Raw genomic sequence first — 72,089 nt, 5'->3', positions numbered from 1 at the left:
TTTTGTATTTGAAATTCTATTACAATATTTAGGGCCTGCTATAACATTTTGCCTTATATTTACAAAATTAAATAGTCCTATCTACCTTACCCTAAAATTAAAATATTTATTTTTTCTAACTCTTAGTGCATTGAATCTTCCGCCAAGTATTTTTTTTTGTAAATTGTAAATTCATTAAATCATATTAATTTAGACTATTAGATGCTTTTATAGTGGGGCAATATAATCTACGAGTTGATGTTTTCAAATTTCAACTCCACTGGTATGCTGCAGAACTCGCGCTCGCTTCCCTTGAATTTATGATTGAATTTGGTACTCTAATGGTGGTAATTGCACTGTTCCATTTTCGAAAAACGACTGGTCTCGCATCTAACTTCGTACGCGCGCACACATGCTAGCTCTATTCTGTTTCGGGTTCATAGATTCTCTGCTGTTCACGATATCGTGAACAACATTAAATAGATCGACATGTGTTTTAACCCATAAATCATCTGAAATCAATTTGCACGAATCTACATTACTCATAAGTCGTAACGAACGATATAGAAAGAAGAAGAACAGCTACGGCTACGTAGCTAGCCCACTACATAGACTGCACGTAACACGCACACACTATCGGACTTCCTTAATTGACCAATCAGAACATGGCTAACGTGCTGTCTTTAACGGGACCAACGAACGTAGAGGGCAGCAACACACAAGTCAGAGTTATCAATAGACAGAGTGGCGACACGCGCACTGAAAACATGATACGCGCGGTCAAAGGTCAGCCATGGGGGGCTGATTAGTTCCCCCTGCGCACATGCAATTATTTGGCTATCATCACTATTTTTTATTCCCGTTTTTATTATTCCTTTAATTGATTTTAGGCAAACTAGCCTAGGTCCGGAAGAAATAATAATCGAGTCTAAAAGTAATTTCTCCTCTTTGATTTAGAGCTTGATGATGGATCCCTTTAACATTTTGGTTTAATTGTCTGGAAATATTTATTAAAGCTCAATTCCGTTTTTTTTTCGAAAATTAATTTGAAGAATTATACAAGTTTGATCCAACAAAAAATAGGCAACAATATGGGAATACAACAAATTAACAAGGTGATGCCGAAGATATAATGGAGTGGAAAACTTGAGGGAGGGGGGCAGGGCAGTTTTCTACTTCTGAAACACTACACTGAAATTTGTAATCACAACGCTGGTATCGTACCGGGATAATAAACAAGAAGCAAAATATAAGTGATCACACAAAATATATAGGAAAAGCATATATTTTGACGATATATGTTTTTTATTTAAAGTTAGAATTTAATATAGTCCCCTGAAAAATGTGGGCTTTATAATTATTTGCGCTGATTTAGGGGTCGGGCCCATACAGGTGGCAACTCCTAGCTACAATATTTTCACTGTCAATCAATTAGAAATAGGAGCATTGTACTCATATCGAATTTCATGTCTTAAAATGAACTCGAATCATTTCAACAGTTTGAATATTAGAATTTAATCAAGATGTCAAAGGCTTTGTAATCGGATCGGCCGGCAAACTTGTCCTTTTTATGTCACTTAAAAATTAACCATTTATGTTTCTGTTTTGTATAACGAAAAGGGGAGTCTTAGTGATGAATTATTTCTTAATTTATTGTTGTTTTCTTTAGTATTATCATTATTATGACTATCATCATTGTCACTATTAATAATTATCATTGAAATCATTATTTTTATTATGATCATCATTGCCAATTGCCATCGTTATAATTACTATTATTAGGGCGGCGAACATCATACTTTCTTTCTCTTTTCTTTTTTAACTAAAAAATTGAGGCGGTTTTTGCCACCCCCCCCCCCTTCCTGGCGATGCCGATCTAAGCGTTATATACACTTTTTATGAAACGAAAAATGAGGGGGTATAATGAAAGTGCCAATACCCATACAATCGTACAAATTCCCTTCGATTTTCTCTTCTTTGTTTGAACTATTTAAAAAAAATGTAGACATGGTAGAGGGTGATCGCCTTTCAACCCGTTGGGCCTGATCATCATTATCATAATATCTTGTACATATCTAAAGAAATGTGATTTATAGTTGTTTCCATCTTAACTTTCATCAGCGGCCGCAATGTCATTATTCTAAGTGAAATGATGTAGGCTTATTTTGAAATGATCATCTATTTAAATGCTGATTATTTTCCTCTTATTTTCGGAACTTTTCGATCTTCTTAGTAAAAACACTTTCACTTGATTTTAAATTTGCGGATTGACAATAATTGTCACATTAAAAAAATATTTACCTCCATTTCCTCTCATTGGTTTAATCTGACAATTCTCCTGGCAAATGGTGGAAATTGTCAATAATCTTTTAGTTGTAAATTTACATGTTTATCAGTACTACCCCTCCCTTTATCACTCTCTTTGCCTCTCTCATCTCTGGGTCTCTCTCTCTCCCTCTCTCTTTCATTCTCCGATGTATACCTTCCTTTCTCTTGTGCAGTGCAATAAAAAAGAAGAAAAACAGAGTCTAAACTTTTATAAAGACGCTTGTAATGCATGTTTAAGATGGAGAGCCTATAGCTATAGCAAGATCAAGGACAAATATTGAAAATGAGGGAGAAAACAACCAGACTGCTTAACCCATAGAGGCGGATCTCATTGGCGGAGCAAAAAAAAGGGGGGAGAAGAAAACAAAAGGAAAAGGGAGGAAGGAGGGAGGCGAGTAAATAAAATAATGTGAGGGGATGAGGTGGAAAATACCCCCAAAAAGTATCTTTCATATCACAATATATTGCATGTTTGATGTCTGTGATACATATCTTGTTCATTATGCTGATAAGGAGCTTAAAATATCAAGTTTCTAAAATTAATGTAATACAAAACCTATTTCAGCTCAGACATCGAGCTTTCATTATTTTCTTTGATTTATACATTGATTTCTGGGAAATCAATGAAAAATTGAAGTCATCTCTTTGATACTTACTCCAAAAATGTATTTAAAACAACAAGAGCTTAAAGGGGAATCCAACCCAAATAAAAACTTGTTTTTATAAGGAAAAGAAAAATCAGACAAGTTGATGGCTGAAAGTTTGAACAATATTGGACAAACAACAAGAAAGTTAAAAAATTTTAAAAGTTGTAAATATTGGTAATCACTATACCCATGGAGACTTCAAATTGGCCACATATGGGATGTCATAGTGATGTAAGGCAAGGACTACTCTTCCATGTACTCCAATACATATTATGGCTAAAATGTCATTTTTCCCAAAAGTTTTATTTCAAATTATATTTTTCTTTCATGAGGACATAAAACAATATACTACCTGGGTTATACAAAAATTACTGCCCCAGGGGAATGGGTACTTAGGAGAAAGCCACAAATCCCTGATAATAAAGTACATGGCCTATGGGATAGTTGTCCTTGCCCCATGTCATAATTTACTTACCCAGTTGCCAATTTGAAATCTACATAGTATTAGTGATCTCAATTTTAAAACAGCAATAACTTTCTTATTGCTTGTCCGATTTCTTTCAAACTTTCACCATTCTGTTTAATTTATTTTTCTCCTTCCCAACACACCATTTTATGGCCAAGGATGGATTCACCTTTAAATCATACTGTATAGGTTAATTGATTTACATAAAATTGCATAATTGGTCGAAAAAAAATTACAAACGATTTAATTCAACGTTTTTTTATTACAACCCTTGATGAATTTTTAATAAAATATTAACTCATGCATGGCTATTCATAATTACAAAAGTGCTTTAAATGTCAAGTTTTCAAGCCTTGACATCAACAAATTACATAATCTCATTGGGCTTAATACTTAATAAAATGATAAAATTTTCGAGAATTCTTGATAATTCAATGATTTTTTTTATAATTTCATTTGGCGTTTACATGGTTTAGGAAGAGGAATAGAAAGATGACCATTTTCATATGATGACAAAATGTCCTTAGAATGTCCCAGTCCTAGGTTAAAATAATTCAAGAAATATCAGCTCTCGCTTCACTTTCGCATCATCTGTTACATGCATTCCATATCCACTTTACATTTTTCAGATCAGAATATCAAAATATTTAATGTAGGAAGATACCTAATTACCCATCTTCATGGTTTACAAAACATGAATAGTGTCCCGTTTGTAGGTCTACATGAAAGTCTCAATTTTTTTCCGCTCGCATTGTTTAATTATTCTCTTCATGACTACAAAATTAGAATTTCCTTTTTTAGGTCGGAATGTCAAAAATTTTCAGCACGCGCTTCTCGCTTGCATTACTTGATTGATCTCATATGTATCGTCGTCATGGCTAACTGCAAACAATCCTTAACAGGTCCCTTTTACTATCAGGCCAGAACGAATATTAAAAAATTACTATTTATTCATGAAATTTTTAGCTACATTAGCATTTTGTTCAGGATCACAAATTACCAAAAATGTTCATTTTTCAGGAAAATCTATATGAAATTTTTTTGAAAATTTTAGATTGAGCTTCGTGCTCGCAATAGTTTAAATAGGGCCTTTATATATTGATGTTGTTTTGTAAGAAAGAAGTGACTGTTAGGTCTAACCCTTCAAAGAAACAAACGAAAATAAACTTTGAGCAGTCGATTGGGGAAAATGTTGGTGAAAAAATTCTGCCCCACCCCCTTCCCCCTCTTGGCAAAAGCTGGATCCTCTCCTGATCACCTGATACTTTTTTAAAAGAGAAAACAATAATAAGATATCATAAGTGATTTCCATGTAAGAAATATATTTCTCTATGCACGATAAGATGGATTCAAACAATACTTTGCTTTTAATCTTGCGTTATGTCGCTCAATCCTTCACATCCAATAAAGCTCATAAAAACTTTTAAATTGCGCATGCCTATCCTATATATACATCGAGAATGACAATAAGAATGAAATAAATCTCAATCGGAAAATCATATCTTGGTAAAAAGAATAATGGTGAACATTTTTTTTTAATTTTCCCATTACATTATCACTGCATTAGATTAAAAATAAACAGGCTGTTGAATCAATTTTAATTAAACTAGATTTTTTAATAATGAATTTCAAATTTGAATAACAGACACTTCTTCTTGTTGTTCTTCCTCTTCTTTTATCGGAGATCAGCATCAAAATGCAGTATGTTGTAATCCATCCATCCATCAAGTACATTGCATTTGAAGGTGAAATTACATAATCAATTCATTGAGGACAGGAAAGAGATACGTTTCATATGAATTTTATATAAAAATAGCATATATGGAAATGCATTTTGATATAAGATAAAACAAGATGGGTTACATGGAAATATAAATGCACATCCTAACACAAGGATAATAAGAGAATTTTATTGAAAATATAATACAATAGTCCCAATGACATGATGCATTTGTAACAAAAAAGAGGAAATACCCTAACAATACATTTATGAAAATAAAGAACAATCATATATAAAAATCATATCAATATATGTTGTTCATTCTAAGGGGGAATGAAAATATATTTTACTTTCAATCTTGCATTATTTCCTGATTGTGTTAACTTTCATTCCCTGATAAATTATTTTTAAAACATTATCAGCTGAGATGTTTATTAGATTATGACTTACCAGAAACCACCTTTGAAATGAGTAAACTCTGTTCAGCTAGTTGTTTCCAAAGATGCTTAAAACTTGTAGTCACTGAGGTCATTACCTTAATTGCATGATCTTTGAAAACACATGCAATTATGATAACAAAATTAGTGATCAAGTACAGTTACCAGCAGATAATCCATAATGAAGATATGAGGTGCTAAAATGTGGCTACACATTAGACCTGTGCCATTTCCATCATCAATCCACGCAAGCATTGTTGTCATAGTCATATTAAGGTCAAAGCACATGTTAACACATTTTGAATACTACACTGACATACACTAGGAGTGAATAAAATTACAGTACTGTCAGGAGGCCCTGAACTTGTAGCTAGATGAACAATCCCCATAAACCAAACACAGCTGGGTTACATGCAGCAATAAATATGCAGTCGCTGATAAATATATTTATACATGTAGATCCAGCACCATCACTGCTATTGAGGACATAGACCAAAGCACTTTGTGTCATCATTCCTTCTGTTTGTATTAACTAGAATCTAGATTGATTCACCTGCTGTCTTGAGAGGTAGATCTAAGCTCTTTTATTGGATTTTAACCGCTAAATATCGATTAGTTAGAATCAATCTTGGCCTAGACTAGTCTAGATCTACATCTACTGTAGATATTCACCAACATTAGACCCTAGTCCAGATCGAGTAAATAGACTTGAGTACTGTCTGCAGTTCAGTTGTTAGATTACAATTTTAATCTAACAACTGCACTGCATGCAGTGCTCAAGTTTTATTACTAACCTGACTACTTAGGCCTAACGTTAGATCTATGTTTTTATTTAAAAAAAATCTAATTCTAAAATTGTTAACACATTTGCCTACACTATAATATAGGGATACTTTCCTCTCTGATGGGATATTTCTATCTATATATTAGTAAATTTAAGATTAAGACTAGTAACTTAGAACTAGGCCAAGCCTAGTCCAAAGTTAAAAAGTGCCTCCATGCACCCATTGGTGGAGGCACTTAGTCTTAACTTAAGGCAATTAACCGCCTACGGCCTATAGGGTGGGCTAAGGTTTCCGCCGCCGAAAGCTCCGGCGGCGCAGCTCCTTATCTTTGGCTAGGGTCTCATGAAGGCTAGTCCCATATGCTAAATTTTATGAACTGTTTTTGGTAGAAATTAAATGGATTTCTCCCCAAATAACATGAAATAAGTTGTTAAAAGATCATTCAACCTTGACGGTCATAGTAAAACACTATTTTCAACACGTTGAGGTAATTTGTGCAAAACATGATTACACAAAACTTGAAAAAATGCAATTTTTCTCTCTTACCAAACACTTTTTTCGACATTATTTTGGAAGCCGATTTATGCAAAATAACACCAGATGTATCTACAAAAAGGCAACTTTATATGTTAAAATACTCACATTGGCGTCTAGAAAATATATCCACGAGTGGAAAGTGTCGAGGTATTTAATCACTAAATGTGAGAAAACGTGTAGTTTATTGATATTTCGGGGGCATGCACCCAGCAGAAGATCACAAGCGCAGAAAATATGCCAGAGGGAACTAATTGGAGCTCCATGAAATATCGGACCAATCAGAGCACACTTCCGGTTTCGCCACTCTGTCTATTGATAACTCTGACAAGCGTGTTGACAATGACAATGACAATGACAATGACAATGACAATGACAATGACAATGACAATGATTTATTTACCCATGTCACCCTAATTCGGGTATTGGGGATATTATCATACAGAACATAACATATTCAAAATCATTTCAATTATATTTACAAAGTATATACAAATATATACAATCACATGTTACAGAGTAATTGAATAAATACTACATGAAATTACTTTAGAGACGTAAAAGTAAAAGGAATGATGTGTCTCTAAATCAATTGGTGAGAGAAGGAGGAGAGACAAAATAGGAAAAGAAGGAAAAACAAAAGGGGAAGAGAGAGAGAAAAAAGAAAAGAACAAAAAGACAAATGATTGTAATAACAATAATTTTTAAAAGAAACAGTACTAACAATGATAATAAATAAATACGAATGAATGCGTGTTATAGAATTGAAAAAGTTGGAACTGCAATGCAAAGGCACCGATATGTGTATTTAACGTGGTTATATATATAATTATATTGGACTTTGGCATAAAAATTGATAAAAATTTATTTTAAGAAATTAGAGAGAATTAAAATTTAATTTATCCTTTACCTAATTATTGTTTATTTACATATATACATGAACGTGTTTTCAAATAGAAAATGTTAACATAAATATTTTATTTGTTTATTTATTAAACTTATCCATTATAATGCTACAAAATTTTGATAAATTTATTAATGTTGACATTTTGGAAGAATTGAAAAGCTTAAACATTTTCAATGCATTTGGACGGCTTGTATAGGAACCATCAATATATTTCTTTCTTGCTGTAAGAAATGCAGGGCACTCGAACAAATAATGAAATTCATCACCCAGCTTTGATGTATTACATATAGTGCATATTCTCTGTGATCGCTCGATATTTGCAAATCTACCAGATGTTATTGGCAGACGGTGGTTTCCACACCGGAATCTTGTTAAAGTAATTCTGTATTTGAAAGGCAATTTTAGAAGAGATAATTCACAACTGCAATTTTCTTTGAAAATGCGATAGTTTAAGCACAGTGAATTAGAAAACATTTCAGCATGCCAATTTTGAGAGTATATATCGTCCAATCGTGTTTTAATTGTTGCTTTGAACCACCGTGGATTTATTGGCTGATTATCAAACCAAAGGTAAGATAAGCCTAATTTATCCAATGTATTTTTTATTTTTACTAGCCACGGGTTTCGATATATATTCAGATCAAACATTATTTTCAGAATATCGTAAACAGTATGGGACAATTTTGATGTTTTGCTCTCGATTATTTTAATCCAAAAGTTTAACATTCTGCACTCAATTAGTTTCTTGATACTGTGTTTACCGACCTCTCCATATGTCATGCAATTTGCAGTAAATTTACTCACATGAAGAAGACGTTTATAATAACGACTTTGAAACATTTCAACATCTTGAAGATTACTTTCAAGACCCCACAACTCACTTCCATATAACAAAATCGGAAGTACCAATTTTTCAAACAATTCTAATTCAATATCAACTGGTAAACTCAACTTTATTGATTTGGAACGTAAACTGAACAATGCTTTTTGTGCTTGACTTATTTGTTTTTTCCGAGCTTTCGAAAAGCGGTTATTATAATTCAAAACTGTTCCAAGATATGTATACTCATCAACAACCTCTAGCTGTTGATTATTGAAAGTAATGATGGGTAAATTGCGGATCTTACCACGAGAGAATACGACAATTTTTGTTTTTTGTATATTTACATTCAACGACCAATCTTCACAGTATTTGTAGACAGCATTTAATGCTTCTTGGAGATCATTTTCAGATTCTGCTAATACAATGGTGTCATCAGCGTATAATAGGGTAAATAACTTAAGATATACACATATATTTCTCTCGAGGAGTTTTTCTTTCAGGCCATTCGTAAGTAAATTAACACCATTGCAATTTTTTCTCAATGTATTGTCAAAATCATTGATAAAGATTGCAAATAATAATGGAGATAGATTATCTCCCTGTCTTACTCCTATATTACATTCAAAGAACTCAGACCGTTGTCCATTGCTCATAACATAAGATTTTGCGTTTTCATACATATTTTGGATCACCTTGAGAATTTTGCCATTGATGTTATACTTAAGTATTTTAGACCACAATAAATGTCTTTTTACAGAATCGAATGCTTTCTTATAATCAATGAATGCGGAATAAATTCTTTTCTTTTGAGATAGATAAATATCTATCAGACTGTAAAGAGTAAATATATGATCTAGAGTACAATAATCCTCACGAAATCCTGCCTGTTCTTCACCCATCAGGTTGCAAATATCAAAATATAAAGAAATTCGGTTATTCAAAATAGATGTGAACAGTTTACCTAAGCAACTTAACAATGTAATTGGACGATAGTTATCTGGTTCATTCACTGAACCCTTCTTTTTGTATATTGGGCAAAGGATACCTATTGTCCAGTCTGTGGGAACTTTGCCACAATCCAGTATTAAGTTAAACAGCTTTGTGAGCAGTTTCATCATAGGTTTGCTGCTATACTTTATCATTTCATTTAATACTAAATCATCACCGGATGATTTGTTATTTTTAAGCTTCTTTAATTGATTTTCTATCTCCTCTTCCAAAATTGGATAATTTAGTTCAAGGCTGAAACAATTTGCTTCATTAGGTGTTGATTCCTCATCTATAGTGCGTCTGTTTTTAACATCGTCTCCTTTATTCAGTAATTCAAAAAAATCTTTGAAAGAATCAATTGATACATTTGCACGATTCTTGGGCTTGGAATTCGCCTTGCTAAGATATTTCCAAAGGTCGCCAATGTTATTAGTTTTTACTTTCCTCAAATTGTCCTGAAGGTCAGAAACATATTTTGACTTTTTCTTCTTCAAAACTGTTCTGTATTGTTTGCGTAAGGTATTCAAAACTAATTCCATTTCCATTTTCATATTTTCATTTCTACATTTTTTAATTCTATTTCTTAATGTTAAGAAATTCTTTCTCAAGTTCTTACATTCTTTATCAAACCAAGGCTTCATTTTCGGAGATGCAGTGGTAACAGTCGTGCCAGTTTTTTTCTGCCGTGACATACCACATAGAGTTGCAGCCTTAAAATATACTTGTTTTATTTGATTTACTATATCATTGACAGATTGAATACTAGTTTGGGGCATATTTCTAGTAACCTCTATCATTTCTAATATTTTGTTTATTTCATCTTCATCTAAGGAGTTTGCAAATGTGTGAGTTAATTCTGAATTCCATTTATAATATTTCTTTTTCAAGTGAGAATCATTATCGTTATTGGTGTAATGACTCTTCTCTTCTGGAAATATTTTTTTCTTAACATATTTCATGGAAACAAATATTGGACTGTGTTTATCTGACAGACATTTTTCAAAGTTATCAACAGTAAAGTCTTCAATATGATCAATGAAATTTGCAGAGACAATACAATAGTCAACTGTGCTTGCGTCGGCGCAGGTTAATGCACCCTTACCAAAATCTTGCCCAAAGCGGCCATTTACAATGTGCATGTCAGTAGCTTGACATAGATTAATCAGTTTGCGACCGTTAGCATTTACAAACTTGTCTTCGTTAGATCTTGGTGGATAAGAACAAGTTGAGGGCATGTCTGCATTATCTGCCGACAAAATGACATTAACCACTTGACTGCGTGCCACGTATATATACGTGCTTTCAATCTCGCCGCTCTGTGCGTGCCACGTATATATACGTGCTTAGACCATTGCTCTTTCAGAACAATAGCACTGCCAATTGCGTTGCCTCCTTATGCCTGTAGCACTATGATAATGATATACAGGGTTTGAACTATAGCTGGCGCTCTTTCATTTTTTCCCCCATAATTTGACCGATTTGCAACTGAAGAAAGAAAGTTTTTTGCGGGTTACTTTCTTCAAGAAAAAGTCAAGATGGCGGCCCCCAGACATTCACTTCGGCGTTCAGACAGCACAATTTCAGGGAATAATTTGGATGATACTTTTGACGACAAGAGTGAAAGTGATGTCAGTGATAATTCAATGGATATTTCAGAAGATGAGGGAGATGATTTGATGGATTTTGGGAGTGATTTTGACGGTGAAAGTGAAAATGACGGTAACAACAGTGATACTGTGGTCCCACTCATAGACGTTGGTGAGAGTCCAAGCAGACATACACCTTCACCCGCTCATCGTCATAGAAAACGGAGACGTAGTTGTTTTCCTCCTCCTGCCAGAGACGATGGTGATGGAGATAATTTGACAGATAGTGATGATGAGGATGAACACAATCAAACACCACGTCCCAAGCAATCAATAACTAAATTGTTATGATAGAACTAAAAAAAAACATACAAAATGTGAAAATGCTGTAATACCCCAAAAGTGCTGTAGCATAGAGGCTATCACTGTGTAATAAGCCCAGTAGCAGTCAAGTGGTTAACAGAAAAGGTAGAGTCCTCATCTTCAATATAATCTATTAGTGATCCTGATCTTGCATTGAAATCTCCTATCAAACAAACTGGCAACCCCAGGGTACCATTAATTTTCATTAAATCATATATAATATCTTCAAATAAATCATCATCGTAGTATTTAGAATTTTCATGTGGCATATATACCGCACCAATTATAAAAGCAAAGCCATAAGCACCTTTATTCACTTTGAGCCAAAGGACAGAATCACTTTTGAAAACATTTACATCTAGTTGTTCAACATAATTTCTCAAACATTGTTTGAAAATGATACATAAGCCATGGTGTCCACCAAGACGTGGGGAAGATTTGTCATTATTCTCTTTACAAATCATCGTATAGTCAATCAGTGGCAGGTCAATGTATTGAGATCTAGTTTCAGATAAACATATAAAATCAAAATCTTTTATATAGCACTCTAGTATACCAAGATCAAGTTTTTTCTTTAGACCACATACATTTAGCCCTAATATCTTGAAGTTATTATTCAAACCCAAATCCAAATCATCAGATAGAATGGTACCTGCTAATTCCTATTTTGACAGTGAGAATTTCTACTGATCTTCAGTCCATCCAAGGCGGAAGAGATCATCACCTGTCTCCACTATGTATTTATCCTCCTTCCCATTCTTTGCAACAACGCAATGAATGCGGCCATCGATCGTCCAGATTTTCTTGGTGCTTTCTGCTCTTCGAATTGCGTGGAAAAGCTTGGCTCTTTGGGCAGTCAGGTCTTCCTCGATGTAGATCCCTCTAAGGAAGGTCAACTCGATACGCGCATGCAACTGAGCTGCGCGCATATTTTATTGTTCATGACAACGAAATCAAATGCCGATCCAATACAACAACAAATTAGTAGTGATCAAGAAACGAATATGAAAGAATATGACTACAACGATATCAAAAATAACATTAAAAAATATGTTGAGGGATATACATAAATATGAAAACATACTTTGATATTTAAAACTTTACAAATGCAAGTTTCAGGAAACTAAAATCATTACCAAATCGGTGATTGTTGTTATCAGCGATTTCACCAGACGGCTGAATTAGGTGATTTGCGCCGAGACGATTTTGTGACCACTCGCAAAGCATTTCGGGATTGAATATGTCCCCCTTATTTTCTCTGGGCTCTTCGCTGAACCCATCATCATTCTATGCTTAAGCTACATTATGCTCCGTCGTCTGCTTAGATTTCAACCCCCTAGTCTAGCACTGGTACTTGTTCTGCTAGGCGTCGATCAGCATTTATCTGCAGTCCATATAGGCCGTGACTCATTTATTTATTTATTTATTAGAGCAGGCAGCAATGCCAATGGGTATTAAAAAAAATAATTCACGTATCTATCAGTAGTATGTTATCATTTCTTTTCACCATTTTCCCCAAAACTTATAAATTTAGAAATACATTCCAATCAGTAATAAGTGAAGTCTACATCTAACCTAGATCTTGATCATGTTGATCGATAGACCAAAAGCTTCAGTCTCTGTATTTTGGTTGCTCTGCTGAACTGCGCTGGCTCACTCACCGATGGAGATTATAGTAAAATGTCAGAAATTGTTGAATAAATCCCCAGAAACGACGGTTATTCCTGTCTAGTTGATCGATAGACCCAAGTCTAAAGATCTAGAAAACTTTATTTGTCTAACTAGACTGTACTAGACAAATGCTTTGACCAGTCTCGATCTGTTTGTTGAAGATGTTGTTCCACACTGGATATCTAAGTAGATCTAGAATATATATAGATCTAGCACGTCTTGTTGGTATGAGTTGGTATGAGTCTATGGAACAATAAAAAATACTAAAATAATAATCAACTCAAAACAGACGAATTCCACATTGTCTTTATAGTATAGGACGCCTAAATCTAGACCATTTGAGGGTTGGTCCATGCAAGCTAAGTTTGGTTCAATTAAGGCCAGCCTGCATGGGCTAGCCGCTAGGAGGTTATGATTTTTTAGTCCGTTAAATGCCTACATACAGGGTAAAGTCTAGATCTAGAACTAGAAGATTATATGGTTGACAAGTTACCGTTAGGCCTTAGCGTTAGGCATGAAATCTTTAAAATTCAGTCAGAAAATGCATAAAAATAAAATCACGACGAGCTCAGTCACTTTGCTCTTTCACTTTCGAAATTTCTCAAAAAAAAAAACGCGTTCTGCCAGCCAAGCCCAGTCCCAGGCCATGCAGGCCCAGGAAAATTTACCAATTGCAATATGGCAAACAAATTATGTAAAAGTCTTTAAACATTGATTGCACAGAATCAATGGTCAAATTAAGATATGGATGCTGTCTATCAAGTCTACTTTCTACCCAAAATCAGAAATTAAGATGGTCTAATCTATCTATCTAGCCCCCATTTCTAGTCTAGGCCTAGATCTATAAGTTATAACTAGTCTAAGGTTTCTAACGCAAAACGAATGTCGATGATGGCACTCTGCAAACGATGTAACATTGTAATTAATTTCCCTCAATTGGCTGATTTTCTTAGAAATTATTGAACAAAACCAGGGAAAATGTGAATAGGTGGCCGTTTATTCAAGCTTTAATTTGGCTTTGGAAGTTTGGTTGCTCAATGATTATCGACCTTCGACGCGACGCAGCGCCTGCATGGCTGTGCAGCTCAGCTGCAGCGCAGCCAATGCAATGCATCCGATGCATGGGTTTTTTTTTCGCCGTCCATAGTCTCGGACTCGAAGTTGAAATTAGACCCGGATTTAATTAGACCCGGATTTCGGGGATGCACCTTCTTGTATTAAGATTTATAGACTTAAAAGTCAAATGCAATTTAAAATTTGAAATCTGACCTTGAACAATCATCGTTGATAAACATCAGCCCTGAAGCAATTGCACTTCAAATCAGACCAGGCAAATTAGATGTCATTGTCTATGTTGCTAGAAGATCTATGACGAGTCGACTGAAGCCCCAGCGCATCATCAACGTCACTAGTTAGCTACGCGACCGGCCCAGACTCGGCGCACCCAGGCCAGAAAAATGACCTCGATTATTACGGTGGTTGTCTATGCATTTATTAGTGGTGCAGCGAAATTCAGCAGAGGAAAATAAGAGATAAGAGGGATCCTCGTCATAGACTTAATATTCCAAAATGAGAAAAATGTCAAAATCATGATTATTTAAGCTAAATAATTTCTTTAAAATTAAAATTAATATTTTTAATATTTCTACCCAGAATAACCGATCTAATAATTGTTCATTAAAAAATATTTGAAATTAACAAATGAAAAAAAATCAACTCGACAAATTTCCGAAAAGTCCCCCTTATTTTTTAGAGTGGTCACAAAATTCGAGCGGAGTTGACCTTCCTTAGAGCAACACGCTTGTCAGAGTTATCAATAGACAGAGTGGCGAAACCGGAAGTGTGCTCTGATTGGTCCGATATTTCATGGAGCTCCAATTAGTTCCCTCTGGCATATTTTCTGCGCTAGTGATCATCTGCTGGGTGCATACCCCCGGAAATATCAATAAACTACACGTTTTCTCACATTTAGTGATTAAATACCTCGACAATTTCCACTCGTGGATATATTTTTTAGACACCAATGTGAGTATTTTAACATATAAAGTTGCCTTTTTGTAGATACATCTGGTGTTATTTTGCATAAATCGGCTTCCAAAATACTGTCGAAAAAAGTGTTTGGTAAGAGACAAAAATTGCATTTTTCCAAGTTTTGTGTAATCATGTTTTGCACAAATTACCTCAACGTGTTGAAAATAGTGTTTTACTATGACTGTCAAGGTTGAATGATCTTTTAACAACTTATTTGATGTTATTTTGGGGGAAATCCATTTAATTTCTACCAAAAACAGTTCATAAAATTTAGCATATGGGACTACCCTTCATAAGACAATAGCCAAAGATAAGGAGCTGCGCCGCCGGAGCTTTCGGCGGCGGAAACCTTAGCCCACCCTATAGGCCGTAGGTGGTTAATTGCAGGGATGGCGCTACCAATGCCATGGGTGGAGGCACTTTTTAACTTTGGACTTCAGTCTAGCCTAGGTCTAGTTCTAAGTTGTTGGTCTTAATCTTAAATCTACTAATATATAGGCCCTAGATGGAAATATCTCATCAGTGAGGAAAGTATCCCTATATTATACTGTAGACTCTGTTTTTGTTATATTTTATAAGGCAAATGTGTTAACAATTTTAGATTTTTTTATAGAAAACATAGATCTAACGTTAGGCCTAAGTAGTCAGGTTGGTAATAAGACTTGAGCACTGCATGCAGTGCAGTTGTTAGATTAAAATTGTAATCTAACACCTGAACTGCAGACAGTACTCAAGTCTATTTACTCGATCTGGACTAGGGTCTATTTGTTGGTGAATATCTACAGTAGATGTAGACCTATTCTAGGCCAAGATTGATTCTAACTAATCGATATTTAGAGGCTAAAATCCAATAAAAGAGCTTAGATCTACCTCTCAAGACAGCAGGTGAATCAATCTAGATTCTAGTTAATACAAACAGAAGGAATGATGACACAAAGTGCTTTGGTCTATGTCCTCAATAGCTGTAATGGTGCTAGATCTACATGTACAAATATATTTATCAGCGACTGCATATTGCTGCATGTAACCCAGCTGTGTTTGGTTTATGGGGATTGTTCATCTAGCTACAAGTTCAGGGCCTCCTGACAGTACTGTAATTTTATTCACTCCTATTATTCAAAATTTGTTATCATGTGCTTTGACCTTAATATGACTGTGACAACAATGCTTGCTTGGACTGATGATGGAAATGGCACAGGTCTAATGTGTAGCCACATTTTAGCACCTCATATCTTCATTATGGATTATCTGCTAGTAATTGTACTTGATCACTAACTTTGTTATCATAATTGCATGTGTTTTCAAAGATCATGCAATTAAGGTAATGACCTCAGTGACTACAAGTTTTAAGCATCAATTTTGGAAACAAGTAGCTGAACAGAGTTTACTCATTTCAAAGGTGATTTCTGGTAAGTCATAATCTAATAAACATCTCAGCTGATAATGTTTTCAAACAATTTATCAGGGAATGAAAGTTAACACAATCAGGAAATAATGCAAGATTGAAAGTAAAATATATTTTCATTCCCCCTTATAATTGTGCAATTTGGAAAGAATGAACAACATATATTGATATAATTTTTATGTATGATTAGTTTTTAATTTTCATAAATGTATTGTTAGGGTATTCCCTTTTTTTTGTTTACAAATGCATCATGTCATTGGGACTATTGTGTTACATTTTCAATAAAATTCCCTCATCCTTGTGTTAGGATGTACATTTATATTTCCATGTATACCCATCTTTTTCATCTTATATCAAAATGCATTTCCATGCTATTTCTATATAAAATTCATATGAAACGTATCTCTTTCCTGTCCTCAATGAATTGATTATGTAATTTAACCTTCAAATGCAATGTACTTGATGGATGGATTACGACATACTGCATTTTGATGCTGATCCCTGATAAAAGCAGAGGAAGAACAAGAAGAAGAAGTGTCTGTTATTCAAATTTGCAATTCATTATTCAAAAATCTAGTTTAATCAAAATTGATTCAACAGCCTGTTTTTTTAATCTAATGCATGTGATAATGTAATGGGAAAATAAAAAAAATTGAAGATATGATTTTCCGATTGAGATTTATTTCATTCTTATTGTCATTCTCAATGTATATATAGGATATGCATGCACAAATTAAAAGTTTTTATGAGCTTTATTGGATGTGAAGGATTGAGTGACATAACGCAAGATTACAAACAAAGTATTGTTTGAATCCATCTTATCGTGCATAGAGAAATATATTTCTTACATGGAAATCACTTATGATATCTTATTGTTTTCTCTTTTAAAAAAGTATCAGGTTATCAGGAGAGGATCCAGCTTTTGCCAAGAGGGGGAAGGGGTGGGGCAGGTTTTTTCACCAACATTTTCCCCAATCGACTGCTCAAAGTTTATTTTTGTTTGTTTCTTTGAAGGGTTAGACCTAACAGTCACTTCATTCTTACAAAACAACATGAATATATAAAGGCCCTATTTAAACTATTGCGAGCACAAAGCTCGATCTAAAATTTTCAAAAATTTCATATAGATTTTCCTGAAAATGAACATATTGGTAATTTGTGATCTTGAACAAAATGCGTATGTAGCTAAATAATTCATGAATAAATAGTAATTTTTTAATATTCGTTCTGGCCTGATCGAAAAGGGACCTGTTAAGGACTGTTTGCAGTTAGCCATGACGACGATACATATTAGATCAATCAAATAATGCAAGCGAGAAGCGCGTGCTGAAAATTTTTGACATCCCGACCTAAAAAAGGAAATTCTAATTTTGTAGTCATAAACAGAATAATTAAACAATGCGAGCGGAAAAAATTGAGACTTACATGTAGACCTATATAAAAAAAGGGACTCTCTATTCATGTTTTGTAAACCATGAAGATGGATAATTAGGTATCTTCCTAAATTAAAAATGTTGATATTCTAAACTGAAAAATGTTCATTGAAGCTCTATTACAAGCACTGAAAATGAAAATTGTAAAGTGGATATGGAATGCATGTAACAGATGATGCGAAAGTGAAGCGAGAGCTTATATTTCTTGAATTATTTTAACCTACGACTGGGGCATTCTAAGGACATTTTGTCATCATATGATAATGGTCATCTTTCTATTCCCCTTCCTAAACGCCAAATGAAATGTGTCAATAATCCATTATACAAAAATTATTGAATTATCAAGAATTCTCGAAAATTTTATCGTTTTATGAGAGTGCGAAATTTGTTGATGTCAAGGCTTGAAAACTTGACATTTAAAGCACTTTTGTAATTATGAATAGGATGCATGAGTTAATATTTTATCAACAATTCATCAAGGGTTGTAATAAAAAAACGGTTTTTATAAAAAAATTGTGTTAAAACGTCTTAAATCGTTTGTAAATTTTTTTCTTCCAATTATGCAAGTTTATGTAAATCAATTAAACTCATGATTTAAGCTCTTGTTGTTTTAAAATACATTATTGGAGTAAGTATCAAAGAGATGACTTCAATTTTTCATTGATTTCCCAGAAATCAATTTTTAAATAAAAAAAAATAATGAAAGCTCGATGTTCGAGCTGAAATATGTTTTATATTATATTAATTTAAAAACTTGATATTTTAAGCTCCGTATCAGCATATTGAACAAGACATTAAACATGCAATATATTGTGATATGAAAGATACTTTTTGGGGTATTTTCTAACTCTTCCCCTCACATTATTTTATTCATTCACCTCCCTCCTCCCCCCCCCCCTCCTTCCTCTCTTTTCCCTTTTCCTTTTTTTCTTCTCCCCTTTTTTTGCTCCGCCAATGAGATTAAGCAGTCTGGTTGTTTTCTCCCTCATTTTCAATGTTTGTCCTTGATCTTGCTTTAGCTATAGGCTCTCCATCTTAAACATGCATTACCAGCGTCTTTATAAAAGTTTAGACTCTGTTTTTCTTATTTTTTATTACACTGCACAAGAGATAGGAATGTATACATCGGAGAATGAAAGAGAGGGAGAGAGAGGGGGAGACCCAGAGATGAGAGAGGCAAAGAGAGTGATAAAGGGAGGGGTAGTACTGATAAACATGTACATTTACAACTAAAAAATTATTGACAATTTCCACCATTTGCCAGGAGAATTGTCAAATTAAACCAATGAGAGGAAATGGAGGTAAATGTTTTTTTAATGTGACAATTATTGTCAATCCGCAAATTTAAAATCAAGTGAAATTGTTTTTACTGAGAAGATCGAAAAGTTCCGAAAATAAGAGGAAAATAATCAGCATTTAAATAGCATTTAAATAGATGATTATTTCAGAATAAGCCTACATCATAATGACATTGCGGCCGCTGGTGAAAGTTAAAATGGAAACAACTATAAATCACCTTTCTTCAGATATGTAGAAGATATTATGATAATGATGGTCAGGCGCAACGGGTTGAAAGGCGATCACCCTCTACATTTTTTTTTAATAGTTCAAACAAAGAAGAGAAAATCGAAAGGAATTTGTACGAATGTATGGGTATTGGCACTCTCATTATACCCCCTTTTTTAGTTAGATAAAAAGTTTATATAACGCTTAGATCCCCCTATTAAAAAGATGATAGTGCTTATCAAGGGCATCGCCAGGAGGGGGGTGTGGCAAAAACCGCCTCAACTTTTTTAGTTAAAAAAGAAAAGAGAAAGAAAGTATGATGTTCGCCGCCCTGATAATAATAGTAATTATAACGATGGCAATGATGATCATAATAAAAATAATGATTTCAATGATAATTATTAACAGTGACAATGATGATAGTCATAATAATGATAATACTAAAGAAAACAACAATAAATCAAGAAATAATTCATCACTAAGACTCCCCTTTTCGCTATACAAAACAGAAAGATAAATGGTTAATTTTTAAGTGACATAAAAAAGGGACAAGTTTGCCGGCCGATCCGATTACAAAGCCTTTGACATCTTGATTAAATTCTAATATTCATACTGTTGAAATTATTCCTGTTCATTTTAAGATATGAAATTCGATATGAGTACAATGGTTCTTTTTTCTAATTGATTGACAGTCAGTGAAAATATTGTAGCTAGGAGTTGCCACCTGTATGGGCCCGACCCCTAAATCAGTGCAAATAATTACATAGCCCACATTTTTCAGGGGACTATATTAAATTCTAACTTTAAAGAAAAAAAAACATATATCGTCAAAATACTATATATTTTGTGTGATCACTTATATTTTGCTTCTTGTTTATTATCAACGTACGATACCGGCGTTGTGATTACAAATTTCAGTGTAGTGTTTCAGAAGTAGAAAACTGCCCTGCCCCCTCCTACAAGTTTTCCACTCCATAATGTCTTCGGTATCACCTTGTTAATTTTTTGTATTCCCATATTGTTGTCCATTTTTATTTATAAATTGAGTGAATCAAACTTGTATAATTCTTCAAATTAATTTTTAATAAAAGAAAACGGAATTGAGCTTTAATGAATATTGCCAGACAATTAAACCAAACTGTTAAAGGGGATCCATCATCAAGCTCTAAATCAAAGAGAAGAAATTACTTTTAGACTCGATCATTATTTCTTCCGGACCTAGGCTAGTTTGCCGAAAATAAATTAAAGGAATAATGAAAACGGGAATAAAAATTGATGATAGCCAAATAATTGCATGTGCGCAAGGGGAACTAATCAGCCCCCCATGGCTGACCTTTGACCGCGCGTATCATGTTTTCAGTGCGCGTGTCGCCACTCTGTCTATTGATAACTCTGACGCTTGTGTGTTGCTGCCCTCTACGTTCGTTGAACGGGACGTTCCAACAAGCGCCGCGCCCATTATCATCGCATGTGTACGTACTGTGTACTCGATTTTTATTTGATATTGTGTTTTGGTCTTGAGGCTACTTCGAGTTCGAGTTCTCTCTATATCACCTCCAAAAACTGAAAGAAATGGCTGTTAACGGAAATGATGCAGTTCAAAAGATGAGGGATACTTTGTTGAAAAGAGGAGCTTCTACAATCAAGTCGTTGGGAAGGTAAGAATCGACATTCGACTCCCCCAATCCGCCAGAATCAACATTTTTGTCCCACAACAAAAGTTAACAAGTTCTTCTTTGGGTTAACCCAGGCCAGGGAGCTCCGGCCCGCGAAGCGTGCTGGAGCCCAGGACTGGAGTCCACCGTGCAAAACGAGGGAGACACTGGGGTAGATTGGGGTCTCAAAAGTAATCTTAAATGAAATGTGGAAACAGAAATTATACATGATTATATAAATATGGATGAGGTCTATAGTATCGTGACACACAAATCCTGACATCGACTCGATCGAGCCTCGAGCAGAGGCACAGACTGGAACCTCAAAAAAACGAAACGGTGTCGCGATGCCTGTCCTCTCATAATTCAAAACAAAATGGCTGATTGAGAGTGAGACCAAGGCTGTATTTTGTTTTTTTGAGGTTCCAGTCTGTGCCCACTCATCCTACGAATGAGGTTATATAGCCAATATATAAAGGCATTATCATGATATTGGGAACCATATACAGCAGCGCTTTATTCAGTCACACGCACGGTTCCGTATGTCCACCTCCATTCACTTTGTACACAAGTGCGCGTATACAAATCGACGAGTGGTTCCCGAAACCACGATTTGGCCCCAATATAACCTCGTTCTCGGGCGTATACCGTGGCATGGTAAAAAAAATTGACTATTTTCCTCCCCATCACTCACCCCAATTATCAAGACCTAGATCTATTTGAACTATATCAGATACCGGTACTTGACATAACTTTATATTAGGAGTGGGCTTATAAATGGGTGATTTTTTTTTTACTGTGCCAACAGTTTTTTTGTAGTATTCCTTTTACCTTATCTCAACATGAAATGACAATATTTTTTGTCTCAGGGCTGAGAAAAATGTGTGCCGGGCCAAAATCCAAAATGGCCACCAAAACCCCCTAAAATCACAGTTTTGGCCACAACTTCTATTATATTTGGTGGTCTTTTTATCTGGTTTTAGTGTCTATTCATATGTTGTTTTGGGCAGGCCATGCTTTTCCTAAAATTAGTACCTTTAAACCATTATTTGTAGAGTTAAGCGATGATTTTGCTTAAATTTTCCAAGTTTTAGACCCCTTTTTCAGCCCCAAATTAGGTTCCATCGTCTCGTGGTTCTGGGATATTAGATGATACCAGTTGACCAGTAGCAGGTTCATATAGCTATATATTGCTTTTATTCCTCTAAATTGGGGTTGATGGATATTGCCTGTTATTTTCAAAACATTCAGCCAATCAGAACTCTGGATTTTATGTTACTCAGAAATGTCAGAAATCTCGTCTTGCATCTTGATGGAAAAAGCTGGCTGCTGACCCATCTAAAAGATGCCACATATCAAGAGTGACATTGTAAGAAAGTATAGAGTTTGAGCTTTCTGATGATATTAATAGTGTTTGTGCCTAAAATACAAAATGTTGAAACAGGAAGAAAATTATGTTTGATGCATCTTTTCAGGTAAAAAATTAACTTATATATCAAAATATTATATTCAAATGAAATGACTAATATAAAAAATGAAATGACTAATATAAAAGAGTACCGGTAACATATTACTCTTTCCCACCAGTACAAAAATAATCAATATTACTCAAGGAGAAAGTGGTTAAATTCTTTAAGAAAGAATGTCTCACAATTCATGAGATTTTGCAGGGACATGAATTCAGCCACGAGAGGACTTGGATAAATCTTGCCCATTTGCTCATTAACACGGGCTTGCTGATTTACTGCCAGCTCTGTGGTCGCCACTGTTCAGAGGGTAGATTTCTTTTATTCAGCACAAGAGGGCGTGTTGAGCACGGGCACTGACATTCGCAGTAGGTTTTCATGCAAGTGGAGCTTGATGTAGGAGAGCCAATCACGTCTCGTCATCAAATTGAAGTCAATTCAGAGACCGATGTGAGGCATATTTTGGAGAGGCATTTTAGCGCTTTTTAATTAGCCATTTCCACCTTATGTATTATAAAATTTGTCTATTCCTTTATACCTTGCCACCATTTCTCTCATATATGTTTTGTACCCTGTAACCCAAAATGGCGATATGCAACTATCTACTTTAATAATGCTCAACGATGTTGGAGGCTCTTCCCATGTGTTTCATTACACGCTCTATTAACTGTCCAGTCTTCCCCCTGTAGTGTCATTGGCTATAGGACAAGCCTCTAGAGCCGATATTGAACCCAATTGAAGCAGTGCTTCCAGTTATCGAAACAAAACTTCCTGGAATTTACTCTGAAAGTTCCTGGTAGTTTACAAAATATCCCAGAACATAACAAATGTTCTCCAGTCTTCCATAAGATGTTTTCTTCTGAAGTTCTGAACACATACATGTGAAAGGGTCCAGTGCCGTAATGATCCAAACATTTTGAGGGGGCGAAATATGACGTATCAGACATTACGAGTTGCGAGCGAGCAGAAGTTTATGACATATAAAGTTTAATTAAAAAGATCCAATTTTGTGATAGATTTTGACATAATATTCAGAAAATAATATCATTTCCGGAAATGATAACTTGCTTGGGTGGTATTGTGAACATTGTCTTTTCACCATATTTTATCTTTTCTCAGAGATATGACAAAATCGGTATTCTGGTGGATGTCATGACTTTTGTCACAGAAATTGTCATAAATTTTGTCTTGTCTCTTTAGCGTGCACCAAAAATATGCGGCTTTCAATGCGTGTAATCCTTTAATATACAAGCAAAATTTATGACAAAAGTTATGACAGGGGGGTAGCAGTCATAAATTTTGTCATATCTTTTAGTACCAAATATCCTGATACCCTGCCTACTGAATGTCAAGCATATGATATTATTTAGATTAGATTGTGGTATTAGTTTCACTCATCATCCATGACAATTTTCATAATTATATTTTCATGCTACAATTAGTTAGGCCCTACACACCAATTCCTCCTTTTTTTTCTCTGTTTTCCTTCTTTTTCTACTACCCTTTCAAAATCCTTCACAGCTCCCTGTCTCTCTTCGTAATTAAGCGCATCACTATACGCTTAGTTGCGCGATGCCTACAACTGTATTGGTGATACGCCCTACCTGCCACATGGCCTTCCTATTGGCTAGAAGGGCTTCCACTGCGAACTTACGATGATTTTGACTGGTTTGCTTCCGAAAAGATGGGCGGGAACTTTGAGAGATATGACAGGGAAAAGACAATGTTCAGAATACCGATTTGGGACAATCATAGCTGTGTCACATCTTGGAGAGAAATGACAAAAGTTATGACAGTGTTCCAGAATACCAACCCAGGAATCATCTTGGAAAATAGCAAAACTTTCCGGAATTTCCTGGATCTGGGAAGAGTGGAAGCACTGCAGTATATTGAAGCTAGCCTGCCTGTGTAAAAATATTGTTCATTTTGACTGAGTAGAATTTGTGTAGTTCCTTTTTTGCCTTGTAAAATTTTGATCAGTTTCTTTTGGAAGTATAGATCTAATACTTTATTAGGTATAAATCCAACCCAAATTTAAAGTTGTTATAGAGGGGAAAAAATCAGTCAAGTGGATAGGTGAAAGTGTGAGCAATATTGGACAAACAATAAGAATTTTTAAAATGTAAAAATTGATAATCACTATACATGTACATGTAGGTCAACCTACATGTATAGTATAGAGACTTCAAATTGGCAGAATCAGTGATTTTGTAGTGATGAAGGCAAATCTTTTTCTTTTTTTACTTCAAATTATATTTTGCTTATTAGGATTTAACCCTATCTTAACTGGGCTATTTCAGACCAGTATGTATTGGGGGGTTCCATTTGACCCCGCCCCCCCCCCTCAGATCTCGGCCCGCGATCGCCGTGAAAATTTGCACGCGCGTAGAGCCGGATGTAAACTACAAGACTGTGTGGTAAATTTTTTTTTTAATTCTTTATATGAAATTTGTAATTATTTATGCAAATAAGCATATGAAATTTGTCCCAAAATTTGTTTTTGTGTATGTTTTTGCCTTTAACTCAATTCATATAGCTAGTAGAATGCTAAATTTTGGTTGGAGTATCAATTATTACATTTCCATCAAATATCTACAAAAAATTGCAAAATGTAATTAATTTTTTTATGTATTTTATTTCATTGTTGTGTAAATTCTTATGTATTTCTTTGTTTTTTCAAACCTTTGTTGTTTTTTTTTTTTTTCCAATGAACTTTGTCGGGGACCCTTCTGCGATCATAAATAGCATAAAATAAATCCATTTGAACCAAGAAAGTAAAAATAATCATACATCTATGATTTTTGGTTGAAAAACACAATTTAATTGACTTTGTACTCAGAATTACGTTTTTTTAGTAATTTCGGGTCTGACATGCACTTACAAAAAATTTTACGTAATTTCAGAACCGCGTCCCCGGGCATCGCAATTTTGGTCTCAAAAGATGCGCAAGACTTGAAAGTAAAAAAATCTTTGCGCGACGGCGTAGTGATGAAATTTGTCGAGGGGGGGCGGTCAAACTGACCCCTCCCCCATTTAATAAGGGTTAATATGCTACATGTACATGTACCTGTGTTTATATTTTGATTACTGCCCCATAGGAATTGGTACTTTAATAGGAGGAAACCACATTTCCCTGATAATTAATTACATGTACATGGCCATGTGAAAATGGTCACTACCAATATATTCATCCAGACACAGCAGCCAATTTGAAATTTTCAGTCTTTAATAGGGGTCTCAATTTAAGAACATGTTATTTTCTTATTGCTTTTCAGGTTTCGTTAAAACTTTTGCCATTTTGTTTTACTTATTTTTCTCTGTGTCTCCCGCACGAAATTCATGACCAAACTAGCATGGATCCTAAGTCTGATGGGCAAACCCTTCACTTGAATTAAGGGTCTGAATGTGCAGCCTACTTATGCCTTGTGTACTGAAGGCTCTTTCGCTGGAGCAGCAAGTTTTGTATGTGCTAGTCTTTGCGTGGAGGCACACTTGTTGATCAAAGTTCCAATCAGGGTCTGTGCCTGCAGACTAGGATCCTAGTAGAATCCATGGACCAAGATTGGATTCCCCTTTATAAGCATACAATGCATTTTTCTTTCTTATTCCAGGACTTTCCGAATCATGGATGATGATGGCAACAGATCAATTTCCCTAGAGGAATTCAAGAAGGGTTTTACTGATTATCAGTGTGGGTTGTCAGATGAAGAGTACAAAGCAATCTTTCAAATGTTTGACAAGGATGGGAGTGGCTCTCTTAGCTTCGATGAATTTCTCGTACATCTGAGAGTGAGTATTTTTGTGCCAACATTCTGTTAAAAGGCATATTATGATCTGGACATCCTCCCTATTGGCAATGCTACCGAGATGTGTGATGTCATATGTGTTTAGTAAATTGAGAGGCTTTTATAGGAGGAAATTATAATTTGTTTAACAAATTTTCGGCATTACTCCTATTTGTTTAAGATCAGTATGCTCGATCTGTAATGAAAATCATAAGATCAGTATGCTCGATCTGTATGAAAATCATAAATCATAAGTCAGAAAAAATTGGAACCAGTGGGATTCGAACCTGCCATCTACTGCTTTCCGGGCAGCGACTCAACCACCAGGCTATTCTGGTTCACGGCTAAGCCACGATGAACTGGAATTCAAATACCCTCGATCCTCTTCTTTCTGACTCATTACTATTCAAATGCCGTCCGCCGTGGACAATAGATAGTAAATTGAGAGGCTTTTATAGGAGGAAATTATAATTTGTTTAACAAATTTTCGGCATTACTCCTATTTGTTTAAGATCAGTATGCTCGATCTGTAATGAAAATCATAAGATCAGTATGCTCGATCTGTATGAAAATCATAAATCATAAGTCAGAAAAAATTGGAACCAGTGGGATTCGAACCTGCCATCTACTGCTTTCCGGGCAGCGACTCAACCACCAGGCTATTCTGGTTCACGGCTAAGCCACAATGAACTGGAATTCAAATACCCTCGATCCTCTTCTTTCTGACTCATTACTATTCAAATGCCGTCCACCGTAGACAATAGATAGTAAATTGAGAGGCTTTGTATAGGAGGAAATTTCTTAAACAAATAGGAGTAATGATGAAAATTTGTTAAACAAATTATAATTTCCTCCTATAAAAAGCCTCTCAATTTACTATCTATTGTCTACGGTGGACGGCATTTGAATAGTAATGAGTCAGAAAGAAGAGGATCGAGGGTATTTGAATTCCAGTTCATCGTGGCTTAGCCGTGAACCAGAATAGCCTGGTGGTTGAGTCGCTGCCCGGAAAGCAGTAGATGGCAGGTTCGAATCCCACTGGTTCCAATTTTTTCTGACTGATTTTCATACACATCGAGCATACTGATCTTATGATTTTCATTACAGATCGAGCATACTGATCTTAAACAAATAGGAGTAATGCCGAAAATTTGTTAATCATATGTGTTTGTACTTGTACAGGTGTATATATGTACATTTACTTTCCAGTTACTTTTCTACTTATTTTTATTGTCACTTTTGTCAAGTCTATCCATAGAGAAGGTGTTTTTGTCTCGCCTGCATAACAGAGCGAGACCATTATACCAGTAGGTGCTGCTTTTCCGACGGCGGCAACATCAACATGAAATATCAACCAAGATTCAGTTTTTAAAATGTCATGAATTAGAATGAATATGGACCTAGTTCATGAAACTTGAACATATGGGTAGTCAAGTATTACTGAATGTCCTATTTGAGTTTCAGATCACATAACCAAGGTCAAAGGTCATGTAGGGTCAATGGACTTTAGACCATGATGGGGGTATCAACATCAAACTCTTAACCAAGGTTAAGATTTTGAAATTTCATTCGTCATAACTTTAAAAGTTTATGGATTTAGTTCATGAAGCCTGGATATAAGGGTAATGGTGTATCGCTAAACCTCCTGCCTGAGTTTTGGGTCACATGGCTGAGGTCAAAGGTCATCTAGGGTCAACAAAATTTTGTCATATTGAGGGTGATTGTTGAATTGCCACTATAACTTTGAAAATTTGTGGATCTAGTCCATGAAACTTGGTCATAAGAGCAATCAAGTATCACTAACATCCTGTTCAAGTTTCAGGTCACATGACCAAGGTCAAAGGTCATGTAGGGTCAACAAACTTTGGCCATGTTGGGAATATTTGTTGAATTGCTATCATAACCTTGAAAGTCTATGAATCTACATGTAGTTCATAAAACTTAGACATATGAGTCATCAAGTATCATTGAACATCCTATGTGAGTTTCAGGTCACATGGCCAAGATCAAAAGTCATTATAGAACATTACAATATTACAAATGTGCAGTAGTCACTAAATGCATTTTTTACCCATTTAAGTCTCGCACCCTCTCTTAATGATGTTTCTATTTCTATTCAAAATAGCTATTTGATCACTCATTTCACATAATTTGATATTATAAAGCTATTGACAAAGCTCATATTCTGAAATTTTCAGCAGATTACATGTACTTGAGAATGTCTTTGATATAATCAAGACTAAACTGTGCAGATATTTTTGTTTAAATTATAAAATTCATCCAACAACAAAACACATTTTTAGTTTGTATCACTACATCACAACTATTCACTTTTTTTAAAAAATACCAACATATAGCGCATATCACTGCCAAATGCGTCCCTGTGCGCTTTAATTGGATATTATTACCCTGGCTTTAGCCCCGCAGCCTTTTACAGCGCGGTGGCATTTCAAGGAATAAATTCCTGCCAGGTACCCATTACAACCTGGGTCGAGTGCAGCCTAATGTGGATAATTTCTTCCTGAAGGAAATTACGCCATGGCTGGGATTCGAACCCACGACCCTCTTTCAAAGTCCTAAGACTAATCCACTGGGCCACAACGCTCCACATGGGGAGGGGGGGATTTACCAATTTAAGTAAAGATAGGCTTTAACTTTAAAGGTCTTTGTGTTCAAGTCAACTTTTATGATTCTTTGATTTGCAGCCACCCATGAATCAAAGTCGGGTAAATATTGTTGAAAAAGCATTCAAGAAAGCGGACAAGACTGGTGACGGGGTTCTAACAGTGGCCGATCTAAAGGGTGTATACAATGTTAAAGAGCATCCCAAGTATAAGAATGGAGAATGGACTGAGCAACAATGCTTTGAATCATTTCTGAAAACGTTTGATGAGGCAGATGATCCAAATGTAAAGGTACGTGTACATGGTCGATCATTAAATACATTTCATTGTGGATGGATCGCTGTTTACATATGAAGTGAAAACATAGAAATATTGTTGTGTGTAGAGATGAATAGACAAATGCTGGCTTATCAACAGGGATGTAGTCAAGCCTGGTAGTTGGACTTTGTACACGCATATATGACATATGGCCTTGAGGCCGGCTAGGACACCGCCCGGCCCCCAACTCGGGGGTCGGAAGGACCACATGCGTGTTCCCAAAATGTCCAGTAAAGGGGTACTTTTTCGCGGGACAAGTCCAGCCCGAGAATTGTAAAAAAGGGGGTGTTTTTGTATTTTCACCCGGAGATTTCTTTAAAAAGGGGGTGTTTTTTATCTCTCTCTTTGGACTCCTGAAAAAATTTGAAAGGGGGTTATAAATATCTTGCATAATAAAGAAAAATTCATCAAATCCCGGGATCAAATTCCTGTAGTTTTGAAAGCTCATTCAGGTTTATTTCATTTTGAAGAAAGTAAAGTACGGACCCCTTGTTGGAATGAGAGCTCACCTGAGATAGGGGGTACATTGAGCAGTGTTCCTGATTTCGGGGGTCTCCAAGGCAGAAAAATCCTGCGAAAAGCCCTCAAAAGGGGGGTTCAGAAATTTTGGTAGACCTTCGATAGGGGGGTGCTTTCAAAGGGAGGGAACGAGCATAGGCATACCCTTAATATCACTGAGTGGGGGGGGGGGGGCGGGGAACACCGTTCTCACTAGTACCGTCCTAAAACTAATTAAATGGAAAGTAGTAAAAGTGGAAACTAGTTTAACGTGTCCTGAGAACGGTCAAAGCGGTCTTGGAAGCGACCTTCCAAACCAGTTCAGAAAACCACTTCGCGATGTACAGGTAGTTTTGAAGATATCTTTTCTTTGTTAAACTGGTTTTAGTGTGAGGACACAAGCGATCTTCACACATTTCGAGTGCGCTACTCCACACACTTGTGAGGAATGCCTATGCTTTGGTTTCAAATTTTACTCGAAACATGTCACCCCACTGACAGTGTTCTCTTAGCAGCAAGACCGCTTTGTGTAAAGCGGTTTTGAAAACCACTTTCGGGTGATCTTTTTCTGAAGCGGTATCCAGTGTAACCAGTGTTAGAAAGTTTGAGAACGATGTCTTTAACTACATCCCTGCTAATATGCCACAGGTGTTTTACTCCAAAAAGAGGTGCAAAGTTGCATCCACTCCTGGGGCTTCGTTTGCATTATATAAACAGTTTAGTTAACAACAATGGTAAGTTTGTCATTATGACAACATTGGTTTTGATTGGCTGCTGAGCTCTTTTACCATGGTAGTTAATACCAAAATGCCAAAGTTACTATAGTTCTGACGCTTTATGAAACGGGTTGAAAAAAAAGGTGCAATATTGAATGGAAAAACTCATCGGGCCCTGTTTCATAAACAGTTGCAAAGTATGTAGAAATGTTTTGCCATTATGGCCATGTGGTACATGTAACCTTGATTGTGATTGGCTGCCGAGTCCTGTTGGCATAGTAATTGCTCTAATAACAAAGGCTCTATGATATGGGGCATGTGTTATGTCTCATATCATATGAGTGTTCTTCTCATTACTGCTCAGGTGATGTTGAGCGATTGCAGTAATTTGTCCATGGACCTTTTTTTTTCATTAAACTAACTGCATATATTTTTCCATTTAAGACATTTTATTGGTCAGCAGCTGCTTATAATCTTTTAACAAATATTAAATCACCTGCCTTTGTTTTCAATGCCCATATCCATTGGTGGCGATCCCTGATTTTCCAATTTTGTACATGATGTGGGACAGGGCCATCACTGCATACTGTATGCTCACATTCCATTTAGTCTGTATACACAAACAAAATTGCTGAGCTTTGTTGGTGAGCTCCCCCCCCCCAAAAAAAAAAAAAGAATAAATGAATGAATAAATAAATAGATGAATGAATGAATGAATTGAAAACATCGATTATTAAATTAAATTAAATAAATAAATAAATAAATGAAAAAATAAGGGCCTCTAGTCTAAGGCCCATATTCTGATACCCTGATTAAAAGTTGTGGTTGAACTATGGAGTGCCAATTGGGGCACAAATCCCTATTACATGTACATTCAGTGTATTAACTCCTTTGACACTTAAATTGATAAAATTTGACTGTGAATATTACACATACATGTGACGTGACTTAACTATTTTGAAGTTTTTTCTTCATTATGAAAACAACAGGAAACAAAATAGTAAACATATGAGATATACAAAATAAACAGAATTTTTGGATTTTGGCTCCCCATAATTTTAGACCGTGGTCTATTTGACTTCAGAAAACAGGCCTAAAAGTCTAAACTGAATGTGCAGAACTGCATTAGAAAGCTCATTTCATGGTCTAAACTTCTATAAAAAGAATTTCATTGATCTCGCTTCAACGGTTTTGAATCAAGATACACTATTAGAGGTCTATGTCGCACTCACAGTGATGCAGCACATTCCAAGGGTGCAGCCAGTTCTGCTGTAAATGTTGCATTGTCTTCCATATCAATCCTCTTTGAGGCCTTTCTCATCACGCTTTCTAAAACTAGTTTTACTGGAAATCGCTTCAGGAAACCAGTTTGGAAGATCGCTCTGCTAGAGTTCCCACTTGATCACACGAAAGTGGTTTTCAAAATCACTTCTCGTAAAGCGATCTTGTTGCTATGGAAACGCTGTCAGTGGGGTGACAGGTTTCGCGCAAATTTCGAAACCACAGTGTTGGCATTCTGCACCTGCCGCGTGGAGTAGCGCGCACAAAATGTGCAAAGATCGCTTCCCGAAGAACGTGTGTGTCCTCACTAACGCTATTAAACCAGTTTAACGAGGCACAGCGATCTTGAAAACTACATCGCGAGGTGGATTTCTTAACCGGTTCGGAAGAACGCTTCCAAGATGGCTTTGACCGTTCTCACTACACGTTTAAGTACATGTAGTTTCCACTATTAAACTAGTTTCCAGTAAACTAGTTTTAGGAAGGTAGTGAGAACGGTGTCTCTGATCATCCAAAATCTGACCAAGGAATACCATGATCTGGCCAGGGAAATGTACATGATCTAAAACCAGGCTACATAAAATCACAAACCATGAACCTGTTCAGAAGAGCAAGACATGTACATGTAATGTAACACCAGTGTGTGACAGTCAATTCCAGGTTTGTTATTAAATGGGAAATGCACACTGCCATTTCATGCCTGATTCAATATTTCACTTTAAAAAAAAAAGTATTTCAACAACTTGCATTCTTGTTTCCTTTTTCTTTGTTATTATGTTTAAATTGAGGTCAAGTTAATTTACCTATTTGAATTTTTTGAAAGCCCATTCCACTTTGAATTTTCAGCATTACACTTGACCTTGATTAATTTTGATTTTTTCTTTGTGTACTCTAAAATCGACTGTTGGGGTAGAACTTTTATGCATGATGATTGTGTACAATACTCCCTTATGGAAGAAATCTTTCACTGTAGGTCGGTTTGTGTGTCTTTCTGATGCTGCTATTAGATCGGCATACTGTACACAAGTATACATTGTAGACACATGAAGATAGACCAACACTCTTTAGTATCCTTCATCTTCAGCCTTTCAGAATATATGCTTTTTGTTACCATAGCAACCCATCACCTGTCCCTATCGTAATTATTACTGATTTCATCAATTAGGCTTGGATGCTTTCCAGCACTATTCAATTGAAGCTGATGCTTTTCAAGGATATAGTGAGCATACGATGAAGCACAGTGTATCAATACTGTACTGTTTATTTCCTCTATTTCAGCTAGAGTTTGCTTCATCTTTAAACTTCATCTCAATTAGCCTAATCATTACCTACTCTAAATTGGCAATGCGATGAAACAACAAATCACTGTTTAAAAAAATAATGCAAACCGACTGTTAGCTTTCAGCAAATTCAGTATTTTAACATCAAAGGGGTACTCCAGGCTGAAAATGTGTAAAAATATAATGAAAATCACTGAGCAAAATGCTGAAAATATCAACATCTGATGAAAAATTTAAAAAAATTATTGAATTTCAATGATTAATTAGCAAAAACAGTAACTATGCACATGTAAGCCAGAGCCCTCCTGATTTAGTAACAGTGCCTATCAAATCTCAGCCAATCAGAATCAAGGAACAATTTCAGATCTTACTACTTGTCAGACAAAAATGTTGGTGAACTTCTCCCCTGATCTTCGTAACACAATTGTTTGTGATCAATCGATAAATACCAATGACCAATCAAGATCATAGTTGCATGCACACTCTGTTCAAAATAGTCAATGGGAATCAATCAGTGCGGTTCTTTCATATGTTTGCAGTTCATCGCAAACCCTTTTACGTAGCCCAGATCTTTCATCTAAAATGGGATTGTTACATACATGTACAGTGTATCTATAAATACATGTAGGCTTTTAGCCACTACCGTAGTAAAACAACATGCAAGACCTCACAAATTATGCTGTTAAAAGCTATTAGCGTTGATACCCAAACAGCTTTTACTGCGACTTTTAGTATTACATGTATGTAGAGGTAGCCAACCGTCAATGAGCAAATGAAAGACCATTTATACATATTTCAGTTTAATAAGAGGTATTGATTTTTTAATGATACATGTACATGTAAGTGTAAAATAATCCACGTTGAATTTGCTTGTACAATAAAACAAGTGCTCCTTTTTTGGCAGATTTTTTTTTTCTTCTTTAAATCCCAAATCATGATATACATGTACAGTATGTTTCTGATGCACATACTATTTCCCTCCAAAATATTTTATTTCATAACAGCAAGTTTTGTTAGTGCTAGTCTTTGCGTGGAGACACACCTGTTGATCAAAGTTTCAATCAGGGTCAGTGCCTGCAGACTACATGTAGGTATAGATAGCCAGTGATTGTCCCTGAGCTTTTGTTATAAGCTACTGAAATTCTGATAGGCTGAGGGTATGAGAATCAGTGAAAAGCACTGACAATATATTCACTTTTCATTAAATGCTACCAAGCTGTGCTATATTGATTAGAGGTCATGTTTGGATGGCTTTTATTAATGGGGCTGATGGTTCGTTCATAGAAACCGGCCGTATCTATCCTTGCATCAATGAACAGTGCTCTGTACATATACACACAGTGCAGAGAATAAGGTTATAATATAAATTTAGATGCTTTTCACACTGCATATCATTTAATAACCCTATACTATCATTATTAACCCATTATTATCCATACTATTCTTAACCTGGACAATCTTTGCTTAGCCAGGGTTAACGCCTTAAATCCAGACTATCGCACAGCTGTGAATATTGATGATTTTGCCACACAGAGCATGATTAACGTGCAATTTCGACTTTTGTAATTGGCAAATGCTTAGCCCCACAGGCCCCCACTTTTCTTTAGCCTGGTTTCGTTTCACACTGTATTGCAATTGTGCTACGTGTAGCACTGCAAAAAGCCGGCTAACCCTGCTTTTTTGCAGGGCTAGATAGTACCATACTATTTACATTGCTAGCCCACTTTGCTATAAAATAGTGTGAAACCAAAGTGGGCTAGGCTTAACCCTGGGAAATTGATGGAGCTATGACCCCCCAACCCCCACCCCCCCTCTTCCCCTTTACATGTGTAGCTCCACCAATTTCTGGGGTTAATGAAAATTTTGTGCAGTTTGAAAAGCATACATACTTGTAGTACCTCCCTTTCATTCTCCATGAAGTTTATGAGTGGGGTGGGTCTATTGGTGTTGACCACCCACGTAGTCTACAAGCACAGATTCAAATTTGACTCTTAAAAGATAATACTACATGTCTGAGGAAGACTTTAATAAAGGTCAAGTCCACCCAAACAAAAAGTTAATTTGAATAAAAAGAGAATAATCCATCAAGCATATCACTGAAAATTTCATCAAATTCGGATGCAAACTAAGAAAGTTATGACATTTTCAAGTTTCACTTAATTTCACTATCAGTTATGCGCATCCTGGCAGGTATGCAAATGAGGAGACGTCATCCACTGATACTATTTCTTTTGTATTTTATTGAATGAAATATTTGACTAATTTCTCCTCATTGACAAGTGATACAACGATTAATTCCTCCCTGAACATTGGGAATTAGCATTGTTTTAATACGGTTCAGTCAAGTTGTTCCTTATTGTCAAATCTATAAAAAATGAAATATTCTATAATTCGAACAATAAAAAGCAAAAGAAATAGTGAGTGATGGACATCATCGACTGACTCACCTACGGTTGTGCATATCATTGTTTTGTCAAAAATAAGCGAAAATTTAAAATGTCATAACTTTCTTATTTTACATCCAATCTTGATGAGATTTTCAGCACTATGCTAGTTTGATTTTTCGCTATTTAAACAAGTGTGTAGAAGCAGCCAAAGTGCTCAATACAGTTAACTGAATCTCGTCACACTATTTCAGACTCTGCATAAAGCACTATGCGGAAACCAGAAATGTCTGTGGGTATAGACTACTGGGGACCCAGGTTGTCATAGGTTCTGCCCGTGTCCATCATTAAATCACAAAACATAAAACATGAATAATTGATTGAATTATGGCTCCCAATCAGATAATTTGTGAGGACTCGTTATATTGTATCTAGCACTGCATTCTATTGTGATAGGGTACATGTACAATGTTTACTCTTGATTCTAAATTTCAAACGTGAACAGTTTAGAAAGTAATTTGAAAATGCAGACTGAAGCATTCTTTGAAAAAAAAGTATGTTTGTGTGAGCATGTAGGTCAATATTTGAGTCATAAAACGAGTCAACCCCAACAAAAAGTTGAAAAAATCAAACAAGTGTACATCAATGTTAAAAATTCCATTAAAATCAGATGTAAAATGACAAAAGTAATGACATTTTGGCAGACTCGCCTTTTTTTATACGTGTAATTGCGATTTTCTTGCATTGGTTCGCGAGGCGGAGGATACAGTACCTCATGGGCAATTTTGGTCAAATGACCTCTCATTTCTTACCTTATGATAGGCAGATTTCAAAGCAAAATGCTTTAAATAATGTACATAGAAATTGCGTAGACCAGAGCCCTTTCTGACAAATAGTTGCGATTGATCCAATCAATTGCGATTGATCCAATCAATTGCGATTGATCCAATCAATTGCGATTGATCCAATCAATTGCGACTATGGACGGCCAGCAACATCAACATCTATTATGCATGTTTGTTCAAAATATTTTCTAGCTATGATGTATTCATGCATTCATTGTTTTCTTGAAAATTCACTGCACTTCTCTTTGCATACAAAGGTAATGGTGCAAGTTTTTTGCAGGAAATATTATGACACTGATGGATTTCCTTAGAGTTACGATTGATCGGATCAATCGTAACTCTTTGTCGGATGGGGCCCAGAATGAACACTGTGAAGGTATCTGTTGCTTTTCTGCTAATTGCTGTGAATGCATTTATAGCAAAGTGGTACAAGTGGTGGTGAAGTATCACTGTTATCGTACATTCTTTATAGATTATAATGAATTGTTGTTTTCATCGATTGCTGCATTATTGGAATAATTTTCTCTTCCTCTTCAACCCACTTTAGGTGACTATGGAAGAATTTCTCAATTACTACAGTGCTGTGAGTGCAAGCATTGATAATGATGGCTACTTTGACTTGATGATGAGAAATGCATGGAAAATGTAGAGCTTCAGGTCAAAGGTCAGCCAGCATCATACTTATCAAGGTGAGTATACAGAGGTTAAGATGTGGCGTCCATGCCTTTTGTTTGAATATTTTTTTTTAAGCCAAGGCCCATTCTCCACGGGGCACATTCATACCTCACAGCATATTTATGGGAAAATAACCTGGGGGGGGGGGGGCCACTTCCATTGATGGGTGGATACCATATGCGACTATGGGGTCTCAAAAAGCACCCTAAACAAGTATTTTCCATTATCTGAAAATGCACCCCTTAACAAGTATTGGCTTGTGAAACCCTACCCTTAAAAAGTATTGGAAGCAAAACAATACCCTTGGCAAGTATTCCCTGAATTGAACCCCTAAACAAGTGTAGCGATATTTTAGCTCTGTCGATGACATCGGTCGTCGGTTTAACCTTTACATCATTGGGTTTGGTACGGCCCCATAGTATGGCCCCACCTCCCACATCTCGCATAAATCAGACTCTAAGCACATGATTTTGACTTGGGCAAAATGACATTTTTGTCTTGTATACCCTCGCAAAATTTACCCTTAAAGGGGAATGAAAACCTTGGAACAAATAGGCTTGTGTAGAAACAGAAAAATCAAAGAATAAGAATAAAGAAAGTTTGAGAAAAATCGGACAAATAATGAGAAAGTTATGAGCATTTAAAATTGCAATCACTAATTCTATGGAGATCCTCCCATTGGCAATGTGACAAGGATGTGTGATGTCACTGATGAACAACTTTCCCTTTGGTGGACTATAAAATACCCTCAAAATGTCTTTTTGCTTTTTCTTAATATGATGATAAAAACTCTTTATCCATGATGTATTCTTAAAAAATATGTATTACATGCCCTCATGTAGAAAGAACACATGATCTATGGATAGATGTGATAAAAGAGGCAATTCAAGTGAAATATATACTAAAGTAATGGGGAGAGTTGTTCACAAGTGACATCACACATCTTTGTCGCATTGCCAATTTGCTATCTCCATAGCATTAGTGATCGCAATATTCAAATGCTCATAACTTTCTCATTATTTGTCCGATTTTTCCCAAAGTTTTGTTGATCTGTTTCTTTGATTTTTCTGTTTTCACACAAGCTATCTTGTTCCAATGGTTTCATTCTCCTTTAACACATACCGGTAGCTTTCCGAGCAAAATAGAGACCCTTTTTTCATTATTTAAGTTTATTTTTTGACATCCTTATTGCGTTTACGTACAGGTACATGTATGTATTCAGTGTTGATATTCAGGATTGGTTCTCATATTATGAACAGTTCCAATGCAGATAAAAGGTACAAATTTGGAGCGTTGCCGCCCAGTGGATTAGTCTTTGGACTTTGAAACAGAGGGTCGTGTGTTCAAATCTTAGCCATGGCGTGATTTCCTTCGGCAAGAAATTTATCCACATTGTGCTGCACTCGATCCGGGTGAGGTAAATGGGTATCTGGCAGGAATTTATTCCTTGGAATGCCACCGCGCTGTAAAAGGCTGCAAAGTAATATCCAATCAAGCGCATAGGGACGCATTTGGTAGTGATATGCGCTTTATAAGCATGTTGGTATTATTATTAAATGTCAATTGGAATGATTTGAGTAATGAGTTCGTCCAGATTGAGAATCGCATCAATTGACTCCCGAAGGGTCAGTATGTGAATATATATGGACCAATGGATTCTGGTAGAAATCGTGTAATTGCTGAGAAACTCGCAAAAGATGCAAGATACTAAAATAAAGATATTGGGTCTTTTTCGAAAAGCAATGATACTGTTCTGCTTGTGCTTGTCTTGATGATATTCAGTGCGATTTTTTTTTTCAGCCTTCATTCATATCCCGATTTCACAAAGTTTAGTCAATACTTAATATGGGGGGGGGGCTCACAAATATTTGAGTATGACTTAAACGCACAATCTTATTGATCAATATGCAGTAGTACGTGTCCTCTTCACATGATCTGACCAACGCGGCCATGTCTTTGATTTAAAACATGCAACTTGGCATTTCAGTGCGACTCTTAAGTCATACTTAAATCTTTGTGAAACACCCCCCCCCCCCACGATCCACGAAAAAATCATGAAAATTAATGTTACTTCTACAGACTTTCTCATGGATTCTTTGTTTGAATACAAGGCTTTTTGTCAGTGTTATTACATGTACTTACACATTCTACAAATCATCCCCCCCCCCACAGATTCCATGACTACTCCCAAGATATCACCAGCGGATCAGCCAAGCCAGTATATGCAGTGATCATCGACAAGTCTCACCGTCATAGACTTCATCCAGCCAATAATTTTTTTTCATTCTAGAAACAAATATTTTGCAATTATATTTTATAGTTTAAAGTAAAGTATGGTTCCGTTCAAGTGATTTTTCATTAGGTCATTTGGGTGTAAAAAGATTGTAACATGATCGCTGAGAAAGGTGCATTTTGAAAGGTATTTCTCTACAGCCATTGAAGTGAATATTATCTGAACACAACATAGATCTCAAATATACATGTATCTACATGTACATGTATGACAGGCTTTTCTGAGGTTTGCGCTTAATTGCAGTACTCAAACCCGGCCTTTACTTCTTTGGTCAAACTAGTGAAACCACAGGTATACATTACCATGTGGCACTAAGGAAGATTCGGTTTAAAACAGATTCAACAATTTTGGCAGTATGAGGAAAGATGTTTAATATTTGATTTGTGATTTTTTAAGCTTAGGAAGGATGCATCCTTAATGACATTCCGCTGGTGGTGTATTGATATGATTATGAGTATGATATTGGTGATGCTTAATATCGTAAAAACACACAAAATTGAACTAAGTGATATTCCTTATCTTTTCACTGAATTAGTGATATACAGTGTATTGTAGTTAAAAGTTTGTTTGGTGTGTGAAGTGGAGGGTATGTAATGTTTCATGGTATAAAGGTTCTTCTATCAAGGCGATTTGCTACCTTGGATGCACTTGTAGTTCAAAACTATTGAATGTTATGTAATATGTAACCTCCATGGGGGACAGTGGTCCATTTTGCATTGGAAAGTTAATTCATTAGAACTATTGTAGTATCAAAATGAAGAGTTTACGACACCCCTTCAGACTGGGAATTTAATACAGGTTTTTATTCATGGATTGGTGTAATTCCATCTTTCACACTGAAAAAAGTCTACCCAGATCACTTCATGGGTGGATATAATGTACCCTTTCACATTTTAAAGTTAAGTCCAGTTCACCCCATAATTATTTTAGTCCAACTATACCTAATATGTGAAATATGAAGGTAATTGAAGGTCAATGAAAAAATACCTTTGCAATTAATTGTTTGATGTAGTTTTAAAACACAATTTTCAGTTTACTATTCTGATCAACCATCCATATTACACACACTCTTGTACCTACATGTACAGTGTACATGAAGCTTGATATAGATAGAGTTTTGTGAGGGAATTAATCCCCTCATCAATCCTGTGGCCACACCTTCACTAATCCCTAAGTCAGTACTTTGCAAGCATTTTCTGACCTTTTCATTGAAAACAAAAAATAGTTTAATATACCACTTGACCGCTATTTATGACCATTGAAGCATTATCCTTCAATACACTAGAAAACAAAAGCTAGCTTGGCACACCCTTAATACTTACTGGTCATGGAGTTTGATGGGTCAATACATATTGATTTTAAAGTGCATTTTCAATCATGAAAGGGACTTCCTGCCAGTAGAATAATCAATTGCCATTTTGTTTCGGGATTAACCCCATAATCCCCAAATTTGAAGCAAGCTAGATGACTCCTCTGTAAAAGACTATTGGAATTCCACATTCAAATTGTCTATGGGCTATTTCATAGGATTAAATCCTTCACTGATTGAGGATTCTGGGGTTCAAACGCATGACTGATCACATGACTGCATGGTTTTCACAATTGGTAGTATGCAACACAAAGCTTTTTGTTATTTGTAGGAACCTCTACAGATTAATCTTTGTTGGTGATCTGAGGGTAGGAGGTGATTTAACAAGCTGGAGGTAAAATATGGGCCCTGTTTCATGAAAGACCTATGTAGTAACTTTGCCATTATGGTAACTGCCATGGAAATCTTCAATTTGATTGGCTGTTATGGCTTGTTACCATGGTAGTTGCCATAATGGTAAGTTATTTGTGAAACATACCCCTGCCTTTAAAGTGAATGTTGCTCTCACGGATCTGGCTTGTTGAGTAGCAAGTGGATGTTCCATATTAAAAGCCGTTCATAAGTTATGACGACTTTTTGTACGACTGTTGACCCTCTCTTAGGAACTAAATAACACCTTTTCAAAAATTTGGTGTATTTCATTAATACCACAAAGAAATGGTTACCAGTCGTTTGTAAAGTTGCTTGTGACTTCCAAACAGCCTAATGAAACACCCACCTGGTATCATAACTCATTCCACTTGTTATTTCATGATCACTATTTGGTGTCTTGTTCAAACTGTATGGTGTATTGTAACACCATTAGGGTACAGTATGTTCCTCTCAGAACACCTTATTTTTATTTTAACACTTGTGTTATTTTAACACTCGTGTTATTTTAACACTTAAGTCTATACACTCTACTGTTCAATGCGTTGAAATAAACAAAATATTTCATAATTGGGCATTGTCACTCATGGAGGTTACTGATGTGTGTTGTATAAATATTTTACCGTTATATGCAGTTTGATTCATAGATTACTATGGTTTAAGCATGGAGCAGCTCCATGGTGTACCGTAATTAGTAAAAGAAACAGTGTAAAACATGTACTACTATATGCATGTGTTTGGCACATGATGTATAATTTGGATACTGTGTTCACAAGTTTTGTATGTTAGCTACATGTATCAACTGATCAATTGATTAAGCACGGAGAATTAAAGATCCATTATATAACACAAAGGGATCATTATGGTGAGCAAATTGATATTAAAAATAATTATACATAAAGTCTGATTTGCACTCTCCTATTTGCCACATTAAGATGTAAGAATATTGCATCTTATCATTGGTGCTTCTAGTACTTTAACTTTAATAATGTCGAGTCCTATGCGCAAGATAACTTGGGATCATAATGTCAATGAGAAATATGTAATGCTAAAAATTAAATCATATTTAATTACATGTAAGTTTGTTAAGGAATTTCTCATACTTGACATTGTGAATAACACTGGAGAGTAAAGTCTTGCCCTAATTCTTGTTTGCCAGTGAATTTATGACCGACATGTATCAGAGGCAAGGGTAACAGGAATGAACAAACCAGAGAGTTTTCATATAGCTATTGTAAGCGCTGTACCCATGGCTGGAACATATTCATGGATGCTAATTGCAATGTTGAATCATTTTGATCTCATCAACTTGGGTTAAAACATGTCCGGAGACAGTTAAAACAGGTCAAACTCGACAAATTATTTAACTGTACATAACCAGCTTCCAGTGTAGTTTGGTTTTGATAAAGATAAATTACTTGGGTATGTCACTATGGATTCATGAAGAAGTTCATCCCGTCATCAAGTTGGTCTTGATGAAAAGCAGAAAAATTGAGAGAAACACATTAATGAAGTTTGAAAAAAATAACACATTGACATTGTGGATTTCCATAGAGTTATGATTGTTTGGATCAATTGTAACTCTTTGTAAGACGGGGCCTTGATGTCACACTACTGTATATTGCAGTTTTTATTTCTTGATTATTTTATTCCTTGATCGATGCCTGACAAAACTTCATTACTATGATTCTATTATTTTCTCTTTTCCTCAAAGCCAACGTGATGTCCATTCAAACGTCCCCTTTTGTACATTGTGAGTATAAGTTTTGTTATAAATCTTTAAAGTAAATGTTTATTTTATTCATTAAATTTGTTCTTTTTGAGAGCCATGGTGATGGGCATGGTTAATTTCAGAGTATACAAATGGAATGAAGTACTATTGTGGTTCGATATTTGTATATCTCTTGTAGCCATCTCTTCATTTTTGGACAGGGGACCAAATGTTTAACAGGGTACACTGTACATTTTGATAATGTGTGGACATTTGATACCATTGATGAACACATTCCTGATGACAAAGTTTGATGTTCTACTTTTTCAAGCCTCAACAGGGATGAATTTGTTAGTCTAAAGGCTAACTCCTTTATCACTGGTTTTTCTTCGCTTTAGCAGTAAGGTAATTTTATACAATTTGTGCTTCCTGCTTTACAGCCAGCGGCAGACGGAACCCATCATTCATCATTATTTGGGCATTGTTAGGGTGACCCACCCCTTTTTACAGTATATAGCTGTAGCAAATGCAATTTGCCATCATTGCAAAGGTACATTTACTGAGGGTGCTTTATCAAAGTGATAGTCTTCGGTTTTTGTTGTCGCTATGTCGGTATCTGCTTGTTAGAATCTTCCACCACCCAAAGATGAAATAGCTGGTAATGGGAATTTTGAACTCAGTAGATTAGGGGTCATGTAGATCAGCGCTTCTCAATCAGTGGGCCGCAAAGCTCTCTCAGGTTGGACACGAGAAGCTCCAGGGGAGAATGAAATAGGGGAAAAGCTATAGTATATTACCGACCTGTCTGAACACATGTCTACGTGCATGGCCAAAAAACGCAAACAAACTAAACCACGCTTATTTATCATGCATGTTGCAAAGCATGCACATGCACACTTTGATGGTTTTAATCTAACTCAAACTGTTTGTTTTGAATGTGCTTCAGAGCTTTGTGTTCAAATTTCACCCCAAAAAATTCATCAAATTGGACGTTTCCTTAAAACTTTGGTAGGTAGGCCTTGAAAAAAATATGAGTCAAACTGGCCCTTGAGTAAAAAAAGGTTGAGAAGCGCTGATATAGCTGATCAGCTTGATTGATATTACATTTTATATACTATATAAACGAGCTTGATCTTCCTAACATTATCTTTGGCACAGCTGCTACAGCAACTCTTTATCGATAAAAAGGAAGTGTATTTAATACAGTGTTAACTTGCGCATTGGTTACATACCAGTATGTTTTTAATAGGTACTTGACAAGCATATTACCTTTTGAGTTACAATAGGAAATTCAATACCATAAAAAAAGAAGATGCTATTTATTCTATCATTTTGGCAGTACTGTACTTGTTTTTCTCATGTTGAAACTACCATATTTGAAGGTTACATTGTATAATGCAAAATACTATTTTGACAACCAAGTTTTATTAGATTGCAAAATTAAGAAAATTATATTTATATTAGTTAAGTTCATGAAGAAATCAGTACTCGGGGGGGTTATCACATGTTTTATAAGATGGTGCAATGTTTATTTATTTTGCCATTATTTAGGATATTTTTTAAACATTGCTTTATATTCATTCCAAAGTTAAAGAGTATATTTAGGAAATAACTTAATTATTTCAAAGTATTGTAGGTAAGTTGATATCATTTTTTTGACTTGAATAACATAATGAAGAATTTTATTTGCCTTTATATATTCCTGAGAGAAGTAAGCAGTCTATTCCTCTGGGAAACCTGCTTTGTAAATCCAATTATAATGTTTATGTCTTGCCAGACTGACGAATATCTTCATATTTTTATTTTTAAATCATTTTTGTGATCAAATTATCATAATTATGTGAACAAATCGTACTTGAAAATTGCTCATGATTGCGACATGAAATATTACAAAGTATTCATATTTAAATTAATTATTCAGCTAACTTATTTCTTATCAGGTAGAGATTGGTGATATTCTTAGCAATGGGTATGATTTTACATTCATGACGTAAGATAGAAAGCATTCCTTTTGTGTATTTGTATGAATGTTCATTAAGCCTGATTTGTTGACTATGTAAAGTATTTCTCATAGAGAGGAGATGAACTTTTTCTGTTAGGTACCCTAACAAGAGTCTGCCACATTCAGCTGTGACTTTTAGCAGGAGTTTTTGACTCCGTATCATGTCCTCCCAAATCCGCTAATATCTGCATCGTAGACGAAACAGTTCAGGACCCTGTTGTACAAAGAGTTATGATTGATACGATCAATTGTAACTCTATGGAAATCCATCAGTGTCATAATTCTTTCTACGAAAAATTTGCACAATGTCCTTTTTATGCAAAGAGAAGCACAGTGAATTTTCAAGAAAACAATGAATGCATGAATATACATCACAGCTAGAAAATATTTTGAACAAACATGCATAATAGATGTTGACGTTGCTGGCCGTCCATAGTTGCGATTGATTAGATCAATCGTATCTCTTTGTAAAACAGGGCCCAGGTCTTAGAATGCTGCTGACAAATCATGCTCGTAGCGTGAGTTCCACTCAAATGTTTTTTTTCCAGTCAGAATCTGCTAATTTATGAGTGACAAAACTATAGGGGACCAGGGAATCTACTGTGTGGTCTTGCATCTGTCGCAACATCGTGGACACGAGTTTTGTTAAAGTACTTTTAATATTTATATGCATGTGTGTGTGTGTTTGTTTATTGGATTCAACTCTTAAGCTCTTTTTTTATTCTATTCACCTTTGTACTTTGTGGTCATGACATAATTTTACAGGGATACAGTTTGGTGAAAATTGTATCACCCACCCCCTATTGGCCTACGAATAGTCTTTTTCATTATGAATAGCTATGCATTTCGTACAGAATCATATTCACGTGGGATTATACAGCTGTGTATTATTACCAAACTGTTTATTTTCAAAATGATTTACATGAAGAACATAATGAACAGAATTCAACATTATTACATTTATTGTTTAAGATTGTCAGAATTCATTCCAGTTCTTGATGCAGTGTTTATAAGACTAAATTCATGAAAAAGTATGTCTTGTAAAGACTTGAAGAAAAGTTTAGAGTTTAAGTGAAGTATACTCTTTATTTTTTTAAAGAGACTCTATAGGATCAATATACAATAGATCAGGGTAATTTAGTGCCTGTTTATACCAATCTGGTGTAGTAAGATTTGATAGTTTTTCAGCTTTCATTGTCTTTCACTTTTCACTCTTTTATAGAAAGAAATTTGTCTTCACAATTAAGATGTCACATTTGGTATATAAAACAAGTACTGATCTAAAAGAAATAGATTTAGTGTATATGAATGTCATTGTGCCGTGTTTTATGATATTGAATAAACCTGTTATTATATATGTTTATATCTTTGGGTTTAGTGGGTTAATAAAGAAGTTTAACTTGTTCAGTGAAAAAAGTTGTCTTATTGATATATTTTCTGTGTGGATAGCTGTTGCAAAAAAAATGCTCGGGGTGGGGTGAGGAAAGACTGATTAAGATGTGTGAAAGAGAGTTAGAGAAAGAGAGAGAGAAAGAGTGTGTGTGATAAAGGAGGGTGAGGAAAAAGTAAAATCCTCAAAATGGATTATTCTCATTTCCACAGAGAATTGGTAAAATATAAACTAATGTACAAATGAAAAAATATCACCATTGATTAAAAAATATAGACGACAGGCTGGGGTACTGATCCAAATTTAGCATACATGTATAGTCCAAAATCTAATATCACCTTCCAGTTAAAAAGCTGGAACTCGACATCCCTCCCACTTTTCTTTCTCTCACAGGCCATTCAGACTGTCCCCCGTCACCCGGGGGAAGGGGGAGACAAAGCTTATCTCTTAACGACCGACCGTCCATATATCCCCCGGTGTCCATGAGATTGGCACCGGGGGATGAGTGGGCTAGGGGATTGGCATGGTTATGTAAGGGGCGCCCGCACATGATAACGGGGGAAATGCAATTACTACCAGCTAGCCGAGCACTAGCGCAGTACTGAGTGGAAGCAGTTCTCTTGACACCACATTTTGCGCATGCGCACTTATGATTAAAACAGGTGCACGGTCTCGGATTACGAGCCAAGGTCGTCCCTCCTTCGAAAAACCCGGGGATAGAACCGGGAGACGGGGGACAATCCTCCAGAGTGTCGATTTTCCGGGGGATGTCCTGGGTGACGGGGGACATTCTAAACAGGGGGTGACTCGTCTGTGTCCACATCCCCTTCCAGTCCGACTCCCTCCCCTTCTTCCTCTCTTCTATACCCCCCCTCCATCACATTTCTCTCCAGCTTGTAGCAAAAGCTCTACACTCTTCCAAACAAAAGCTCTACACTCTTCCAAACAAAAGCTCTACACTCTTCCAAACAAAAATATCAGCCAAGCAATGTAATTTCATCTGCAATGAAAAACATTTATTTATAGTTGTACATGTATAACAAAGGCATTGTCTCAACACACATTCATGTATTTCATAAAAAAAACTAATTCCAATGGACACCTTTTCACTAACACTTTTAAAATTGATGTCATAATCAGTAAATGAAGGCATTGATTTCTCACTAAAAACTTCTTTAAGAAAGTGTAAGAAAGGCAGATTAAAATGCAGTGATGATATTTATAAAGAGTAAACTATTGATTAAAAATAGATGAAAGAAAAAATCAGAAAGGGTATTTGTATTTGCTATTTGTACAAAATTAAGTTAAGAAATAGCAAATTTATATGTCGTAAAAGGTACATGTACAACTGATGTACAAGTCAATCCAAGTTGATGTTACATTATCATTTTGGCAAAACAATTTTACATATACAATATAAAGCAAGAGGGTGATATCTTCTCTATATCCTTTTATTTCATTGTATAAGAAAGAAAAGAATGCTTTTGACTGGTCAGATACACTCTTCTTGCCATTGTGCAATTTGTTATATGGCCATCACTGTTGAAAGTACCAACAATATCTGCATATTTCTTTAGTGCAAATTCCCATGCGCCAAGGTGCGTATGAAGTAAGTTACCATAGTAATGACGGTGTCATGCCACATCTAAGTGTAATGTGCATTGCGTATTTTGGATCGCCTTTGTGACGTAACAAGGACTGCACCGTACGGATGCCGTGGATGTTCTGCTACATGTATAAGGAATCTTTTTTTAACCAAATCATATAGCAAATACTTGACATTTTTCCTACGTTGCAATGTGCTTTTTCTTATACTTATCTTTACTTTTTGATGTTGCTGCTATTCTAAGTGCCTTGAGCATTTAATCATATGGAAAAGACGCTGAATAAATCCTATGTATTATAATTATTATTATTGTTATCCTGCCTAGCCTGCTTTTCTTCAAATATTCTATTTTTGCCATGTTCATTTCTGAGCTGAAAGACTTAAAGGTAAAAGAAAGTAGTTGCAGCAAACAATTAACATGTAATTCATGAGAAAGTCTTTTAAATCAAGATTAATCGTCAACATATTATCATGTATCTAGATCTGGTACATTAATGTAAACTTATCTTTGTGAAATCTGAAATCGTAGCTCAAAACCTGATGATCACTAAGAAAGGAAAGCATATGTGGGACCGTGTATTAATAATACCCGACAATTGATGGAATTTCATGCTTATTTTGCTCATTTCTCAGCAATTATGCATTTTCCTCCAGAGCCATTTGGCACATATTTTTATTTATACATACAAACACTTGGATGGTAATTTTCTTGGATTCTATTCACTCACTTTGAGGTCGTTACCACAACTGGAATTATCTTCAAGAAATTTAGGACATGTAAAGTCAACTTAATGACTGGTCTCATTTGGTTTTTCATTCCCCTATTCATCAGAAACAGAGTATCAAATCACAGGTTGCAATCTTCAAGGTCAGACACCAACGGCCAGTTCCGGCCACACAGAAATGTTGTTACCGCTAACAGAGCACTATCAGCTGACCCAATCACACCTCTCCCGATTTTTGATCCAAGATGTTAATAATATATAGCATTTATGTGGTACCGATTCAATGGTGCACTGTACAGTGTGTCTCAGAAAAAAGGAAACCGGGATTCCCATGTCTTTTTTCTTCAAAGGAAAATGAATTATGATATTCCATTTACATCATCATACCATTCAATCATTTCTCTATATTTTCACGCCTAATATGAGATGGAACACTTCACGCGCTCATGAGCAAGACGATTTTGAAGTTTTAATGTCAAAATCAGGTTGCACAGAAAAGTTGAACAAGATTGGTAAGTGATACCACGACCGTGCTTATTCGACGATTGGCTCATTAGCATTTCTTTATTATTCTTCGTTAAGTTTTTCTCACTGATCCCTGAAATGAGAGTGGATTCAGATTCACATGTGATTCTTGGTGCAAATCACTTCTGACATACCTCAATATTGTTTATAATCTGCCACCCGCGAACGATTTGCTAAGATGTTGGTCTCATATCAAAGATGAAATTCCACTCTTACAATATCAAATTTATAGTAAAAACACATTTCATAATTGCGAAATCTATTTATAGAAACAAGTTTCCTTTTTTGTGGGACGCACTGTATATATATTACCCCAGCTTTAGCTCCACCTACTAAAGGCACTTAATGCATTCAAGGAATTAATCTTGCCAGGTACCTATTCACCTCACCTGGGTGGAGAGCAGCACAATGCGGGTAAATGTCTTGCCGAGGAAAAACACGCCATGGCTGGAATTCAAACTTGCATCCCCCTGATTGAGAGGCGAGAGCCGTAACCACCAGACCACAAAGTTAGGTCATTAAGCATCGCTACAACAGCACCAGTTGCAACAGGGTCTCTGTTGGTGCTAACAAGGTCTCTGTGCGAGCGGTACAGAGCTTTATAAGCAAAGTGGTCATTTATTCATCAGGACATTCCTATGTTCTTGTGGTAAAAGTACCAACATTCCACTTTTACTTCCATTTTGTCTAGTCCATTTCGTGTAAAGTTCAAGTAATGTTGATCATAATACATATAGTACACTGAGGAGATATATATATATATATAGTACAGCGCTCATTCCATCAGAAGAAATGTTGTCTATCATACTATATGTAGTACACTTGGAAGATTATATATGGTATAAGCTCTTATTCCACCAGAAGAAACTTTTTCTATTTTCAAGAAAGTATAATATGCTGAAAGCGTGAAAAGCTAAAAAATCCTGTACAATCGAAACTTCAGGCATTACCAGATCCCAAGCAATAACCATGCATTTTGATACACAATCAAAGACTGCTATATACATGCATATTATTGGTAATCCTGATTTAAAACAGCAGATAGAAAGTTTAAGAAATGATATTGATGAGTTAATATTTATATCTTCAGTAAGTACACTTGCCTCTGCATACATTAAAGTTACATCTAGACAGTTCCCTTAAAATTTCTTTTAATTATTTGTTTTGACCCCCAACTGAACTTTGCGGCACCAAACCCCATCAGACATAAGGATCTAGGGATCTATCAATGTGATTTGACAGAATTAACACAATATGGTTTTCATCTTCATGTACATGGCTTCACATATAACTCCAAGAATGTTGGTACGGCATAAGGACCTGACTACATGACTTGCAGCGCTAAACCCCATACAGTATAAGGATTTTCTTTTTATACAACTTCACATCTGACTCCCCAAATGTGATGAGCTTGTTTGGCTGAGAAAGTTGGTCTGGCGATGGATGAGAATGGGTAGGAGTTGATCGAGATCTTGGGCATTTGGACGCGGAGCCGTTCCTGTTCCCGATCCTGCATCACGCCAAAGACATCAAGGGCTTCTAGGGTTGATATGTCGATCAAAGACCTGAAAAGGGACAGGAGGAGAATAAAAAGAGTTCCCGCAGAGGGTATATTTGATTAAGCAAATACTAAAATTTAATACTATTTTGATTTATAGCCAAAATCACATCACATGTGATCGTACAAAGTAAGGTGGGGTGATGTCACAACATTTAAGACTTGTTGTTATTGTTTTAGCTTATACGGCGCGTATCATTCAGTAGTGAATATTTGCACTAGCATAATTTGCGGTAATTTTTATATAACTTTTTCTGTACTTAAATCAATTCAGTAATGCAGCACTTCTTACCTAGCCTCACCCCTGGGATAAGATTGTATTTTCTACTTATAACTGCATGTCTTACACTTTTCATTGAATAATATTCAAGGGAGAGAAATCAAGAGGCCTTTAAAGAGAAATTCGGGTAGTTGCAGTAAACACTGATTTCATGAGAAAGTCTGTAAAACTAGGCATATTTGTCAGTATATCATCGAGGATCTAGATCTGGGACAGTTGCATAAACTGAACATTGTGAAATCTTGAAATTTACACTGAAAAATATTCACGCTGAAGATCATCAACACAGATAAGTGCACATGGGACAGTGTAATATTATTGCTTTGAGTGTCGTGCCCGACGCTTGACCCGAATCCTGTGCTTATTTGCTAATTTTTCAGCAATTACACAATTTCTTCCAGAATCCTTTGGCACATATTCTTTATTTATACAGACACTTTGGTGTTCATTTCATTGGATTCTGTACGAACTCATTTTGATATCGTTACCAAAACTGGCATTTACTTTTAAAGGGAGATAGGCATACATGTAAGAAAAACAATTATAAGCAGTGGTCTTTGTAGACAGCTTCCTTTAAACCCTAAAAGCCCAGCCCCCTCGACGCTTCGTGCGATATTTCCGAAATGCAAAAAGATAGTGCCGCAAAATTTTTGAAGTCCTATGCAACTATTGAGACCAAATTTGCGACATACGGGTATGGCATTGCGACGTCACGCAAATTTTTACGGGCAATGTCATGCTTAAAATGGCTCATTTTTGCACTATGTGTACAAAGTCTATGGGAGATGAAATTCATAAAAGGGTGATTATTTTTCGTTTTAAATGGTCTGCTAAAGTAAATTAGGGTTTGATTTAGTTTTTAAATGGTCTGTAATAATTTCCATTGAAAAAACAAAGAAATACATAAGAAATTCTAAAAGCAAAGAACTACATAAGGAAAAATTGCAATTTTTCTTTGTGGAAACCTTTAAATGAGATTAAAAAGATGACATCTGCAAAAAAAGAAGAGAAGTTGCAGTGAAATAGGGTATTAAATATGCAAATAATGTTTTTCATGTAAAAATTTGCATATTTTATTCATAATAATTAAAAAATATTATTTTCAGAACTTTTTTATACTACATGTAGCTTGTAGTTTATGGGGTAAAGAATGTGCGTGCCAAATTTTGGTGCGATCGCGCGAACGGCGGCCAAGATCAGAAGGGGGCCATCATGGTCCTTCTATACACGTTGTCGCTAGAGCCTGGCTCACACCTTTGCATTTTGGGCTTGCATTCAGCTGGGGATTGCAAGAACGTGGACAAATGCAGTCAAAGTGCAAAACAATGCAATGAAACAAGCTAATACGCAGACTGACGCAGAGGCCTTGCATTGTAGCTCGGATTCTTGAATTTCATACAATCAAACACAACTAAAATTCATACGAGCAAAGACAAGTGGCAATGAGCAAATGAGAGCAAGAATGACCAAGAACGAGTGGCAAAGGCAAACATTAACGCAGAGTTAGTGCCTGATTTACCTCGCTTTAGGTCGCACCTCCTCGCTTTAGTGCATGCAACTTTGTATGAGCTCGGATGGGCTTGTCGGCAAAGGTGTAAATAATAATAACAATATAGAATTTGTATAGCGCACGTATCCACCTTGCTAGGTGCTCAGGCTCCTATATTACCCTGGCTAAGCTAGTCTACTGATTCTGGGGCACACACCTTTTTGAGAAATTACTTCCTGCCGGTACCCATTTACCTCACCCGGGGGAGGTTTCATAAAGCTGTTCGTAAGTTAAGAGCGACTTTAAAGGGATGGTCCGGGATGAAAATATTTATATCTTAATACATAGAATAGAATTCACTGAGCAAAATGCCAAAAATTTCATCAAAATTGGATAACAAATAACAAAGTTATTGAATTTCAAAGTTTAGGAATATTTTATGAAAACGGTCGTCATGAATATTCATTAGGTGGGCTGATGATGTCACATCTCCACTTGTTCTTTTGTATTTTATCATATGAAATTAGGTTTATTCAAATTTTTTACTCCAAGAACTAGAAAAATTGGATTGACAACTGATTTAATAAGACAGCCCGACCGATAGTTGAACGCATTTCTGAACACAAGCGCGATGTTCGGTTACAGCGAACCGACACATCCGCGGTGGCAGAACATGCTTTTGGTGAAGCAACACCACCCAGATTGGGAGGGTGTACATTGCATTGCCAAAGAAAGACATTGGTATACACGCAGGATTAAGGAGGCTATTAGTATACGTCTTTGTCCTAACAATTTCAACAGAGACAGCGGGATCGACATCCCCGATTTCTGGATGCGAACCATCCGACAGCACAATACCCCCTTACCTGGCAGTGCACGCCGACCCGATCGTTCCCGGCCCCGATCGAGGGACCGCTCAGCCAGTCAACCCCCGCCCACGGGAAACTAGCGAGCCCGCCAATTTTGGTCTTATTTGCATATTGCCGACCCACGGCGTATTTGCATATACCCCCGGCTTATTTGCATAACTCCTGACCAATCACACAACGGATCAGTGCCCACCTATTGTTCTCGCGTTTGTGCGTACGGTCTTGGAGGTTAGTATAAATAGAGTACGATATCGGACAATCCGTGTCACTTGATAAAGAGTTGCAGCGGCACTCGAAAGCTCGTGAACTTGTAAGCTAGTGAACACTTTTTGCGAGAGTGATCACAAATTTCCTAGAAAGCCAGTGAACACTTTTTGCGAGAGTGATCACGAATTTCCTTGTTGACCATAGTAGATTGCGAGACAAATGAATACCCTCTAGCGATTATTTCAATCCGCAATAATGAACCTATTTAGTATTAGATATTTATTGCTGCAACTTATTTCATTATAAGGGAGACATATTATTCACACAAGTATGAAATAAAGAAAAAAATTATGATTTCATGTAATAACATAACAGAACGGAAAATGGGGATGTGACATCATCAGCCCACCTAATGAAAATTCATGATGACTGTTTTCACAAAACATTGCTTAACTTTAAACTTCAATAACTTTATTATATGTTATCCGATGTTGATGAAATTTTCGGCATTTTGCTCGGTGAATTCTACTCTATGTATTAAGATATAAATATTTTCAGCCTGGACCATCCCTTTAAGAACAACTGGTGATCCTTCCTTACATGATAAACCATCGCCTATGGTGTATACCATTTACCAAAAGAAAGGATTACTAGTCGTTCTTAAAGTCTCTCTTAACTTACGAACAGCTTTATGAAACACCCACCTGGAATGAGTGCTGTGTATATTTCTTGCTGAAGGAAAACACGCCATAGCTTGGAATTGATCCCACGTCTTTCTGATTGAAAGACAAGAGTACTAACCACTTGACCACGATGCCTCCACATTGCTACTGAATATTTTACAGCGTAGTATGCTGCGTTAGGCTGTGTATTGCGTTTTATTTTTTTTGCTAATGCAGCAATACACAACTTAGAACGCGAAGGTGTGAGCCAGGCTTATGCAGGTTGGAATGAATCATCATTGTACTCACACAAAGGCATAGAACGGGATGTCATAGCAGCGACTGAGTGATACGTGTTCAAGGCAAGGAAGGTTCTGTACTATCGCTGAAATGGCATCGTAACCCAAGGACGTACTATCACTAAGATCTAACTGCTTCAGTTCATGACATCTCGTCACGATGGTCACCACATCTGCAGGAGAAAGAAGGAAAATAAATAATATCAAGAAATTTTCAGGGCAGCTAAGAAAAAGGTGTATTTTGGTAATATGGCAATGGTTGCAACCTCATATGATCTTCTGCTTCCTGTACAGAAATCTTTCGAGGCAAAAGAAGGTTGCTACTAATGTATTAACTTGAGAATCTTGCTTTTTCTCAGCTGTCACCGTTTTTAGGTAATTTTGCAAGCTGGGTGTTCACATCATGGTGACGATATGCAACACTTATTTATGAGCTGCATATTTACCCCTTCTTTAGCACAGCTACTGAGCATTCAAGGGATTTCTTCTTCCCAGGTAAACATTTACAACACTTGGGTGGTAATCTCTTTGTATTTTACATATTCTATGAATGAAAGACCATTCTTTTTCAAAATTTCAGAGATTCTACACTATTATTTATCCCTTGACCCCCCACCCCTCCGTCTTTTGTCGTTTTCCAATTTCATTTTATCTTACTATTTTTATTTTCATTCCATTTCTTCTTCATCATTTTCTGGTAACTTGATGCCTTTCGATATATTTTGTGTAAAACAATTTCTGAAATAAATACGATTTCTGTTTCCACATATGTTCGCTCAAAGTAGCAAATTATATTTTCTCTCAATGGGAGCCTGATTTTCTACAAGCTCTGCTTTTTGTTTAGGCCCCTCACTTTTTTACATTTTGTAGTGTACCTTTTGTTTAAATACTTATGTTAGATATTTAATTTGATCACTGAAACACTATGTTTACAAATACATTTATTGTATATTATGTTATTTGTTTTAAAAGTGGAATCAATAAATGAAAATGAAATGAAAAAAAAACATGTAAGCTGATTATTAACCTTTGTTCTTGAGCTTCTCCTTGTATCCACTAATATTGAGATGTTTCAGTTTCGTTGGAAGAACAGTAATCAACTCCTTGACCCTCTCTGCAGACAGGCCCAACCAAGAAATGTTTAAACTCTGCAACCTATACCAATAAAAAATAGGAAATACTTCACACAACATTTGTATTAAGAGCTGTATTTATATAGGCCGCACTGACATTCATCCGTGCGATGCAGCCTCCTGTTGGGTCTCTTATGCTGTAAACCAAGAGGCAGTTTTTCCTTACACGTTTCACACTCTCTTCTGGGACCCGTAACACAAAACTTAGCAATGATAGTAGAACATTTTTCTAAGATTGATTTCATTGACTACAATGTACAATCAATAGTGATAATCAAGCGTGCGATCGATCGCCAACCTTTGTGTTACGGGACCCAGGTCTTTATGTATTTATGATGAATTGTGTCTATGAAATAAACAAAGAATGCAATGTCTGTACACGTCTTTATATGTCAAATTCACAGTTATACTATCAATTGTAATCATGATTTTGCATTGTATTTTGGTCTGGTTGAAATGAAAGAATTTTAATTTGAAATTAGGAGATCACAATGTTAACAGAGCTTAATAGTTGGGAGATGAATAAAGTGATAGGCCCGTATTCTGAAGTCTGGTTTAACTTAAAGCATGGTCTAACTCTGTGCTAACATTATGGGAAGCCAAATGTTTCAAAATGTTTAGTACATTGTATTCTTCTCATGTTTGCTGTTCTCTTTTCTAATTCTTTGATGATGAAGACAACAATCCTATTCATCCTTCCCAGACAATTAATAATGTTTCTGGAGTCAAATGAGCTCATAAATTGAACCTTTACTGGGAGAAATTTCTGTCACAACTGGCTTTCCATAGTTAGACCACAACTTTAGATCAGAGTGTGAATTAAACCTGATTTCAGACTACGGGCCATACTGTCTGTTAAAAATGAAACAAAAGACAAAACAACGACTCACCTCGAAGCGGCTCTAATGAGAGTTGTCAACGCTTCAGGGTTGGTAAGACGACACATGGCAAGATCTAGGACTTCAAGGGAAGCTCCATTTTCAGCTAGGGTGAGTAGGGCATTGCCGTTCAGCTGGCAGCTCTCCAGACTCAGCTTCCGAAGAGATGGACATCGGGCGAGGACAGTTTGGATGTTTGCCGGGTCATCGTTGATGCACGCCGAGAGGTCCAATGACTCGAGTTGCAGCGGGTTTGTGGAGACAGAAGACATTCTTGAGCTGAAATAGTCAATTCAAGTTCCTTTTAACTGATTGCATAAAATTTAGATTTCATTTTTCCTAGACCCCAGGCCTGAGTAATACCATATCCATCCGATGCAAAATACGCATTCATAATTCATACAGGAGTGAGTGAAACAATTAAAAGACCACTCAAAAGCACTTTGGCAAGTAATATTTTTTTTATTCTGCACTTAAACTTGACAGCGCTCCTATTACCCCAGCTAAGTTAGTCACCAATCTAAGTACTCACAGCTTTTGAGGAATACTTCTGATGGTATCCATTTTGAATTCTGAAGATTTTAGCATATAAGATGGCCAAAATGTACTACTCTGCTGCGGAAGGCTCATGTGGCATGTGCAGTAATAAACGGTGTAATATGCGGTGAGTCACCCACTGACTATGGAGAAGCTATTGATAAGTCTTTCTTCAGTCAAAATAGAGATTTTGAGCCTAAAACCATCACTAAATGTGGGGGCTGGGGGGGGGGTGGCGCTGGACTCGAATCATGGGAGTTTGTGAATGTGGTATATACGTGCAAATAATTTTTTGGGTATTGGTCATAACTGCCCCAAATAATTTTAGGGTTCAAGAGTATTACACCATTATGAAAAAAAAGATCTCAGATTACCAAACATAAATTGTGGCTGTGACTATAAAGTCGTGACAAAATGAAAAAGCATCAACAATTTAGCAACGTCAATTTGACGTTTTGTGGCTTAGATCTGAAGTGGGGGTCAAATTAGCCCCCCCCCCGGAAAAAAAATTGGTCTGAAAGAAAAAATTAAATAGCATTTTATGACCTCAGAATTTCTCAAATTGGAATTGGACCAAATTATTATATTTATAAACATGAATGCCCTTCCACACAACCCTATCCCGATCTTGAATGTCCTACCTGTTAAGGTCATCAGTCTCAGAGTTCCCCTCTTCCATTGCACTTCCATCAAGATCAGGATCAAAGACTGGTCCGGTAATGGTACAGCGGGATAGCTTTGCGTGGACGATACCCCTCTCCAGGATCAATCCCAGAATTCCTGGCAGGAAGTTACGCGAAGAGAGGTCAACTTTCCTCCAGAGCTCTTCGTCGTAGCTGAGGAAAGGAAAAAAAAGTCTATATTTACCTGGGCTACAGGTACCCGATTGGTCTACTATCAATGTGCTATAATTGTCATTGGTCTACGTTTCAACTGGTATAATACCCACTTTAGTCTAAATCTTATTTGGTCTAACTCCAATATGGTCTTGGAACCATCCTCTAACAAGGCAATAGCCAGTAGGCCTGGGAGTAATCCAAAAGATGCAGTTGGATTAGACCATGTGAGATTAGACCAAACAGGAAGTGGATGTAGTGGGTGTAGGCTGCTGAAACATTAGATCATTCTACCAACATTTGGCAACTGAATACTACTTTTTACACTAATTAAATGTTCGCCAGATGTTGATTACTGATTTTAGATTTGATTATTAAAAGTACATGGCTATAACTCTTTGATATTTGAAAACAAAGTGCAAGATAACAAATGCTGTTGCCAAGATATGCATCATATTAAAGACATTTGTGATGGACAGACAATGTACAATGAATTGACAGACGCCACTTGGATTCCTCAATCTCACCTTCACCTCCGGTGAGCGAGATAAAGATTCATACATCAAAATCTCATCATGAATATTCATGAGGTATATTCTGTAGACCACACCCACCTGAGTCTTCTCCACCTCCGGCATACTTTGGCACAATGGGTAAGACTTTTCTTTGGTAACCAGTGAAAGATGGACAGGATCACTTCATCTGATAAATACAAAAATGGATCTGCGAAGAAAAATGATAGGACATTGATTGAGGAGCAGCACAGATTTATCCGTTTATTTATTTATTTGAAATATATTTAAACAGGATTTAACAAACAATCAGGATAGAGGCTGCTTTACATTGCAGTCCTGTGACATAATACAAAGAATATAAAATCACAATTACGAAATGTGCAGAAATAACAATAACAATGATCAGCAATAATAATGACAAAGAATACAAATATAAGGGCCCCATCTTACAAAGAGTTACGATTGATCCGATTAATCTCAAATATGGAAATCCAACAATGTCATACTTTTTGTTTCAGGAAATTTGTTCAATGTCCTTTGAAAAGAAAGAGAAGCATACTAAGTATTTCAAGAAAACAGGGAATGTATGAATATACATCAATTCTAGAAAATATTTTGAACAAACATATATTTTAGATGTTAATGCTGCTGGCCTTCCATAGTTGCTATTGATCGGATTGATTGCAACTCTTTGTAAGATGGGCCAAGATCAAGAATGTAAAACAGTAGAATCTGTATCATCAAAGACAATTATCTGATGCATCAAAAGTCATGGGTTGCAGTATGCCAGTACTAAATGGTCAGGACATAAATTCTTACTCTGAAACAAAATCAGATCAACTTTATATGAATTTCAACTACAAGCTGATTATGGGAGCCTTTTATAAAGCTTTTCATAAGTTTTTATACTCACAACTTATGATCCTTACTTGTGCTGAATTTCATAATTAACATAATGGGATTGCATTTCCCATTACCCTAATATCTTACAGTGAGAAATATTAAACGTTCTATCTACACACAGTTTATATCCAATTTGTCTAGTGCCAATTCATCCAATTGCCAACTCGTCTACTATCATTTGGTCTACCATCAGTTCGTCCACTATCCACATGGTGTAATTGTCAATTCGTCCACTCACCATTGGTCCAATAGCCATCTAGTCCGTATACATGTACCATTTTGTCTAATTGGACTAAGTATTAATTGTGCAAAATGAATGAAAAGTAAAGTGGATATTAGACCAACTAGTTATGAGATCAAATGGTCCAAATTGGTAAATAGACCAAGTGATGATTGGACCAAACTAAATGGTTATTGGACCAAATGTTTGTTAGACGAAATGTTGATTGATGGAATGTCATTTGACTACATGAAAGTAGACCATGTGGTGAGTAAACGAGTTGGCAGTAGACGAATTGGCAATTTACCTCTATACTCTTTTTAAAAATGAGAAAGGGTGGGGGTGGGGGATTGGGTTGGCTTCAGCCCCCCCCCCCCCCCCGTTTTCAAAACCATTCCGCTGTCCCTGCACAGTACTCACCTGCACCTGGATCTTTATTGCCTTTGAAAATACGACGAACGCAGCTACAGTTCTGTCCATTATGGATGTGGTTCTGAGCGGATTCTCTTACAGCGGTTGGGCTTGGTGTGGTGTGGACGATGGCAGGCTTCGTCTGGGTTGAGCTAGCCTGAAGCAAGAACATATTACGTTAAAAAATAAATATTTGAATTGATCTTATTTCTTTAATTTTCAATTTCATGGGGATTTCAAAGGATGAGGCCAATTGGTGTAATGGATGAATACATTTGAAGGAGAGAACATTTTGTGAGTCTTTAACACTATCTCCTAAGAATACGTGTAACTTCATATTTTACCCTTTTCTAAGCTTACCCTTTTCTTTTACCTTCGTATTCTCTTTGCTGGGATCATGAACTTTATTTTGGACGGGGGGGAGGGGGGGGAGGGACATCGAATCCCTGTCTGTATATCAGCAATGGTGCATTATGAAAGGGTAAAATTAAGAGTATTGTAAGTCATCTGAGAATCAAATGAGAATAATTTAAGCATTAGTACATTTTGCATCATTTTGATAAAGTACTATTAAACATAGTAATAAAAATGCATCAAGTTTCTCAAACTTTCAATGGTCCTCTTATTCAAACATTTTTCATTAATGTACGCTTCATTGTTTCATAGATGTTTATAAAAACTCCTGCTCCTTATAAATCAACCTTTTTATCAGATGTCATGCAAAATCATGTTATAAAAAGGAGATAAATATCATGGGCTCCAATTTGTAAAGAGCAGGCTTACAGCCCACGTTATGCATGTCAGTTTTTTATGAAGTAATGCAAATCTTTAAACTGATGAAACTTTATACTTGGCTCTATATCATCACTTGGCTGGCAGAGGGGCAGTACGTTGTGGGTGCACGGTGATTTTCAATTCCACAAGGGTGTTAAATCTTAAGCAAGCACTACGCGCATTGTACAGAGCGGGCAAGAATATCACACCCTTCTGCCAGCAAGATCGATATCATTAACTTGACTTTGAAGGAGTTACCTTTTGGTCTGGTGGAGTTTTTTTATTTTTTCGTTTCTGGGGAATCTTTTTCGGCTCTGCCTTGTCTAAGACTTCAACTCCAAGATCCTCATAGATTTCATGGGTTAAGTTAGGGTCAAGGTCCCAAATAACCCCTGGCCTATCATGACCTCCAAGGTCATCCATTGTGATGTCATTGACTGCCACCGGAGAAGACATGGCTGTCCCAGTTGATGCCTACAAAGAAAAATGAATGTTATAAGAAAAAGTTAAATTAACTAATCTATAAATGTAGGCCTCTTAACACACCCCTAGAAATGTCCCTCTGGCATATGGCTGCCTTAATCCTGAAATTAAAATGGCAACATGATTATTCTCAATTAAATGTGCAGAACTAGAAATCTCATTAAAAGTTCTAATTTCTATAATTTTTGTGATATTCCTGCTTGAGCTTTACAACGATCCAGCAGTCAAAGTGCAAAAAAATTAATTGGCCTTGCTTCAGCAGTTTTATAACAAAGAGTAGTTAGGTCATCAAATAGCAAATTCAGCCTTCTGCAAAACCACTTTGAAAATACTCCTCATCCAAGTTTAATTTCGTCTTCGAGATAGACTGTGCACACAGCCCTATGAAGATCGTAGCAAAAGAAGATCTTATATGTAATAGCAGATGTGCTTTTCAGCCAATTCCAAAATTGCATACAGCACTGCTGCATGATGTATTTTCTGCAATATTGTTAGACCTAACGTTAGATCTACATCCAGACAAGAACCAAATTTCAGGAGGAAGTCCTTGCACAATTCATGTTGTGAACTTACAAAAATTACTTCACTTCATTCTACAGTCACACTCACTTGGCTGATTCTCTTCATCAATATAGCATAGTCTAGATGATAGATCAATAACCATGATATGCAACAAAAATAAACTCTCTTCCTCTCCTTTTTGGGGTAACATTTCATAGTCTAGACTAGAGTGTGTCACTGTGTGTGTGTGTGTGCGATGATATGGGGGTGATAGCAGTGCTTCCACTTTTCAAAATGAAAATTTCTGGAATATACCCTGTAACGTTAAAAGTTCCTTGAGTTTTACAAAATTTCCCAGAATTTTACAAAGATCTCCATTGACTCCAGTCTTGCAAGTTCCAGTTCCATATTACACAAAAAGATGAAATATAGGGCCCAGTTCCATGATGATTAAAAAAAGACTGATGGGGTGAAATATAACATATAGACTCTATATCAGGCAAGCAAAAATTTAGACAGGAATAACCATAGTTTCTTTCTGGGGATTTATTTAACAATTTCTGACATTTTGCTATCATCCCCATTCACCATGTACTTATTGGTGAGTGGAGCTGACAACTTGTTCACTGCTACCATCTGGCCTGTGGAGAATATACAGGTAGGACTATGGTATGCCAATGCAGTATAGAGCACACACTCTAAAAAAATCATTAAAATGTCACTTTTGTGACCCAAATTACTAATTTTCAAACAGTTTCAATTTATTTATCATTAGTAATGTGGGAATAATTTTTGTATTCACCAGAGCGCTCAAAAACTTGAATTTTGGGCATATTTTTGTGTACGCCCTCTATTGGTGGAAAGTAATATGGCAAGAAAATTTTCATTTTTTGATCTCTATTTTTAATTAAGAAAAAATGATATAAAGAATCAAATTTAAATAAGAGCCAAGCAGTATGAATTAACAGGTCTAATGAAAACTGTCAGTGTAAAAAATCAAGCATTTGCCCCAAAGAAAAAGAGAAAATAAGCCAAACATTGCCACCCTTATTTTGTCACACATGGAGATATAACTGAGAACAAGGTTATATTATAACCTTGTTCACTGAATGAGTGGAGCTGACAGTTCAGTGGAACAACCAAAATACATTACAACTTGAATTAAAAAAATATTTGCATCTGCCGATAGATATCAGGAATCGCAAAATATTTTTTTTTATCGATAAATATCATATAAATTATTTCATGATATTTTTCAACCGAAACAAATATTTTACAAATCGTGATTTTTATTGACAAATGCAAGTATTTTTAAAATCTAAGTTGCAGCTCTGCACGCGTGTGTATCTAGGTATCATAACAAAAGAAATCAAAATGGCGGCGTAAACAGACAGGGGTAAGTGAACGCTATTGCTCTTAATTTCTTTCAATTTTACGACTATTTATTTGATGAAAAATAAAACAAATATAATTCTGGTTCTGGTTCTGGTGGATACTGCGCAAACACTGCCTGATGGCTGTTATACCGCGCAGTCGGTGTGAACGGGTCTGTTTCCTCAATTATATTTTAAAATGGGCCTTTTTAACTAGCTCCTCTACATTGATTTCATCCAGCTTATTCTTGAAGGTATTTATATTTGAAATGCTGCGCAGATCTGGTGGCAATAGGTTCCACTCCCTGGTTGTTCTTGGGTAGAATGAATGCTGGTAACAGTTCTTATTAAATGAAGGGGTTTCTAATATATTAGGTCCAATTTGCCGTCGTGTTGGACCAGGCCACTCACGAAGCTTAATATTCGACGGAGTGATATTATGAACCTCTTTGAACATGGCAATCAAGCGGAGCTTTGTACGACGATTTTCAAGGGTTTCCCATTGTAGGTTGGACAGGATGGTTGTAATACTGGATCGTCTGTCATAATTGTTCACCACAAATCGAGCAGCCCGACGCTGAGTAGCCTCGATGCTCCTCTTACTGGTAGCTTGGTATGGGTCCCAGATTGCAGCACAATACTCTAATCGTGGGCGGACAAGCGTTTTGTAGGCCGTGGCTTTAACTGATTGGTTGCATGAATGGAGATTTCTTCTGATGATACCCAGCATTTGGTTTGCTTTAGTTGTAATCTTGTTTATGTGATGAGACCAAGTGAGATCCTTGTGTATTTCAAGGCCAAGATATGAGTGGTGAGTCACTTGTTCTAGCCTTTTCCCCTTCATTGTATATGGAGTGATGATTGGTTTGACTTTGTGGCTAATATGCATGGTGTAGCACTTAGACGGGTTAAATGACATCTGCCATTGAGACTCCCATCGACATAGTGAGTCGATGTCTTCATGAAGAGCTTGTGTATCTTCTTCTTTTCTTATTTCCTTGTAGATTATGCAATCGTCAGCAAACAACCGGACCTTGGACTTAACCATCATCGGTAGGTCATTTATGTAGATAAGAAACAACAAAGGCCCTAGAACCGTCCCTTGAGGTACTCCGGATGTTACTGGAGATTCCTGAGACTCAGCTCCCTCCAGGAGTACTCGCTGATGTCTCTTGGTGAGAAACATGCTTAGCCAGTGAAGGAGGCTGTTGTTAATGTTGTTAATACCATCATGTTCAAGCTTGCGTAACAATCTTCTGTGAGGGACCTTGTCGAAGGCCTTACTGAAATCAAGTATGATGAGATCAGCTTGGCTCCTGTTGTCCAGGATTTTTGCTAGGTCGTCTATCAGGCCTGCGAGTTGTGTTTCGCATGATCTGCCTTGTCGGAATCCATGCTGATGATGGGTGATTGCATCATGGATATCCAAATGATCCTTGATATGACGGAAGATAATATGTTCCAAGATTTTACATGGAATGGAAGTGAGTGAAACAGGTCTGTAATTCTCGGGGTTTGTACGTTCTCCTTTTTTGTAGATTGGGACGACATTTGCTTTAAGCCAGTCTTCTGGTACAATCCCTGTGTCAACAGATTTCTGGAAGATCTTTTGAAATACCGGAGCCAGGGATGAAGAACAACTCTTCAGTATTTTGGCTGGGATTTGATCTGGTCCTGTTGCTTTACTTGGTTGCAGATCCTCCAAAAGTTTCTGAACTCCTGCTACTGTTATGGTAAGTTTTGGCAGATCTGGTAATTTAGGGTGGTCTAGATCAGGATATTCATCCAAGTTTTCCTCAGTGAAAACAGAACAAAACTGTTGATTAAGTGCTTGTGCTTTGCCTCTTGCACTTGATACCATTCTACCGTCAGTACAGAGAGAAGAGATTCCAAATACCTCTTGTCTGGTGTTCTTGATAAATTTCCAGAAGGGTTTAGTGTTATCACTTTTGAGACTTTCTCCTATGACGTTATTTACATAGTGATTATGGGCTTTACTAATGTTCCTATCTATAAGGCGGCGTTGGGACTTAAAGCTTTCCCAATCCTTGCTGCTGCCAGATGTTCTGGCTTTATTGTAGAGTCTTTGTTTTCGGCGTATATCTCGACGGATGGAACGGTCTACCCATGGTAAGCTGTACCTGGTGGAGCTAAGTTTGGAGGGGACATAGTTGTCTATGGCTGCCTGGAGAGTTGATTGGAAATCAGCCCATAGTTTATTAACATCTGACGATCGGATATATTCCTCAGTTAATGATCTATCAAATTCACTTATGATTTCAGATATTTTACCAAATTCTGCCTTCTTGTATAGGAATACTTTCCGCTTGGGAGGTTTGATTAGCTTTGCAGTAAGTTTCATATCAACTTCAACTATATCATGGTCGCTAATTCCAGCAATGACCTGCTGGTTTAGTACTAAATCAGGGTGTGACACAAAGCAAAGATCCAAAATGTTTAGTTCTCTCGTAGGCTGGTTGACGATTTGAGTCAAGTTAAATTCAGCAGCAATATCAAGCATTAGTTTACTTACTGTCGTATGACTACCCCCAAGACGTAATAAAATGGGGGTAAACATAAAACTTGCCCATTTACATAACTTTGGGCGAAAAACTATAACTAAAATTGGTGATTTAGGTCTAGGTTCACCATGGGTAATCCCAGGCTACACGCAAAGGCATGTACGGTGATTCCAGGCGTTAGTGGGGAGTGAGCTACGTACAGTATATAACTTTCACTCCCCACAACGCCCCAGCCAGGCTAGCCTAGACATGCTACATGTAGATCATGTTTGTTTGCATAAATATTCAGAAAATAATATCATTCCCGGAAGTGATATCTTTCCGGAATTCCTCATCCTAGAATGATCCTGGATTCAATGCAAAATACAAAAAATTCCCAGAATTTCCTGGATTCCGGGAAGAGTAGAAGCATTCGCACCGCGTGTCCAATTACCGCACATGACATGCATGAAGCATTTCTCCAGCCGGCGGCCAGCCCAGGCGGGCGCGCCGAGCTAACTTAGTTCTTCCGTTCGGGTACGGGAGTACAAAATACAATTTCGTTCTACAAACATTCAAGTAAAAAACAGACCATACTTACAAAATAATTCAGAAAAACGTTAATTCTTCGCTTTTTCCTGTCCACTTATTTAGAAAGATATGAGCATGATCGGACAATTTAATGCACAGGTTATACCAGGATGTAAATGTAAACAAATCCTGTGGTTTTGCGTGCCCCCTCCGCTTCCAAAGCTAAACTTCCCGCGAGATCGTCGACGATAACCAATGAAATTTCAGTTTGATCCATACGTCAGCTCAACGTAGGGAAATCCCCTACTCAGTCTGCATAAAAGACTGATTCTTTGTTTTAAGAGTCTCTGCTTGTATTTAACTTTAAGTCTAATCGATTATTTATGCTGCTAAAAATATCGTTGCCAGTATATTTGATTTTTTTCGCCTTAAACCTCATAATTATTGAATAATAATTGTAAAGACGTCATGGAAACACGTTGGGTGCTACTTTCTCAAGATCGCGTATTACGACAAGTCTCCTGAATTTAGACAAAGCGATATGACTAAAATAAACAGCGTCAATAATAATATTGCACAATCCAGAGAAATGCGGTCGTGCACAGTGCAGTGCAAAGGCAAAGTCTGCAAAACGACAGCTCATTTTATTTCTGGCATCACTGGACATCGACACTATCATACATTTTTTACTTACTTCTGGAAGAAGATTGAGCTTGGACGAAAGCTAGACCTGGTCCTAGAAACTTGACTGCTGCTTTCTGCATTTTTCCAGTACATCCTGTAAAGTGTTGCCGCGATCTGTCGACGTCTTGCATTTGCAGTAAATCATGGCAATGGCATCCAATTCAGAAACAGAAGAAAAATACACGTTCTTTTACGGTGTAAAGGATTCCCCTTTTAGTCAGTTCCGGGCTGCAAACTTCGTAGTAGACGGGGTGCAATACACTTGTGCAGAGATGTATATGATGCATCAAAAAGCTGGTGAGTATTATCATCATGATCATACATGACTAATGCCTTCTTGGCGATGTTATACTAATATTCCATGCAATACAGTAACGTAATACATATACATATATTTACAGGAATCATTCATTTTGGGAATAGGTTGATGAATTTTAAATGATTTAAATTGTAAAACTTTTGTCATATATAAAATGATAAACATGCGTGCTGCATATGACAATAGTGATTTAAATAGTGTATCTTCAATTCACATGATCCACTTCAAAATATGTCAGTTGAAACATTAAAATTTTATTTTATCAATGAAAGACATATTCATAAATCCACATGGATGGGTTGATAAATCCATCTACATTAATTCATGGAAGTAGGTCTTCAACTGTTCCCCATTTAGGGCTTGATTTTAATCAAAAACATTAATAAATGCAAAGTAAAAAGATAAGATTAGTGTTCAGTTATAAAAATTGTCAACCTGACAATAAAACCCATAAACCAATTAAGAAACCAATTGACAATTCATTAGTTTTTCTCTTAAGTGAAGATGTAGAATTTTAATAAAAATTACTATATTTTTTTTGTTTATTCATCATGTCAGTATTGTTTGGGGACCATGAGATTGCCGAGCAGATTCTTGTAGCAACCAAGCCCATGGCAATGAAAGCTTTGGGAAGGAAAGTCAGGAATTTCGATGAAGAAGTTTGGAAACAACACAGGAGACAGATCGTCAAGAAAGGAAATTTGGCCAAGGTATGAAAATTTGATGACAAACCCAGGAAATTGTAATCAGCTTTATATGCTTAAAATTGATTTGTGTGCAATTAAATGCAAAAAAAGGGCAATGATTATCTTTCAATCTAAGTCTGTGAGCTGCTACACTCTGTCACCCATATCTCATAACATATCATACATTGGAAAGTTAGAATCATACATTTGGGCCCTGTCTTACAAAGAGTTGCGATTGATCCAATCAACCACAACTATGGTAAGCCAGCAAAGTCCACATATAAAATGCATGTTTGTTCAAAATTTTCTCTAGATATGAATTCATATCCATAATTTCATTGATTTAACAAATTGGTGTGTTCTCCTTTGTTTACAAAGGACATTTTACAAATTTCCTGTAGAAAAATATCATGACACTGACGGATTTCCATAGAGTTACGATTGATTGGATCGATCGTAACTCTTTGTAAGACAGGGCCCAGGAATGGCATTTCAAAGCACTTTATATCTTCATAAATGCACAATGTTTATGTTACCAGTCCTGTATATTTTAGATATTAATTCTAAGTTCATGTTCTAGTGTAGAAATCAAATTTGATATGAAAAGATTGGAAGCGCTCCTAAAGTGTAAATCATATGCCCAAATAGGGTAGCAAAGCTTAATTAATATAATTCAGTCTTGCTTGAATGTTGACATTATAGTGCCATTAAAACATGTTTAGCGTGGTGTAGCTAACATTGAAACAACATTTTGGACCATTCCAGAAATTCCAAGTTCAAAAAAATGTTATGCGTGAGATTTTCATGACTCGGCATCTCTGCGTGCGCGTGGCCAGTACTTACACTTGTACGTTTCGAAAAGGCGCGCGCACAACGCGTGGGTGTGAGATATGGGCTTCATCATGATATCGATCCATACTACAAAACCATGCGATGCACGCACGCGATTCATCATATCATGTACTAGCTGTGCGCTGACTGCACTCTCGAATCGTCTTGCGTGCCAGGGTATTAATGTATTAATTAAGTATGATTGAGGCACTTACTGGATAAATGCCCCTGAGCTCCAAGGTGTATAATATCCCTCGGTAGTACGTGGTGTCCAGCGAAAATCTAGAGGTCCTGTATGTTGCGGCTGAACACGTACTTGACTTGACCTTCTTTCTCCAGACACAGAACTCTCACTGGTTAACCTTGACACTCGTCGATCGTCGGGGGTTGATTTTGGGGGGGAAGCGGCGCACGTGCGCCGTGCGTAATGCCCATAGATTGAGGTGAACGGGGAGCTATGTGTTTGTATTGGGTGGTGTTTTATTACCTCGCCGGGTATTTCCAGGCGTCACTATATATTCGAATACTGTTTATACTTCACACCCCCCGGCCCTATAGATTGGCAAATATTTTGAAATCATTTATGTTGAAATTGCCAATCTTTGTGTTTTGAATTTGTCAGTGTTTAGAATTAAGGAAAACAAACAATATAAAACAAACCACAACCAAAACAATGAAACGTAATCCTGAATTTTCAACAAAAACAACTTTAACTACTTCTCTATTTACAATATTTACAATAATGAGTTCCTACTCAGGATTTACTGAGATGGATACTCATTCATGTTACCCTAAAGCTACTTCAACAGTACAAACGCTGTGCGTTTGTGTAAGTAGCCCCGATTATTTCTGCGAGGGGCACTCCGCGTGCCCTGGCGACGTAATATCCCACGTCCCCAAGATAGTACGGGGTGTTATAGGTACACCCAGGATGCAACTTGAGGTGAGGGGAGTCCGTCTCTAGTAACAGACGGTTCAGGGGAATTTCCCTCAGTGCTGCGAGTTGGTCCTCGTTGAACGAACGGACCTTACCCGTGATACCAAAATAGCAGTGAGGAAAAGCTTCGTTCCAGGCATGGACCATACTGACGTCACTGGTAAAGCAGTGCAAGTGCACCCGTTGGTGAGGGAGGCACTTCCTCTTTAGACGTCGCAATGCCAGCCGGTTCACGACCTTACTGTACTTGTCGTCATCAGCCCCTCGCAAGTGCATCACTAAGATGCGCCCTAGGGTCCCTAGAGATAGGATCCGGTCCATGAGCTCCTCTTGGTGTCGCCAAAGATGTTTTTTCACCGTGAAATCGAAACCAACTTCACTGATGGCCGACACCCGGGGATTGGACAGGAGCTTTAGGAAGCACTCCCATTGGCCTTGCGTGTACTCTGCCGCCTGTTTCGGATGGATTCCGATGGCCAATTTCCAATTGGAATCAATTATTCGGCCCAGGACCTGTTCTTCAAATTCTGGATGGGAGAAGTTCAAAGGGTCACAGTAATTAAGAACCCCGCCAGTTATTGGAACATAGTGGTCCGGTTCACGGCCTGGGAGCATCGATTTGCTCACATCTTGGACACCTGAAGATAGTTCATTTAGCCTGTCGGGATGGAAATGGGAGTCAAACCCTGATACCTCGGGTGGAACCTTTTCTGTCACATTCGACCCTTGAACATGTATGGCTGGAATGGGAGCCGGTTTCTGGAGTCCGGGCTCTAGTTCTAGTTGGTTAATAGCCCCTCTCTGTTCAAGAGAGAGTTTGTCCCACAGGAACACCAAGGGCCGCCAATGCGCAAGGATAGCCGGGGAGTTGATCGGCTGAAGGGTGGGAACTACCTGTTCCCAACCCTCTTTCTCCTGCAGCAAGCCCATTTCTACCTTGTCGGTTTCGCTGAGAGGGCTCTGGACAGAGTGCCAGTTTTTGTTTGTATAGTCTATAAGTCCTTCAATATTGTCAACGCCTGTAAGGAAGTTTGCCACCATGTGCAAAGCCTTGGCCCGCTTTGAGAGTGTTTTCGACCACCCTGGGCCGGTATGCTCTTCCTGAGGGCGGAAGAAATTGGGAAGGTGGTAATAAACATGCCACCTTAGTTTGGGGGACGCATGCCCACAACCTACAATTGGGCAAACTGACCTGTGCTTCTTTGAACGTTGGTCGCCCCCGAAGGTGGACGGTCGTTTTGTCCCCTTTTTAGCCTCTTCATGTTGAATGGGGTTCCGGAAGGGCGAATGGCTGGAGCCAGGAAGCAAGGCACCTTTGCCTGCATCCCTCCCTACCACAGGCTCAATTAGAGGAGCCGGTTTGTATTTTGCGAGTCCCCTACCTCTACCTACTGTGTTTTTCCCTACCACCGGCTCAGTCAGGAAAGCCAGTTCGTATTTTGCTATGCCTCTACCTCTACCTACTGTGTGAGGTGTTTCAGATTCTATCTCCATCTTGACAGGATTAGTGTTAGTGTAAGGTTCGGTTTCTATAGTGTTAGTGTAAGGTTCGGTTTCTTCCCCGCTCACCTCACCCTCAAATTCCCTGGACAATGGACTAGGGGGAAAGAGATCGATGATGGGATCCATTCTGTGTGGATAGAAGATCAATAACACTGTTGCGTTAATCATTTAGGGAATGGAAACACTTCTAAATTATTCATTATTTCCCCCATTATGATTAGTCGTCAGATCCCATTGTCCGGTTTTAATTTGTTTATTTTTATAAATTTGTTTACTTGTTAGTACATTTCTTTAACCTGTCATGATTTACAACGAACGTTGAGTTCCGGTATGAGATTCGATAGAGGTAGGGAGAGAGTTTTTTAATTATGGTCGCCGGGCCCTTCCAGGGAGGACACAGTTTCTTTGTCTTCCCTTTTTGAGTGGCCGTGTCAAGTAAGTAAACTCTGTCCCCCTCTTGGAATTCACGACAATAATAAACTCTGACATCGTAATCTCTCTTCATGCGCTCTTGGGTCGCCCGGAGCTTAGTCCTAGCAGTTTCATGGGCTCGGGTAAGAGTCTGTGTCAGCTGGGAAACATACTCCTCCTTTGAGCCTGATTCTGCTGCGGACGGAAGAGGGAAGATCAGATCTGCTGGCTGGTTAGTCTCCCGGCCAAGCATGAGCATGTTTGGGGTGAAGCCTGTGCTTCTGTTCACGGTGGATCGGATAGCCCCTGCTATTTGAAAGATAAACTTATCCCATTGGCTTTGAGATTTTCCAATATAACACCTTATAGCCTGCATGACAGTTCGGTTAAACCGCTCAACTTGTCCATTAGCAGATGGCCGGTAAGGTGTGGTACTGGTTTTATGAATCTGTAAAGCCTCACACACGCTGACAAAAAGTCGGCTCTCAAAGTTTCTACCTTGATCGGTAAAGATCTGTAGAGGGCAACCAAAACGACAAAAGAACTCTCGTACGGCTGCATGGGCAGTAGTTTCTGCTGTTTGGGATGGCAAGGGGATACATTCGACCCATTTCGTGAATTGGTCGACCA

At 36.8% G+C, this 72,089-nt stretch overlaps 2 protein-coding genes across 3 annotated transcripts; one reads left to right on the top strand and one right to left on the bottom strand.

The window, feature by feature from the left end:
• Window positions 1–21,091: 21,091 nt before the first annotated feature.
• LOC121423635 (calcyphosin-like protein) lies at window positions 21,092–43,640 on the top strand. The gene is made up of 5 exons (XM_041619042.1): window positions 21,092–21,269; window positions 26,344–26,521; window positions 29,223–29,432; window positions 37,011–37,152; window positions 39,311–43,640. The coding sequence occupies exons 1-4, from the start codon at window positions 21,184–21,186 to the stop codon at window positions 37,110–37,112; spliced, it is 576 nt and encodes a 191-aa protein (XP_041474976.1). The 5' UTR covers window positions 21,092–21,183; the 3' UTR covers window positions 37,113–37,152; window positions 39,311–43,640.
• A 4,107-nt stretch (window positions 43,641–47,747) lies between these two features.
• LOC121423633 (S-phase kinase-associated protein 2-like) lies at window positions 47,748–66,914 on the bottom strand. 2 transcript variants are annotated; one of them, XM_041619041.1, is made up of 9 exons: window positions 66,783–66,914; window positions 60,958–61,173; window positions 59,935–60,082; window positions 58,491–58,599; window positions 57,682–57,876; window positions 56,516–56,782; window positions 55,520–55,647; window positions 54,503–54,665; window positions 47,748–50,693 (listed from the first exon to the last, which is right to left on the bottom strand). In XM_041619041.1, the coding sequence occupies exons 2-9, from the start codon at window positions 61,153–61,155 to the stop codon at window positions 50,501–50,503; spliced, it is 1,401 nt and encodes a 466-aa protein (XP_041474975.1). In that variant the 5' UTR covers window positions 61,156–61,173; window positions 66,783–66,914; the 3' UTR covers window positions 47,748–50,500. The 2 variants fall into 2 exon arrangements, with proteins under 2 accessions (XP_041474975.1, XP_041474974.1); XM_041619040.1 differs by lacking the exon at window positions 66,783–66,914 and adding an exon at window positions 66,159–66,337.
• Window positions 66,915–72,089: the final 5,175 nt, after the last annotated feature.

This window comes from Lytechinus variegatus, chromosome 11, assembly GCF_018143015.1.
Source record: "Lytechinus variegatus isolate NC3 chromosome 11, Lvar_3.0, whole genome shotgun sequence".
In the NCBI taxonomy this organism is placed as follows: domain Eukaryota; kingdom Metazoa; phylum Echinodermata; class Echinoidea; order Temnopleuroida; family Toxopneustidae; genus Lytechinus; species Lytechinus variegatus.
Note: the sequence above shows the minus strand (reverse complement) of the source record. Positions and strands in the feature narration are given on the sequence as shown.

Coding starts and splice junctions, on each gene's coding strand:
- LOC121423635 (XM_041619042.1), top strand. CDS start 21,184: ATGGCTGTTAACGGAAATGATGCAGTTCAAAAGATGAGGGATACTTTG. Junction 21,270..26,343: donor ACAATCAAGTCGTTGGGAAG/GTAAGAATCGAC, acceptor TTCTTATTCCAG/GACTTTCCGAATCATGGATG. Junction 26,522..29,222: donor AATTTCTCGTACATCTGAGA/GTGAGTATTTTT, acceptor TTTGATTTGCAG/CCACCCATGAATCAAAGTCG.
- LOC121423633 (XM_041619041.1), bottom strand. CDS start 61,155: ATGTCTTCTCCGGTGGCAGTCAATGACATCACAATGGATGACCTTGGA. Junction 60,083..60,957: donor AAACTCCACCAGACCAAAAG/GTAACTCCTTCA, acceptor TTCTTGCTTCAG/GCTAGCTCAACCCAGACGAA. Junction 55,648..56,515: donor CTCATTAGAGCCGCTTCGAG/GTGAGTCGTTGT, acceptor TTATTGGTATAG/GTTGCAGAGTTTAAACATTT.